The following is a 72,089-nucleotide window of genomic DNA, read 5'->3' as shown; positions in this document are numbered from 1 at the left end:
GTTAGTTTCAGTGAAAAGCCTTACAGCCAGAAGAGAGGGAAGCATGTCATCCTATCTGTCTTGATTGAACTTCCTTAACCCACCCTTAGCACCGCAGCCTCACAGCTCCAGGGACCCGGGTTCGATTCCGGGTACTGCCTGTGTGGAGTTTGCAAGTTCTCCCTGTGTCTGCGTGGGTTTTCTCCGGGTGCTCCGGTTTCCTCCCACAAGCCAAAAGACTTGCAGGTTGATAGGTAAATTGGCCATTATAAATTGTCACTAGTATAGGTAGGTGGTAGGGAAATATAGGGACAGGTGGGGATGTTTGGTAGGAATATGGGATTAGTGTAGGATTAGTATAAATGGGTGGTTGATGTTCGGCACAGACTCGGTGGGCCGAAGGGCCTGTTTCAGTGCTGTATCTCTAATCTAATCTAATCTAATCTTAATCCAAAGGCTGTCCAGTCCTTCATAAACAATTGAAATGGCAAACAAATTTAACTTGCATTCATAAAGGGGAAAGATTCCTACAAATGTCAGGTATTGAAATTGCAACCCATTTATACAGAATATCCTTATGCTTTTATTACAGTTAAGAGCTAATTCAGTGATTCCAGGTAAAATACATCCACTGGATGCTGCACAAGTTCAAATCCCATGGCAACAGAGTGTTGAGCTTAAGGGGCTCAAAATGAAACAGATTTAAAGGAAAGTGACTGAATATGGTGCTAAAAATGCTGGTGCCTTTTGAAAGGTTAGAAAGTGCTTCACAGGAGTATTTAGCTTTTCTAAAGGCTCTATAAGTGGGCGGGGAAGAGACAGGGCTAAAAATTGGTTTGCACATGTATTTGGGCATGGAGGGGGGCGGGGAGGTGGTGTCATGATCTGCACCTGTTCCCATTGAGGCAGGCAGCACACAGACTTCATTTAAATAGTTTCATAGGATGATTACAGCACAGAAGGAGGCCATTTGGCCCATCAGGTCCATGCCAGCTCTCTGCAAGAGCAATTTAGCTCGTCACACTCCTCCACCCTTTCCTCGTAACCCTGCAAACTGTTTCCTGTCAGGTATTTATCCTGTTCCTTTTTGAAAGCCACAATTGAATCTGTCTCCACCACTGTTTTAGGCAATGCATTCCAAATCGTAACTGCTCACTGCCTAAAATATTTTTTCCTCATGTCACTTCTGGTTCTTTTGCCAATTACCTTAAATCTGCTTCCTCTGGTTGTCAACCCTTCCACAAATGAGGAAAGTTTCTCTCTATCTACTTTTGGAACCGTCATAATTTTGAACACCTCTATCAAATTTCTTCTCAACCTTTTCTTCTCTAAGAAGAAGAACATCAGCTTTTCCAATCTATCCATGTAACTGAAGTCCCCAGTCCCTGGAACCATTCTCATGAATCTTTTCTGCACCCTCTCTAAAGCTTTCACATCATTCCTAAAGTGCGGTGCCCAGAATGGGGCACAATACTCCAGCTGAGGCCAAACCAGCATTTTATAAAGTTTCATCATAGTTTCCTTGCTTTTGTACTCTACACCTCTATTCATAAAACCCAGAATCCCATATGCCTTTTTAACCACTTTCTCAACCTGCCCTGCCACCTTCAACAATGTGTGCACATACGCCCACAGATCTCTTTGTTCTTATACCCCCTTTAGAATTTCACTCTTTATTTTATATTGTCTCTCCTCATTCTTCCTGTCAAAATGTAACACTTCACACTTCTCTGCATTAAATTTCATCTGCCACGTGTCTGCCCATTCCACCAGTCTATCTATGGCCTCCTGATGTTGATCACTATCCTTCTCACAAATCACAATCCTTCCAAGTTTTGTGTCATCTGCAAATTTTGAAATTGTGCCCTTGTATACCCAAGACTAAGTTATTCATATATATTAAGAAAAGCAGCCATACTAGTCCAGAACACTGGTGAATACCACTGTGTACCTTCCTCCAGTCTAAAAACAACAGTTCACCAGTACTCTCTGTTTCCTGCCACTCAACCATTTTTGTATCCAAGCTGCCACTGTCGTTTTCATTCCATGGGCTTCAATTTTTCTGGCAAGCTTTTTATGTGGTACTTTATCGAACGCATTTTGGAAGTCCATATACACCATGCCAACCGCATTTCCCTTCTCAACCCTCTCTGTTACCTCATCAAAAAACTCAAGCAAGTTAGTTAAGCACAATTTGTCCTTAACAAATCCGTGCTGGCTTTCCTTAATTAATCCACATTTGTCCAAGTTACTGTTAATTTTGTCCTGAATTACCGTTTCTAAAAGGTTTCGCACCACTGAGTTAACTTTACTGGTCTATAGTTGCTAAGTTTATACTTGCATCCTTTTTGGAACAAGTGTGTAACATTTGCAATTCTCCAGTCCTCTGGCACTACCCTCCCCCCCCTTCCCATAACTAAGAAATATTAGAATGTTATCGCCAGTAGCTCATCAATTTCCTGCCTTATTTCCCTCAGCATCCTTGGATGCATCCAAGTACAGCCAACCTTTCTAATACCTCATCTTTATCAATTTTTAGCCCATCCAGTATCTCAACCACCTCCTCTTTCATTATGAGTTTGGCAGGTTTTTCTTTCCTGGTAAAGACGTATGCAAAGTATTAAGTTAGTACATCAGCCATGCCCTCTGCCTCCATGTATAGATCCCCTTTTTGGCCCCGAGGTGGTCCCACCCCTCCTCTGACTACTCTTTCACTATTCACACGCCTATAGAAGACTTCTGGATTCCCTTAGCTACCAGGCTTTTCTCATACCCTCTCTTTGCCTCTCATATTTCCTTTTTCTCTTTGCCTCTGAACGTTCTATATTCAGCCTGTTTTTTGCTTGTATTATCAACCCGATATCTGTCATATGCACTCTTTTTCTGCTTCATCTTACCCTCCATCTCTTTCATCATCCAGGGAGCTCTGGCTTTTGTTGTCCTGCATTCCCCTTTCATGGAAATGTACCTAGACCGTACCTGAACCATCTCCTCTTCAAAGGTAGCCCAATGTTCCATAACAGTTTTGACTGTCAATCTTTGATTCCAATTTACTCAGGACAGAACTGTTCCCAACCCACTCAAATTGGCCCTCCTTCAATTAAGCATTTTTACTCTAGATTGCTCCTTGTCCTTTCCATAGATAATAAAAACCTTATGATACTATAATCACTGGTTGAGGGACCGAATGGCCTACTCCTTCTCTTATTTCCTATGTTCCTATGTTCTATGGTCCATAAATGTTACCCGACTAACACTTGATCCACCTCATTCCGCAGAACCAGATCCAGGAATGCCTCTTTCCTTGTTTAGGTCAGAAATATACTAATCAAGAAAATTCTCCTGAACACACTTCAGAAACTCTTCTCCCTCTCTGCCCTTTACATTATTACTATCCCAGTCTGTATTAGGATAATTGAAATCCTCCATCATAACTACTGTAAACTTCTTACACCTCTCAATTATTTCCCTGCAAATTTGCTCCTGTACATCTTTCCCATTAGTTGGCGTCCTATAGAATACACCAAGTAGCATCTCTATTGTGTCTTAACTCTAACCAATAGATTCTGACCCTGACCCCACCAGGAGACCCTCTCTCTCCAGCACTGTAATATTCTTGTTAATCAATACTGCCATCCCTCCTCATTTCTTTCCTTCCCTATCTTTCCTGAACACCTTACATCTACTAATATTTAATACCCAGTCCTGTCTTTTTTTGAGTCAGGTCTCCATTATCAGCACGTCACATACCCATGTGGCTATCTGCATCTGCAGCTCGCCAACTTTATTTACCATGCTTTGTGTGTTTACATACATGCATTGTAAGCCTAGTTTAGACCTTCTTGTATTCTCTCTTAGTTGGCCCCACCTAACAACTTCCTATTTCTTACTCTAGTGTTATCAGTCTCTCCCAATCCTTTGATGCTACATCCTGGGTTCCCATCCCCTGCCAAGTTAATTTAAATCTGCCCCAACAGCACTTGCAAACCGCCCTGCAAGGACTTGGTCCCTGCTCTTTTGAGGTGCAACCAGTCTGGCCTGAGCAGATCTCAACTCCCCAGAACTGATTTCAATGTCCCAGGAATCTAAAGCCCTCCCTCCTGCACCATCTCTCCAGCCACACATTAATCTGCTCTATCCGCCTATTTTTATACTCACTGGTGCATGGCTGCATAATCCACACTGCTGGCTGGCTGCACACTCAAATAGGGGCTTAACAGCATGCGAGGCTAGCATGTCTTCCAGCTGACCTCCAGCTCTTAAAGGCAGTTTGCCCTCTTAAAGGGAAGCTGCCTGAATCATAGGAGGCTGCTGTTGAATAGTACTGATGCAAATACAACCAAGAGGGGATGGAACATCAGGGTAGATAGAGGCATCTACCTTTCATGGGTGCAGTGTTGGAGGCCCTTCTCATGGATTTGGACAGGAGGAGGGAGGCTATTTCTGCAGGAGATCAGGAAACCCTCAAGGAACACCCCCCGAAGCAAGTGGCCAGGGAGGATAATTCCCTAAGTCTGGCCCAAGGGGTCAAGGCTGGAAGAAATCTAATGACCCCACGTGGGTGGTCAGGTTCAGTGAATGTATCTTCACATGACATCTCCTACTCACACACCACCAACCTCCCGTCTTTCTCAATGCACCATCAGCACTCCCTGGCATTCAGGGCTCATACTTCACATTCACATACTCCACCTTACCCTCACACGCCTTCAACTGATCCCAGCCTCCCACCCACTTCTCACTGCCTTCACATACCTCCAGCTATTCAGTAATGCAGGCACGTCACTCAATCACTACAAGTCCTACACAATCACTAACATTCTGTCCTCTCTTTTTCGGGACAAATAGTCACACAGCAGAAGGGAGAAGTAGAAAACTGTTGGGAGCCAGGCACAAATTCATCCAAAGAGTCCTTCAGAGGAGATGGTGCTCCAAACCTTGGGGCCAGATGCAATGGAGCCTGTAGCATCTGGCATCATCCAGACCACGTATGATGATAGTATGTTACTGCCATATGCTGCTTCTCATCTTCCAGCTCACCCTCATCCTGATTTATGGCACGATGAGCAAGCTGCAGCTGTTTTGACCATGGACCTCTCGCTTTCCACCCCACCCCACTCCCTCACCCCACTCCCTCCACTTCTGATTTTCTGCCTCCAATACCCAAGACCTGCCCTTAGCCAGCCACAGAACACAGAGGAGAAAGAGAGAGAGCAACTGCTCACCAATGATGAGAAAGCATGGTCACTTGATCTGATATTTGCAGCCACCAGCTCAGATACTGACACTGTGTGTACCTTCGTGGTGAGTATAGAGTCAGGATCAGAACATGGTAAGTCACTGGGCATGAGAGAGAAAGGATAGTAGGTATACCAGCTCGTTGGAGGGCGAGGCCACCATTGAACTATTATGTGCCTGGGTCTTTCCAGGCGAGAGCAGGCGATATCTGAACATTTCCCAGTACGCCGTCCATTGGAGCATTCAGGAGGTCACGGAGAGCATCTATTCCAGAAGAAGGTATATTGTTTTCTCCCACAGCAGGGACAAGCAGGATGAGAGGACACATGGCTTACGCCAGGACTGAGAGATTCCCAATGCTGCAGGATGCATGTGGCTTCCTGGGCTCCCATATGTTAATGGAGAGAGGTACAGTTACTGCAAGGGCTACCATTCTATAAACATGCAGTTGCTGTGCAACCACTCCTAACACATCATGTTGGTAAACGTCCACTATCTTGGGAGCAGCCACAATGCATTCATCCTGTTCCAGTCAGTCATGCTCACCATCTTCGGGCCTCCACAGAGAACCAGAGCTGGCTCCTCAGGGACTAAGGCTACCTCCAGTACAAGTGGCTGATGACACCACCCACCGCGACCCCCCCCCAACCCCTCCTCCACCGAAACACACAATGTCAGCGGGCATATAATGAGAAACATGGAACCAGAAGAAATATGTGGAGCAGACAATGTGTGTGCTCGAGCAATGATTCCGCAGCCTGGACCACTCAGGGGGACCCCTCCAGTAAAGGCCAGGAGTGAGTTTTGAGTTAGGCAGCACAGTGGCGCAGTGGTTAGCACTGCAGCCTCACAGCTCCAGCGACCCGGGTTCAATTCTGGGTGCTGCCTGTGTGGAGTTTGCAAGTTCTCCCTGTGTTTGCGTGGGTTTCCTCCGGGTGCTCCGGTTTCCTCCCACAAGCCAAAAGACTTGCAGGTTGGTAGGTAAATTGGCCATTATAAATTGCCACTAGTGTAGGTAGGTAGTAGGGAAATATAGGGACAGGTGGGGATGTGGTAGGAAAAATGGGATTAGTATAAATGGGTGGTTGATGGTCGGCACAGACTCGGTGGGCTGAAGGGCCTGTTTCAGTGCTGTATCTCTAAAAAAAAAGTTTGTGTTAGTCTGCTGCATCCTCCATAACATTCCCAACATGAGGATGTAGCCATTGCCACCAGGAACCCAGAGGCCACCTCGGGAGGAGGAGGAAGCAGAGGAGGATGAGGAGGAGGAGAAAGAGGAGGATGCATGGAGGGTGCATCTTGATATTTTTGCTCTGAATAGGCTTTCGGTATAACTACCTCCCTTGACCAACATGTATCCACCATTCTCCACCATCACATCCATCTGAGACGCTCCATCATAGCCTCCCCTTGGCCACCATCTGACATTAAAAGCTACCCACAAAAACTTGCTCTTTAACATCTTTATCCAACAACACATCCAATTATACAAACAGAAATGAACTATTCACTCTTGTGAATTCCCTTAGTGTCTGTTTTGTGGGTGCCTTTGCCTGTCCTAGTGTTCCTACACAGTACTACTCCAGTAGCTGCAGCTGGTGGACGGCTGCTGACTTTCAGTGGAGGAGACTGCAGATGGCCTTGCAGGATGATCTTGAGTAACTCTTACCCTGAGGGCCTGGCTTCAGATTGTCCTCGCCCTGGTGCAAGGCTCCAGGTCAGGTTGCAGTGACCACCTCCTTGTTTAATCTGAGTTGCTGTAGGCATTGTTCCTGGGCCAGATGGATTTAGCAGAAATGCTCCTGAAAAACCCTTGGGTGGGTAGGGCCTTCTGTGGACAGTCTTCCTCCTCCTCCCTCTTCACAGAACTTCTGCTCTCTGCAGCCTATGCTCCAGTTGATGGTCATGTTGCAGACAAAGAGGCACTGCAACCATAGCCCCATATCATGGTCATCAAATCCTGCCTGCTCGCTCATTTTAAGCACCAGCTCTCCAAAACAACTCCAGAAATACAACACAGTACTTCCAGAAACTCAGCCTAAGCAGAAGTAGGTCAAAAGTACCTCACCTGCAAGTTGGTGTCCAGCCTTTTAAGTAGCGCAGCTGAGAGGACGTTCATGCTGCTGAATGCCAGTTCAGCTGGGAATGATCAACACAGGTGTTCATTGCATAAAGATCCTGAAAATTCCTAAAAACGTTCCTGGAATGGCTGTTTGACGTCATGATAGCACCACTCCTGACCCTTCCAGCACGCGTATGCAAGGCACACCCGTGCCAGCACCCTCCCCAGCATGGGGCACAATGCGGGCTGTGCTGGAAGTGGCCAGAAGCAGGGGTGAGCGCCATTTTCTTGCTTCAGGGCTCAATTTTGCACCATGGTCTTTGAGCAAAAGGAAAGAAAATTCAATGTGGAAAAAAGAAATATAGTATGTGGGGAAATGATGGAGCAGCACTGTCCCTGACCCTATGTGATCACTGGCCAAATGGACATCTTGCTGCATGATGGGTTGCAAGGAGGTTTGCCTTTAAAGCCTGGCTACCCGACCCAAACCTGACTACACCCGACTACATGTGTCAGGTTTGGGTGGAATTGGGTCTATATTCTGTGTCCAGCATTCAGGCTCGGGCCGGGTCGGGCTGGACTGTACTGGCTCCATGTTTTATAAATAAATGCATTATTACATTTTAGCAAGTGTTTTCTCCACTTCTCAGTGTGCAAATGGCTCCTATAATTACTTCCGATTACTGTGGATTCCACAGTATTTGGAAGTAATCTTCCATCCAACGTTAACAAGGCATGAAACGTGCAGTCTGCACTCTGCAGTGACTGAATGAGCGTCTCTATGTCATTCCATTTATGCTGTAATTAATACAGCCAAAAGTGATTCTACGGTACACTATGTATGGAGGCCGTTGCTGTAAAATGAATGCCGTCTACTGGAGAATGTTTAGCAGTGGCAAGTTCTGTAGCCGGAAATGGTAAATCTTCTGTTTGGAAACGTTTCGACGCTATTGTTTTCTGCGATAGTAAAAGTTCAAGTGGATTTGTACAATGCAAATCTTGAAAACGTCTATTAAAATATGACAGCAAAAAGACAGGAAATTCATCTTTGCAGCGGCACACTGAAAAAGGTTGTACTCAGCCCGCAGCAGGGCCAAGTCAGTCATTTGTACAGACGAGCAAAAAAAACGTACCTGCTCACAAGAAATCAGAAATTACAGACAAATGCGTGAGTCTCTGTTGCAAGGATGTTCGACCTTTCCAAACTGTCTCTGGTGAAGAATTTGTTGAGCTAGCACAAAAGCTTATCAATGTGGGTGCTTCATACGATCGAGTATCAGCATCAAGTGTGTTACCAAATCCAATTACAGTTTCAAGAAGGTGTCGTGATGTGGCCAAAGTAAAGAGAAAACAACTAAATTCTCAGATTATTGACATACTGAAGGATGTGAATGTGGGAATGACAACTGACATGTGGACGGATGACTACCTTAAAATCCATTATATGTCGATAACTTGTCATTACAGCAGATTTTAAACTTAATGCCAAAGTTTTAACAACAGCAATGTTTCCACTGGAGGACACCAAAACTGGCGAAAACATCAGGCATGAGATTTTAAAGCAGCGAGTGAATACTTCTGGATTCCACCCAGCAAATTTAAATAAATTAGTCTGGGTGACAGATCAGGGCACTAACATAGTGCTTGCTCTGAGACCATATCGATGTCTGGATTGTCAGCACCATGTATATAACACGATCCTTCGACATTCACTTGATCCAATGGAATTAGCTTCCAAAGCTCCGGGTGTTGTCGAAACTATACATCATGCCAAAGCCTTGGTGACATACGTTAAACAGTCTGATCTTGCTGCACAGTTGTCTAAAACTTTAAATCCAATGGGAGAAACGAGGTACAGTGCTGTGTATCTGACACTGAATTCAATTCAGGATATTTATCATGAGCTGCACGAGAAACTGGACCAGCGTGGGGAAAACTACAGGCTGGAAAACATCGCCCCTGATGTCTTGCCGTTTTTGGTCGATTTCCTCCAACCATTTTATGAAGCTCAGAGGGAACTCGAGGGAGACCAGTATCCTACATTGAACCTGGTAATTCTGTGGTTTGAGAAACTTCAACGACTCTGTATGCCACTTCCTTCAGATACTCCAATGCAAGCAGTTGTCAGGCAACAGCACAGAGAGCGGCTTCTGAAGAAAGTTGAAGTAAATGATGTACACAAGATAGCAACATTTCTCTGGCCTAAATTTAATCAGCTGTGATTGTTGTCCAGCCATGATAGGGAAGAAGTTCATTCTGAAGTGCGCAGACGTATCAACAACTTTAAAACAGAAGACCCTGCGAAGCAAACGAAAGTGGTTGACGGTGAATGTACAGCTGCCAAAAAAGCACTGTCTGAATTTGCTGAATGGGAGAATGTTCATGAAGAAGTGGACTTAAATGATGAAGTGAAGCAGTACACAGCATAGAGGCCTGCTATGTTGGCAATGGCAAACGAGCGTGATCTGTTGGGCTGGTGGAAGGAACACAATGTTGCATACCCTAAATTGACCAGGCTGGCTAGAAGTATACTTTGCATTCCAGCGAGCAGTAGCAGCAGTGAGAGGAACTTCAGCGTAGCTGGAAGGACAATCGACCAGCGGAGGACTGCCCTTGAGCCTTCCACCATTGACTCTATTCTTTTTTTACATGACAATTTTTAAGACCTTTTATCTTTTCTTTTTTTTTCTATGTCTGTAACTGAGATTACTTACTTGCTATGTCTGTAACTGAGACTACAAAATCTAACTGCTTATTGGGTGCTTCATTGAGAGTAGGTTATTTGTTTTCTTTTTAATCTAAGTTTTGATGTGATTTTTTTTCTGTTTCAATATATTTTGTTTATTCATTCATGGGATGTGGGCGTCGCAGGCCAGGCCAGCATTTATTGCCCATCCCTAATTGCCCTTGAACTGAGTGGCTTGCTAGGCCATTTTGAGGGCATGTAAGAGTCAACTATATTGCTGTGGGTCTGGATTCACATGTAGGCCAGACCAGGTAAGGACAGCAGATTTCCTTCCCGAAAGGACATTAGTGAACCAGATGGGTTTTTACAACAATTGACAATGGTTTCATGGCCATCATTAGACTAGCTTTAAATTCCAGATTTATTAATTGAATGCAAATTCCACCGTCTGCTGTGGTGGGATTCGAACCCATGTCCCCAGAGCAATACCTGGGTCTCTGGGTTACTAGTCCAGTGACAATACCATTACGTCACCGCCTCCCCGTATAGCATGTTTGATTTATCTTCAAAGAGATTGAAGAAGTACTCATACAAAGTGCACAAATATCTAATCCAAGTTATAAGGGGATGATATTGTTATGTGCCTGGCATAAGCCATCATAAAATTAGGTATAGAGCAGAGTGAGTCAATTCCTCTAAAAGTAAGATGCTCAGATTGCTTACAGGAATGACTGATGCCACTGAATCCAAGAAAGTATCTACGTCAGATAGGAATTTGTAATGAGTGAAGTATTTGGTGGTCACCCGTCATTGTAGCTTGTGTGTGAGTAAATGAATGTGAATCATGCAGGGTAGTTATGTGGTAAACTTGCTTTTTTAGGGCACTTTCTCAAGTGGTCAAGTGACAACAGCAACAAGTACTGGCCTTGCTAGTGACGCCCATTAACCGAGAATGAATATTTTAACAAGTTTCAGAAAGGAAATATGCCCTGTTTCAGTATGGACATACATGGTAAGCTGCAACCATTTCTCGTCCTCTGATGATGCAGTGAGGCAAATGATTATCTCAACAGTTTCTGTTTATGGTGAATTGCCTTAAATGAACCTGACATATCTGAATGCTTAGAGACAAGCATTCACTTGCATGATCCTGTGTTGATGCTCACAGATGACCTGCACATTGATGGAATGAAAGCCATTGCATTTACGAAGGTGACGGGATTGGTTGCTGTGGCTTATAAGGCCACATGGGGGCTATCACTGGTGTCCTCGGCTTTAGAAAATATGCAAAAAATAGCAACGTAATTTCATCCAGCTGCCAGCTGCCCATGAGGAAAGTGTTGACAATTTTTCTCTGGTGAACAGCATGTTGGTCAACTGCTTTATACCACTACAAACTGTAGATTGACTGATATTGGTTTTCCTTGTGGCATGTGCATTAGACACATAAAGGTTCAGGGTTGTGACAGGTACCATCAGGTAGAGGTTGGCTGGAGGTCAAATTCTAGGAGATGGCACAACTTTATCACTATCTCACTAGTGAAACGCAGTCTGCAAAAGTAGCTCTCCTCTGACATTCCAAGGCAAGTGTGCCATGATGTGAAAAATAGCAGGTAAAGTATGCATAACTGCAGTCCACCTTTGATGCAGTCTGACTTCCCTCAAATTTTTCCTTTCATCCTGTTCCCCATCCTCCAAATAGCACAGAAAAAATTGAATTTCCATTCAAATGGCCATTTACAAAATTATAATTATAGCAATTGAAAATTGGCACCCCAAAGTCAAGAATAAAATCTTGAAAAAAATGAACTAAAAAAATGCTGGAAATAACATCTGGCACAAACCTGAAAATAAATGGCACTTTTAGATGCACCTTTTCATAAATGGAAGGTCCCTGTTTAAATGCTAACTTCCTGTTAGCATAGATTGCACCTGTTTCCAAGATCCATTTTATAAGGCAAATGCAAGGTTTAACCCATTCCTTGTGAGAATCAGAGAGAATACATATGCAGTCATAAGCATGTATTAGTAAAATAAAACTATAACTGGTTTTTGGCAAGAGTCTTACATACTGATGAGAAGGTTGCAAGGGGTACGAGTTCAAATCCCACCATAGCAAGCTATGAAATTGAATTCAACACTGTGGGCTTGCACTGGTTAATTACCATGTAAACTGTCAACATAAATAGTATTTATTTTTATCTGTCAACATATTTGCAGTTCTTTACACTGCAGTTGTCCACAGATCCCACTTTTGAACTTCAACATGTTTTCAAAACTCACTTAATATATGAGCCTGTGATTAGTCAGATCTTCCTTTTTTGTCTTTCATAGAAAGAAAGAAAGAAAGTAATCTGGAAAGGGCAAATAACTTTTTTAATTACATTATTGACAGTTTAGATAAATCATGAACAGTCTGACAACAATTTCAGCATCTTTAAAATATCTATGCTGTCTTTTCCTATGGTCTCCTCTGCTGATTTAATTGGAAGGGAGGATTCCTTTAAGCCAAAGGGTGCAGCAATACTGCAGCTTTTGTGAAGCAGTTTCAAGATGAATGCCAAAGTTACAGTACAAGCCTGAAGCCAGATCCCGATCTGACTCTATAAGGCAACGGTGGAGGCCATCTCATGTCAGGTGGGCTTGACATCATGTACAGCATAACTTCAGTGCACTGTCAACACAATTTTAAAAATGGCTCAGAGTATTGGCTGGAATTCCTGGGTAATTTGTTAGAGTTTTTAATCTTTTGAGAAAGAGGACACTCACATCATTGTTGTGTATGAAGAACAACCTAACATGGTGCATTCATGCAGAATCAAAAGTAAAACTAAATTAAAATTCCATGTCTGTTTTGAATTATTAGTGCAGAATGTTGAGGTGGTTATGTAGCATTAGAAATAGTGTGTAGGCTTTTCTTTCATTGTGAAGGCAAAGATTATTTTAATTTCACCTTTCTCCCCTTAGTTCACCTATGCCACACACTATAGGAGTAATTTTAAATGCACCCACCTGGCATGAAACTAACAAGATTGGATTGGATTGGGTGTCTGTTTTACACCCCACCTAATTTTACTTTCTCTTGACGTTAGTAGAAAGTGGGATTGGGTGGAGTGTAAAATGGGCACCTGAACCAATCCTGTCAGTTTTCTGCTAGGCAGGTTGGATTAAAATTACCCCCTATAAATCATGGCTGAAAGGGCAGGAAGACAGACTGCTGTGCATGACCTGACCATCAATAGGTACATAAGATTAGCCAGGATGACCTCTAATTTACCTTCTTCTCTTCCTGTGCTATGCACCTAATTAAACGGAAGATAGTTATCATTGTAATTATTATTGTATTATATTGTGATATACATGTTCATCAGAGTGTGCTTTTTTAATTAGCAGTTTGAGTGTTTGCTGTGGCTCTGTTGGTAGCACCCTTGCCTCTGAGTCAGAAAGTTGCTGGTCCAGGCTGACACTTCAATGCACTACTGAGTGCTGCACTGTCAGAGGTGCCGTCTCTCAGATGAGATGTTAAACCAAGGCCCCGTCAGCTCTCTCAGGTGAACGTAAAAGTTTCCAAGGCACCATTTCAAAGAAAAGCAGCTGAGTTATTGCCAGTGTCCTGGCCAATATTTATCCCTCAACCACCATTACTAAAAAATAGATTATCTGGTAAGTATCATGTTACAGTTTGTGGGAGCTTGCTGTGCACAAATTGCCTGCTGTGTTTATTACATTACAACAGTGGTTACACTTCAAAAGTACTCTGTTGGCTGCAAAGTGCTTTGGGGCATCCTGAGGTCATGAAAGGTGCTATATGAATGCAAGTCTTTCAAAATGTCAAGACATGAAGCTCTTCACTTGTGTGTAATTGCCATACATAGCGTTCTTTCCTGGCATCTCGCAGCCCACAACATAATTCTGCAAATCATGCTCTACAGAATTGAGGCCAGAACCTCAAGATAACTCAGTATAACTGCAATACCAAAGAAAGGACAAATTCTTAAGTACATTTGTGGGAACTTTAAAAAAGAATGAGGAAAGACCCATCATGAACATTCCTTCCAATAACCGTTTGGAAACCATTCTATTTCATGGAGTCTATTATCCCCTTGAATCTCCTGAATAAAGGTTTTACAAGATCTCAAATATTATTGCTATCCAAACCCACATCTTACCCCATTTATCCTCCACTAGTAGCTCTCTTGGAAATGGCACATCCATATTCCCAACAGTGCAAGAGCTACAATATTCCACACAATGTTTCATCATTCCTGCTTGCTTTCATCCTTGTGATTCCCCAATCCTATTTCCAACATGATATTCATCCAGCTCTCTTTAAAAAGGAGATAATTCAGCATTATCTAATTTTGGCTGGGAGTTTAGTCCATATTTCCATCATTCATTCAAAATAGATGCTTTCCAATTTAGAGTTGGTTGAACATTGTTAATATCATTTTAATCTTCTTTAGTTCTGTATTCATAGTCTAATTTAAATACTGTTTACATCAATCATAGAATCATGCAGCACAGAAGGAGGACATTCAATCCACTGTGCCTGTGCTGGCTCTCTGAAAGAGCTATCCAGTAAGTCCCACTCCCCTGCTCTTTCCCTGGAGCCCAGCAAATTCTCTGTTTTCAAGAATTGATCCAATTCACTTTTGAAAGTTAATTTTGAATCTGCTTTCACCATCCTTTCAGGCAGTGCATTTCAGATCATAACAACTCACTGTGTCAAAATTATCTGCTCTTTCCTTTGGTTCTTTTGACAATTACCTTAACTCTGTGCCCTCTGATTATCAACCCGCCTGCCAATGGAAACATTACTTACTCTATCAAACCCTTCATATGTTATTAATTTCTCTCAACAATTTGAAAACCTGAATCATGTCAGCTTTATCTTCCTTTCTCTAATATAAATAAGCTCTGTTCTGAATCAGTTTTTTCAGACCTTCTAAGTTCTGGAATTATCCAAATTCTGCCCAGTGCATCAAGGTCCTTTTACCCCTTTCACAGTTGTCTACTATGTGTCTTTTTTTTATCATAGTAAAGAATTCTTTCACACTTGCTACCTTTGTGGATTTTAGAACAAACACATAGCAGACAGACTTAACACAGATAATACAGATACTGATGTTTTACAATAATCATTTATCAAGGTCTTTTGCAGTATTAGCAAAAGCATCAACACCCATTGAGGTTTACTTCTCTTACCACTCCTTTTGAGTGTTTCCAGTTTTGAAAAGGATGGAATGTTGCTGAAAATTAATGCTTGAGCTCAGTCATAATCTGTGCAATTTAGCATAGACAATAAATAAGAAGTAAGTCATATTTATGCTAGAGCAGCCATAAAAGATAACTTAAAAATGTTCCGATAAGCAAAAGTATATTCCTCACAAGTAAAGATAGGCATCTTAATAATAGGTTCTGAAATGTTCATCTCCTTTAACTCTGACCCGTTTATCCATTATTTGCTATTGTTACTGGTCATCTACAAGCTCAAGTGTTAAAGCGGAAACAGGAACATGCAACATGATGTATTTTCTTTTAGCTACAGTAATTTTTGCGTATACTAACCCCGGTTTAGTTTTCAAAAATAGATTTTTGGTAAAATCAGATTTGTCATAGAATGCTTTCTGAAATTTGAAAATGTACATTACTACAGCCCAAAATGTTATTCTATAAAAATATGTCTGTAAATTAGAGTTGGTGATATTAGTGGATGAACTGCTATTGTGTTCATATAACATTCAATTACCTACTATTTTAATGTCGCAATGTTCATTTTAACTCATTTCTAGGCTAATATGTGACTCAGGTTCTACAATGAAACAGTGGGCTGAATTTTACCAGCCCCTTGACTGCGGGATGCGGTGGGGCGGGGGACTGGTAAAATTCTATGGGGAGAAGCCCGCCTTGACCCACGACGTCGAGAAGGGCCCGCCACATATTACCAGCGGTGGGGGGACCTCGGTGAAGCGGCGGGCCCTTCATCTACATATTTAAATTAATCTAAATGTTATGCAAATAAACTTACCTGCAGGCGGCAGCCGTCCCACACTGATTTTATGGCCGCCATTCGTCCTTCACGCGCCTTCGGAACTCCATACAGAGTTCCATGGCAAGAAGCTGGTGGGGAGGGGGGAAGATTAAAATTTTTAGGGCGGGAGCAGGGGGAGCGGCAAAAGCGAACGTGATTGGGTGAGGGCATGGTGGGAAGGGGTTGAAGGTTAAAGGAAGTAAAGTTCGGGGGGTTGGAAAGGTTGTTATGGTAACTTTAATGTTTTTGGACGGGAGAGTTAGACAAATATTACTCTGATTATTCACTGAGGGAGTGGGAGAGGGGATTTGAAGTGTGCATAACATTTTTATCCAAAATGTTTCAAATCTTGTCACATTAACCTATATAACTTAAGTGAGGGCTTCAAAAAAATTGCGCCGGTGCCTGCGCAGTGGTGCCGGATACCGTTGCCGGGGGCGTGGTGGCCGCCCCTTCTATGTCACTGGGGGGCAGCCTCTCCACCCCATCTATTTAAATGAGCCCCCGTGCTTAATATCGTGGGGGCTGTTCAGCGGCACTTCTGTGTCGAAAGCATATTTGCTAAATATTTTACTGATCACAATATCAAAGTACCTGTGATCCTGTGGTACATAGTAGTCAAGGAGTTATTTATTAATTTATTTTATTTAGAGATACAGCACTGAAACAGGCCCTTCAGCCCACCGAGTCTGTGCCGACCATCAACCACCCATTTATACTAATCCTACACTAATTCCATATTCCTACCACATCCCCACCTGTCCCTATATTTCCCTACCACCTACCTATACTAGGGGCAATTTATAATGGCCAATTTACCTATCAACCTGTAAGTCTTTGTCATGTGGGAGGAAACCGGAGCACCTGGAGGAAACCCACGCAGACACAGGGAGAACTTGCAAACTCCACACAGGCAGTACCCAGAATTGAACCCGGGTCGCTGGAGCTGTGGGGCTGCGGTGCTAACCACTGCACCACTGTTCCGCCCTAGAGTTAGACAAAACATCTTATTAACCAGAATTGCATAGAATAACATACTGGTGCTTGGTGAGGATTCCTTTATATTCCTGACTGTTAATTGAAATTTAGTTAGATTTAGTGATCTGTCTTTTTTTCTAAATTATTCAAGATTTATACTAAGGTTGCAAAATAAATTTGATAGAGTAACTCGTTGTATTGGCACAAAGTCACAAAATGCATTTGATAGAATAATGACAGTCAGGTAATAATAATTAAAAAACACAAAATCTTCTCTCTCAGTGGGAGGCCAATCAGCTGGATTTAGCTAAATTGCTACTGCATGTTTTATAGTGAATTCAATGTGGCAAGGGAGATCACTCAGAATGTTATTATATAGCTACAGCCTTCACTCAGATGAAAACGTTAGTGTGTACTGGGCCAAAAGCTACATTATGTCAGCCACGTTAAATCTATGAACACATTATTGATATTACTCGAACAAATGCGGATTGTCAAATACAGTTCCAAAAATTACATGCTTAAGACCTAATTCCTCTCAGAATTGAGCACTGCATGAAATAAAGCTTTATTTTTAGTAAAATATGACAGGTAAATTGATGTCTTTGGTAGACCCAGGCCTACAGTGGTTTTCCGTTATCAGTTTCCCTATGGAGAAAAGTTTATTCATCTGGACAAACTGGTCTAGATTTCCAGATATGGTGGGTGCACCTGGTAGGTTAACTATTTTTTTCTTTCATGGGATGTGGGCGTCATTGGCAAGGCCAGCATTTGTTGTCCATCCCTAATTGTCCTTGAGAAGATTGTGGTGAGTCGCTTTCTTGAACCACTGCAGTCCTTGGGGTATAGGTACACCCATAGTGCTGTTAGGAAGGGAGTTCCAGGTTTTTGACACAGTGACAGTGACGGACTGGTCATATAGTTCCAAGTCAGCTTGGTGTGTGGCTTGGATGGGAACTTGCAGATAGTGGTGTTCCCATGCGCCTGCTGCCCTTGTCCTTCTAGGTGGTAGAGGTCGCAGGTTTGGAAGGTGCTGTCAAAGGAAGCTTGGTGATTTGCTGCAGTGCATCTTGTAGATGGTACACACTGCTGCCACTGTGTGTCGGTGGTGGAGAGAGTGAATGTTTAAGTGGTGGATGGGGTGCCGATCAAGCAGGCTCCTTTGTCCTGGATGGTGTCGAGCTTCCTGAGTGTTGTTGGAGCTGCACCCATCCAGGCAAGTGGAGAGTATTCCATCACACTCCTAAGATTTGTGCTTTGTAGATGGTGGACAGGCTTTGGGGAGTCCAGAGGTGAGTTACTTGCCGCAGAATTCCCAGCCTCTAACCTGCTCTTGCAGCCACAGTATTTATGTAGCTAATTCAGTTAAGTTCAGTTCAATTTCTTGTCAATGGTAATCCCGAGGATGTTGTTGGTGGGGGATTCATCGATGGTCATGCTGTTGAATGTCCTGGGGAGATGGTCAGATTCTCTTTTGTTGGAGATGGTCATTGCCTGGCACTTGTGTGGCGCAAATGTAACTAGCCATTTATCAGCCCAAGCCCGAATGTTGTCCAGCTCTTGTTGCATGTGGACATGAATGGTACTGAACAATGTACAATTGTCAGTGAACATCCCACTTCTGACCTTATGCTATGGCACCTTGATTAAAATTAAATGCTGCCTTGATGTCAAGGGGAGTCACTCACACCTGACCTCTTCAATTCAGCTCCTTTTCCATGTTTGGACCAAAACTATAATGAAGTCTGGAGCCAAGTGGCTCTGGCGAACCCAAGCTGAGCATCAGTGAGTAGTTTATTGCTCAGTAAGTGCCACTTGATAACACTGTCAACAACACCTTTCATCACTTTGCTGATGATCAAGAGTAGACTGATGGGGTTGTAATTGGCCTGACTGGATTTGTCCTGCTTTTTGTGTACAGGACATATTTGGGTAGATTCCAGTGTTGTAGCTGTACTGGAATAGCTTGGCTAGGGGTGCAGTTAGTTCTGGAGCACAGGTCTTCAGTACTACTCCCGGGATGCTGTCAGGGCCCATAACCTTTGCAGTATCCAGTACCTTCAGCCATTTCTTGATATCACATGACATGGAGTGGATTGGCTGAAGACTGGTATCTGTGATGCTGGGGACCTCAGGAGGAGGCCGAGATGAATTATCCACTCAGCACTTCTGATGAAGATGGTTGCAAATACTTCAGCCTTATCTTTTGCACTGATGTGCTGGGCTCCCCCATCATTGAGGATGGGGATGTTTGTAGAGCCTCCTCCTACAGTTCACTGTTTAATTATCTACCATCATTCACGATTGGATGTGGCAGGACTGCAGACCTTTGGTCTGATCTGTTGATTGTGGGATTGCTTAGCTCTGTCTATCACATGCTGATTCCACTGTTTAGCATGCATGTAGTACTGTGTTGTAGCTTCACCAGGTGGGCGCTTCATATTTAAGCATGCCTGGTGCTGCTCCTGGCATGCACTCCTGCACCCCTCATTGAACTAGGGTCGATTCCTTGGCTTGATGGTAATGGTAGATTGAGGGATATGCTGGGCCATGAGGTTACAGATTGTTGGATACAGTTCTGCTGCTGATGGTCCACAGCGCAACATGGCTGCTGAGTTTTAGATCTGTTGTGAATCTATCCCATTTAGCATGGTGGTAGTGCCACACAACATGATGGACAGTATCCTCAGTGTGAAATCAGGTCTTTGTCTCCATAAAGACTGTGTGATGGTCACTCCTACCAATACTGTCATGGACAAATGCATCTGCGACAGGCAGATTGATGAGGAACAGGTTAAGCTGGTTTTTCACTCGTGTTGGTTCCCAGTCTGGCAGCTATGTCCTTCAGGACTCGGCCAGCTCGGTCAGTAGTGGTGCTACTGAGCCACTTTTGGTGATGGACATTGAAGTCCCTCACCAGAGTGCATTCTGTGCCCTTGTCACCCTCAGTACTTCCTCCAAGTGCTGTTCATCAGCCGAGGGAGGGTGGCAAGTGGTATTCAGCAGGAGGTTTCCTTGCCCACGTTTGACCTGATGCAATGAGACTTCATGAGGTCGGAGTTAATGTTGAGGACTCCCAGGGCCTCTCCCTCCTGACTGTATACCACCATGCTGCCACCTCTGGTGGGACAGCAAATACCCAGGGACGATGTTGGAGGAGTCTGGGACATTGGCTTTAAGGTATGATTCAATGAGTATGACAATGCCAGGCTGTTCAGGATGTTGCTTGACTAATCTGTGGGACAGGTCTCCCAATTTTGGCACACATCCCCAAATGTTAGTAAGGAGGACTTTGCTGAGTCAGCCATTGTCATTTCCAGTGCCTAGGTTGATGCTGGGTGGTACATAAGAACATACAAACATATGAATTAGGAGCAGGAGTAGGCCACTCGGCTGCTCGAGCCTGCTACATCATTTAATAAGATCATAGTTGAACTGATTGTGGTCTCAACACCACATTCCCGCTTACCCCCGATACCCTTTGTCTCCCTTGTTAGTCAAGAATTTATCTACCTCTGCCTTAAAAATACTCAATGACTCTGCCTCCACTGCTCTCCGGGGAAGAGAGTTCCAAAGACTCACAACCCCTTGAGAGAAAAAAATTCTTCTCATCTCCATCTTAAGTGGGTGACCCCTTATTTTTAAACTGTGTTCCCTAGTTCTAGTCTCTCCCACAAGGGGAAAAATCCTTTCAGCATCCATTCTGTCAAGTCCCCTCAGGATCTTATATGTTTCAATAAGATCACCTCTCATTCTTCTAAACTCCAATGGATACAGACCCATCCTGCCCAACCTTTCTTCATAAGATAACTACCCCCCTCCCACACCCCCCATCCCAAGTATCAGTCGAGTGAACCTTCTCTGCGCTGCCTCTAATGCATTTATATCCTTTCTCAAATAAGGAGACCATAACTGTACACAGTACTCCAGATGTGATCTCATCAATACCCTATACAACTGTAGCAAAACATCCCTACCTTTATATTTTATTCCCCTTGCAATAAACGACAACATTTCATTTACCTTCCTAATCACTTGCTGTATCTGCATACCAACCTTTTGTGATTCATGTACCTGGACACCCAGGTCCCTCTGCAACTTGCTGGATCAAAATCCTAGAACTCCCTCCCTAACAGCACTATGGATTTGCCCACACCAGATGGACTGCAGTGGTTCAAGAAGGCAGTTCACCACCACCTTCTCAAGGGCAATTAGGGATGGGCAATAAATGCTGGCCTTGCCACCAATGCCCACATCCCATGAAAGAATAAATGAAAAAAATTGGCAAAGGAATTTATTTTAATTATTTTAATGAATCCTCTCATCCATTTATTTGAAAGAAGTTAAAATACCAGATGGATGAATTTCACATGAACGCATATAGCTTCTGTTCAATGATCATGACCAGGATGCTGATGGTGAGGGATTCACCAATGGTGGTGATTGGACAATTTGCTCTTGGAGATGGTGGCCTTCCACTTGTTAGCCCAAAACTGGATGTTGTCCAGGTTACTACTATAGATTGGCATGGACTGCTTCTTTATCAGAGAGGTTGAGAATGGTGCTCACTATAGAACTGTCACAAACAGCTCCCTTCCTGACTTTATGATAGTGGAAAGATTACTGATAAAGCAGCTGAAGATGCTGCCCTGAGGAACACCTGTTGTGATGTACTGGGTATGTCATGATGCCTCCAACAGCAATGAACATCTTCCTTTCTGGCAAGACTCCAGTCAGTGCAAGATTTCCTCTTGATCCTCCCTCCTCTGCACACATCCCATTCCCCCCACCCCATCATTGGCCTCAGTTTTGCAAGGATTCTTTTGTGCTATACTCAGTCAAATGCTGCCTTGATGTTGAGGGAAGTTACTCTCACCTTTCATTTGGCATGGAGTTCATGCCAATTTCTGCATCAATAATGACCAAAAGCCAATGATAATTCTTTTTGAATGTTTGTTTTTTTTTTGAACTGGTGATGGTGGACCCGGTGCTCAAATAGTCACATTTCAACAGTTAGTTTTAAAACTAGTGCAGATTATTAGATTGCGCACTCCTGTATAGACATATAATCTTTCTTAACAAAACTTCCTTAAAGAGTGACATGACTTGGATCCTTTTAAAGCAAATTAAAACATTTTGCTTTAGGAAGGATAAAAAGGATTATGTCTGTGAAACACATTTGCAATTGAAGCCAAAACTGCTTCAAAGATTTTTTAATAGATGATTTTATGGATTTCTGGGTTAGGGGAAGGATTGAGGGATTTGGTGAGAAGGTAACTTGGTGTCATGGATCTATGAAAAAAAAACCCAATTGAGCTAAAGGCCTTTTTCCTGTTTCTATAAATCCTTAATAACATCTTTCTCACTTTAACAACAACAATAACTTACAATAATATAACTTACCTTTAACATAGAAACAACATCCCAATGAGCTTCCCAGAGGCTGAAGGATAAAAGGGAAGGCAGAGCCAAATAAGGACATATCAGGAGGGCATTAAAAGAGAAAAAGCAGGTCGGAAGTTGCAGGGGTTTAGGGACCAAATTCCAGAAGACGGAGAGGTGGGGATGCACAAGCTCCCAGAATCAAAGCAACATAGTATTCCAATGAAAAGTCATCAACCTGAAATGTTAACTCTGTTTCTGTCTCCACAGATGCTAGCAGACTTGCTGAGTATTTGCAGGATTTTCTGTTTTTATTTTTTGTAGAGTTTGGGTGTTATTGTAAGGTGTTGGCAGTTACAGAGATAGGAAGGAGCAAGACCATAAATGGATTTAGGCACGAGGATGAGAACTTTAAATCAAAGATATCGGGAGACCATGGGCCATTCTAGGTCATTGAGAATAGGGGTGATGTGCAAGTGTGCCTTCGTACAGTACAGGATAGGGGCAGCAGAGTTTGGATAAGTTTACAGAGGGAGGAGCATTGGAGGCTGGCCTGAACAGCATTGGTACAGTCAAGTCTAGAAGTAACAGAGGCATGGCTGAAGGTTTCAGCAGTAGATACACTGAGGCAGAGGCGGAGGCGGAGGCAGAGGTGGGCAATGTTATCAAGGTAGAAGTAATTGATCTTTATGATGGAGAGGATATGGGATTGGAGACTCAGCAGATAGGATGCTGAGATTGTGAAAAGTCACGTTCACCTATTTTTATGTAAATATGTAATGTACATAATGTGATCACAGAAATCAATTATCAATTTATCTAGACAAAATTTTACGCGGGGTGGCGGTGGCGAAAAACAGGCTGCCTGCCCCAGGCCAATCAAGGCCCTTAAGTAGCCAATTAACTGGCACTTAAGGGCCTCCTTCCATCGCAACGGGTATTTTACCCTCGGCAGCCGGACAGCAAAAGCCTCAAGATCCCCACCTGGTAGAAGCAGGTGGCCTTCTTGCAGGCTGGGGGGCCATCCTGGTCGGGCACCCTGTGTCCCATGTGGGGCCACCCCCAAAGCCCCAACCGTCCCCAATGCATAATACTCCCCCCCAACCCACCCACCAACCGGCCCCCCCCCCACCCTTGCCTCGCCGGGGCCCGACCGATTGTCCCAGGCGAGGCCCTAAAAACTCACTTGTCTTCCGGGCTGCCCTTCACCTTGCTTGCAATGAATGGGTGTAGTCCCAGCAGTGGCCACCGCTCCTGGTAGTGCTGCTGGGACTAAGAGCTGCCAGCCTGCTGATTGGCTCGCAGCTCCATTGGTCAGCACTTCCTGCCTAAAGGAGGTGGAAGTCCTGCCCAAGACCTGGACAGAGAAAAATCCCGGCCTGGCATACCAGGCCTGTTGGAGGCTGGCTCGCCACTGACTTTTTGTCCGGTGGGCGGGGCCTCTCGCCCAACAAAAAATTCCAGCCACTGTTTCAGCAAGTATTTTCTAGGTCTATTACATGAAATGCCACACTCGAGTGGTTGCAAAATTAACCTAAGATTGAAATGTTAACTTCCATTTTCTACTGTTTAAAGGAATAACTATGATAAAGTATGTCACTCACCCTTATGTTTTTCACACTCATTCCCTGCAGGCCCTGAAGCCTGGTGAATGTCTCTGACCCTAAACCAGTTATGTCTAGAACTTCCTGAGTTAGCTCTGATTGTGACGTTAGAAACAGCCACAACAACAAGCTATGCGGGCATAAAAAAAACCACTAAACCTGTAACATAGTATTAGTGATTTTTATGCTTTCTGAGAATGATTGGCAGATTTGCATAGTAATTTTCTTGTGAAATAGAATAGTATTATACACCACGTAGTATTTGTGTTGCGAATGATAGATTACTATTTTTCAATTGAAGAAAAGAATTCATTTTTTTCCTTAAACTTTACAAAAGAAAATATTTTACAAAAAGATTAAAGACTGAATCATATTTTGTGTAGGTGTAAAAGTTCTTTAGGTACTAACATTATGCTGATTGCTGCCCAGCCATTAATTTGGTATTCTTTACATTTTTTTCAACGGTAGTTTTTAACTGAAGGTAGATTAAGTGACCCAATGAAAGGTAACATGCAATTATACTAATTAAACAGTATTACAACTGAAACTTATCTGCTTGACCTTCATTAATGTGCATAGCTTATTGTATACTAATGATAAACATAAGGGCCAATAGTTTCTGCTTCAGGCACAATCAGTGGTCTGGGTGCAAATTGCACGCTCAAAATTCCACTTGTTTTTAGAAGTGCTTTCTTTTCTCAAGTTTCCCCTCAAATTCATTGGCATATTCCCGAATGTAAGATGTGCCATGAATCAGCACAATCAGACAGCATTTTAAAATGGAATGTTCTAGAAAACATTTTTGCATTAAAATCATTCTTTGATGCATTTAAGAGTGGTAGCCGAGTTTTATTAATACAGTTGAAATTGGGTTTATCACAAAAAATGTCTATTTTTAATCGATGTCCAGTACACCACTTGTAAATAACCCAATTTTTAATAACTGAAAATGAACTTTAAAAAAATATACAGAACCATTTGCCAGTTACATAGGTGTCAGTTTCTTAATAAATTTTTTTAAATGTTTAAAAGTTTTTAATGCCTGCCTTTTTGTACCCTCGCACCTGAAAAAAAAGCTTAATTTTTAGAGCCTCCTCAAAGATCCAGAAATGGCTATAATTCGTGGAAACTCCCAAAAGGGATTTATTTGATCTTGGGGCCTGGCCAGTTTTGCGGGTGGGACCGGCTTCTAGTACAATGGTTTTCAATCTAGTGCAAAATATCATGGACATTCAAGTTGTGCTGAATGTACTTTGTGCTTAAAATTCCACAATGTATTGCATTGGTTTTGCTGATTTCGGACGACTGACCCTGAAAAAAAAAGTGCAACATCATGCAAAATCCTCACCAAGAAACAGTATGCAAAATCAAACCTGTACAAAAATATTACGGTTCAGGGATAACAGCTCAAAAATTTATTGGAACAATGAATTTAAAAGGTTCCTGTCAACCAACTGACTACAGCTACTGGGCATAAAAATGCCAGAACGAAGACAAAACAAAAAGCAAGAAGCATTTCAAAAATTATCAGGAATAGTAAGGAATACACAAATCACATCAATAACTGTAAAAGGATAACATGCTTAAAGGTGGCCCATTACTGTGGGCTAAAAATAAGGGCCAAGGGGACATTAGCAAAGGGATTGATGAGAAGACCACTAAATCCAAACTCAGTATCCTACAGCTGAGGTGCTGGCAGTAGTGGCAGGGTCGTCTCAACAGGGCATTTGCCACAGGCAAGCCAAGAGGTTCCCATTTTCACAGCTCTTTTCACTGAGGAGGCACTTAGAAGGAGCAGGAGACTGGAAAGCAGACAGTAAACAGTTTAATGCTCTCATTAAGGGTAAGCAAATATTGATGCCAGGGATGAATGAAACTGATTGCACCTTCTTTGGTTTGTCTGACAATAATTTGTTGGGCAGAAGAAGCATGTGACTATTTGTGTTGGTGGATAAATGTAGCAATAGTAATAAAGGTCTTCTTCTTCTTCTTCTTCTTCTTCTTTGGTCTCCTTGTCGCGGGAGACAATGGGTAAGCGCCTGGAGGTGGTCAGTGGTTTGTGGAGCAGCGCCTGGAGTGGCTATAAAGGCCAATACTAGAGTGACAGACTCTTCCACAGGCGCTGCAGATAAAATTGGTTGTCGGGGCTGTTACACAGTTGGCTCTTGCCTTGCGCTCCTGTCTTTTTTCATGCCAACTGCTAAGTCTCTTCGACTCGCCACACTTTAGCCCCACCTTTATGGCTGCCCGCCAGCTCTGGCGATCGCTGGCAACTGACTCCCACGACTTGTGATCAATGTCACAGGACTTCATGTCGCATTTGCAGACGTCTTTAAAGCGGAGACATGGACGGCCGGTAGGTCTGATACCAGTGGCGAGCTCGCTGTACAATGTGTCCTTGGGGATCCTGCCATCTTCCATGTGGCTCACATGGCCAAGCCATCTCAAGCGCCGCTGACTCAGTAGTGTGTATAAGCTGGGGATGTTGGCCGCCTCGAGGACTTCTGTGTTGGAGAAGCGGTCCTGCCACCTGATGCCAAGGATTCTCCGGAGGCAGCGAAGATGGAATGAATTGAGGCGTCGCTCTTGGCTGACATACGTTGTCCAGGCCTCGCTGCCGTAGAGCAAGGTACTGAGGACACAGGCTTGATACACTCGGACTTTTGTGTTCCGTGTCAGTGCGCCATTTTCCCACACTCTCTTGGCCAGTCTGGACATAGCAGTGGAAGCCTTTCCCATGCGCTTGTTGATTTCTGCATCGAGAGACAGGTTACTGGTGATACTGGTCAACGCCAACTCATGGACACTTCTTCCTACCTCCCTCTGGACCATGACCCCACCACCGAACATCAAGCCACCGTCCAAAGGACTGTCACTGACCTCAACTCCTCTGGAGATCTTCCCTCCACAGCTTCCAACCTCATAGTCCCACAACCCCGGACAGCCCGCTTCTACCTCCTTCCCAAAATCCACAAACGGGACTGTCCCGGCAGACCCATTGTGTCAGCCTGCTCCTGCCCCACTGAACTTATTTCTTCCTATCTAGACTCTATCTTTTCTCCGCTGGTCCAGTCTCTTCCCACCTACATCCGTGACTCTTCTGACGCCCTCCGTCATTTTGACAATTTCCAGTTTCCTGGTCCCAACCGCCTCCTCTTCACTATGGACGTCCAATCGCTCTACACCTCCATCCCCCACCAGGATGGTTTGAGGGCTCTCCGCTTCTTCCTGGAAAAGAGGCCCAACCAGTCCCCATCCACCACCACGCTTCTCCGCCTGGCTGAACTTGTTCTCACATTGAACAACTTCTCCTTCAACTCCACGCACTTCCTTCAAGTAAAAGGTGTTGCTATGGGTACCCGCATGGGTCCTCGTTACGCCTGTCTTTTTGTGGGATATGTCGAGCATTCTTCGTTCCAGTCCTACACAGGCCCCCTCCCCCAACTCTTTTTCCGGTACATCGATGACTGTATCGGTGCCGTTTCCTGCTCCCGCCCCGAACTGGAAAACTTTATCAACTTTGCTTCCAATTTCCACCCTTCTCTCACCTTTACATGGTCCATCTCTGACACTTCCCTTCCCTTCCTCGACTTCTCTGTCTCCATCTCTGGGGATAGGTTGTCTACTAATATCCATTATAAGCCCACCGACTCCCACAGCTACCTCGACTACACTTCTTCACACCCTACCACCTGTAAGGACTCCATTCCATTCTCCCAGTTTCTCCGTCTCCAACGCATCTGCTCTGATGATGCTACCTTCCATGACGGTGCTTCTGATGTGACCTCCTTTTTCCTCAACCGAGGATTTCCCCCCACTGTGGTTGACAGGGCCCTCAACCGTGTCCGGCCCATTCCCCGCACCTCTACCCCCACCCCATCCCCTCCCTCCCAGAACCGTGACAGGGTTCCCCTTGTCCTCACTTTTCACCCCACCAACCTCCACATCCAAAGGATCATCCTCCGCCATTTTCACCACCTCCAGCGTGATGCCACTACCAGTCGCATCTTCCCCTCCCTTCCCCTGTCAGCATTCCGAAGGGATCGTTCCCTCCGCGACACCCTGGTCCACTCCTCCATTACCCCCACCACCTCGTCCCCGTCCCATGGCACCTTCCCCTGCAATCGCAGGAGGTGTAATACCTGCCCATTTACCTCCTCTCTCCTCACTATCCCAGGCCCCAAACACTCCTTTCAGGTGAAGCAGCGATTTACTTGCACTTCTTTCAATGTAGTATACTGTATTCGCTGCTCACAATGTGGTCTCCTCTACATTGGGGAGACCAAGCGCAGACTGGGTGACTGCTTTGCGGAACATCTCCGCTCAGTCCGCAAGCAGGACCCTGAGCTTCCGGTTGCTTGCCATTTCAACATTCCCCCCTGCTCTCATGCTCACATCTCTGTCCTGGAATTGCTGCAGTGTTCTAGTGAACATCAACGCAAGCTCAAGGAACAGCATCTCATCTACTGATTAGGCACACTAGAGCCTGCCGGACTGAACATTGAGTTCAATAATTTCAGAGCATGACAGCCCCCCATTTTACTTTCATTTTTAGTTATTTTTTTCTTCCTTTTTTTTTTACATTCTTTTTTATATTTTTTACAACCTTTTTTTTTGCATTTAGTTCATTTCATCTTAGTTTGTTCAGTTTGCTTACCCACTGTTTTTTTTCAGGTTTGCACTTCCTGCTGTTCAATATTCAGTGTATTAACAGCTAATCTGTACTAATGCTTTGTCTTTCAACACACCATTAACATATTGTTTGCCTTTGCTCTGTGACCTTTTGGTCAGCTATGTGGCCTGGTCCAATCTAGACCTCCTTTGTTATCTCTTGCCCCACCCCCACCTCACTTGCTTATGACCTGTGACTTTTCTAATATTTGTCAGTTCCGATGAAGGGTCACTGACCCGAAACGTTAACTCTGCTTCTCTTTCCACAGATGCTGCCATACCTGCTGAGTGGTTCCAGCATTACTTGTTTTTATTACTGGTGATAGTTGAGCCTAGGTAGGCGAACTCTTGAACCACTTCCAGAGCATGGTCGCCGATATTGATGGATGGAGCATTTCTGACGTCCTGCCCCATGATGTTCGTTTTCTTGAGGCTGATGGTTAGGCCAAATTTGTTGCAGGCAGCCGCAAACCTGCAGACACTCTTCAGTATGAGTAATAAAGGTAAGCTTATTGGTATTGGGTGGCAAGCCCATAACGCTGTTCATGTCGGGGCTTTTAACTAAAGTCTGGTCAGTCAGTCTTTGATTTACTAGTCTACTTGGCTGTACATCAGCAGGGTCTTTTTCTCTTTCCAAATTTTGTTCTCTGTTGCCTCTTCTTCTTCCTCCTCTTAGGGCAAAGCTGTAGGCACACGTTCGGCTGCTTGGGTTCCACTCTCCTAATGGCAGTTTCTTTTTAGAGATACAGCACTGAAACAGGCCCTTCGGCCCACCGAGTCTGTGCCGACCATTAACCACCCATTTATACTAATCCTACATTCCTACCACATCCTCACCTGTCCCTATATTCCCCTACCACCTACCTATACTAGGGGCAATTCAAAATGGCCAATTTACCTACCAACCTGCAAGTCTTTGGCATGTGGGAGGAAACCGGAGCACCCGGAGGAAACCCACGCAGACACAGGGAGAAATTGCAAACTCCACACAGGCAGTACCCAGAATTGAACCCGGGTCGCTGGAGCTGTGAGGCTGCGGTGCTAGCCACTGCGCTACTGTGCCGCCCTGATGCAGATGCAGATGATTTTTGATACTTTTTCCGACCTGTGCTGTAGGACCCCTTTTGATCTGTCCATGTCAGAACTTCTGCTTCAGCATCTCATTGATATGTTCCACCAGAATGCCTGTATTTTCTTTTGGCCTCCTGACTCGTGTTAACAATCAGAGCAGCAAAGGGTATCTCTGGTTTCTCAGCAGCCATCCATCCTTTCAGTCAGCTCCTTCAAATAGTTGTGGCACCACTATACAAGAATTGTAAGATGAAAGCATCATAGCCACTGCTGAGATATCTGTTTACACCTTTTATTCCCCAGGCTGTAATGACTCTTCCAATAAGAAAAATCCCCATGGAAATTAACCACCTGGAAGCAAATGTGGTGTCCAAAATGATATAATTCGTATTGTCATTTTATGTAGTTGCAATGACAGAATTTTCCCAGTCCGGTGGATGCAGGTTCTGGTGTGTGTAGGGTGGGAAAGGCCCAGAAAATGATGTTGGGTTAGTATCCTGATGTCGCCTGCCCACTTCTGACTTTTTCCGGGGTGGGTTCTGAGTCCTGCAGGGAACCCCTATTGTGCTGGCAGGAAAGCAATTGAGGTGATTAAAAAGGCAATTAAGAGCCTTTTTAATATAAAAGCAAAATACTGCGGATGCTGGAAATCTGAAATAAAAACAAGAAATGCTGGAACCACTCAGCAGGTCTGGCAGCATCTGTGAAAAGAGAAGCAGAGTTAACGTTTCGGGTCAGTGACCCTTCTTTGGAACTGACATATATTGGAAAAGTCACAGGTTATAAGTAGGTGAGGTGGGGGTGGGGCAAGAGATAACAAAGGAGGTCGAGATTGGACCAGGCCACATAGCTGACCAAAAGGTCACAGAGCAAAGGCAAACAATATGTTAATGGTGTGTTGAAAGACAAAGCATTAGTACAGATTAGGTGTTAATACACTGAATATTGAACAGCAGCAAGTGCAAACCTGAAAAAAAACAGTGGGTAAGCAAACTGAACAAACTATGATGAAATGAAATAAATGCAAAAAAAAAAGATTGTAAAAAATGTAAAAAAGAATGTTAAAAAGAGGAAGAAAAAATAACTAAAAATGAAAGTAAAATGGGGGGCTGTCATGCTCTGAAATTATTGAACTCAATGTTCAGTCCGGCAGGCTGTAGTGTGCCTGATCGGTAGATGAGATGCTGTTCCTCGAGCTTGCGTTGATGTTCACTGGAACACTGCAGCAATCCCAGGACAGAGATGTGAGCATGAGAGCAGGGGGGAGTGTTGAAATGGCAAGCAACCAGAAGCTCAGGGTCCTGCTTGCAGACTGAGCGGAGATGTTCCGCAAAGCGGTCACCCAGTCTGCGCTTGGTCTCCCCAATGTAGAGGAGACCACACTGTGAGCAGTGAATACAGTATACTACATTGAAAGAAGTACAAGTAAATCGCTGCTTCACCTGAAAGGAGTGTTTGGGGCCTGGGATAGTGAGGAGAGAGGAGGTAAATGGGCAGGTATTACACCTCCTGCGATTGCAGGGGAAGGTGCCATGGGACGGGGACGAGGTGGTGGGGTAATGGAGGAGTGGACCAGGGTGTCGCGGAGGGAACGATCCCTTCGGAATGCTGACAGGGGAAGGGAGGGGAAGAGCCTTTTTAACCCTGAATTACTTCTTTCCCAACAGGGCACGGGTTCCCTGCTGTGTTTGCACCTCGCCAGAGTTTAGAAGAATGAGAGGTGATCTCACTGAAGTATACAAAATACTTACAGAACTTGACTGGGTTGATGCAGAAAGGATGTTTCCTCTGGCTGAGGGACTCTAGAACCGGGGGACATAGTCTCAGACTAAAAGGTAGGCCATTTAGGACTGAGATGAGGAGGAATTGCTTCACTCAGAGGGTGATGAATCTTTGGACTTCTTTACCCCAGAGGGCTGTGGAAGCTCAATCATTGGGAATGTTCAAGACATGGATTTCTAGATATTAAAGATATCAAGGGATCTGGGGATAGTGTGGGAAAATAGCATTGAAGTTGAAGATCAGCCATGATTTAGTTGAATGGCGGAGCAGGCAATTTGGCAAATTGGATTCAAAATTGGCTCAGTGGCAGGAGGCAGAGGGTGATAGTCGAGGGTTGTTTTTGCGAGTGGAAGCCTGTGACCAGTGGGGTACCACAGGGATCGGTGCTGGGACCCTTGCTGTTTGTAGTGTACATTAATGATTTAGATGTGAATACAGAAGGTATGATCAGTAAGTTTGCCGTTGACATGAAAATTGGTGGTGTCGTAAATAGTGAGGAGGAAAGCCTTAGATTACAGGACGATATAGATGGGCTGGTAAGATGGGCGGAGCAGTGGCAAATGGAATTTAATCCTGAGAAGTGTGAGGTGATGCATATTAGCAGGACTAACAAGGCAAGGGAATATACAATGGTTGGAAGTACAGAAGGTCAGAAGGACCTTGGTGTACTTGTCCATAGATCACTGAAGGCAGCAGCATAGGTAGATAAGGTGGTTCGGAAGGCATATAGGATACTTGCCTTTATTAGCTGAGGCATAGAATATAAGAGCAGGGAGGTTATGATGGAGCTGTATAAAATGCTAGTTAGGCCACAGCTGGAGTACTGTGTACAGTTCTGGGCACCACACTATAGGAAGGATGTAATTGCACTGGAGACGGTGCAGAGGAGATTCACCAGGATGTTGCCTGGGCTGGAGAATTTCAGCTATGAAGAGAGACTGGATAGGCTAGGGTTGTTTTCCTTAGAGCAGAGAAGGCTGAGGGGCGACCTGATTGATGTATACAAACTTATGAGGGGCATAGATAGGGTAGATAGGAGGAAACTTTTTCCCTTAACCGAGGGGTCAATAACTAGGGGACATAGATTTAAGGTAAGTGGCAGGAGGTTTAGAGGAGATTTGAGGAAAAAAAAATTTTCACCCAGAGGGTGGTTGGAATCTGGAACACACTGCCTGAAGGGGTGGTAGAGGCAGGAACCCTCACAACATTTAAGAAGTATTTAGATGAGCACTTGAAATGCCATAGCATACAAGGCTACGGGCCAAGTGCTGGAAAATGTGATTAGAATAGTTCGGTGCTTGATTTTTTTTAAATTTCCAAAATATACTTTATTCATAAAAATCTGTAAAAAATACATCACCAAACAGTTTCAAACAGCACCAAAAAATACAAACATTGCAAGGGAGATCAGTTTCCTTCAATACAATCATGAGTTGCCTCACAACCCTTCCATTTCATTTGTCATTCCATTAACATTTTTACATTTTACAGCAAATGAAATATTTCCCAATACAGTTTGAGGGGTTTCCCATGGATCCAGCCCCTCAGTTCAGCTTGGTGGGGGGACCTTACACTGTGGTCTTTCCCCATTGAGCCTTTGCTGCGGCTGCCCCAAGCTTTAGTGCACCCCTCAGCACGCAGTCCTGGACCTTGGAATGTGCCAGTCTGCAACATTCGGTCGTGGACAACTCTTTGCGCTGGAAGACCAGCAAGCTTCGGGCAGACCAAAGGGCGTCTTTCACCGAATTGATAGTCCTCCAGCAGCAGTTGATGTTTGTCTCGGCGTGCGTCCCTGGGAACAGCCCGTAGAGCACAGACTCCTGTGTTACAGAGCTGCTTGGGATGAACCTCGACAAAAACCACTGCATCTCTTTCCACACCTGCTTTGCAATGACACATTCCAGGAGGAGGTGGGCAACCGTCTCTTCCCCAGCACAGCCACGCTTGATGGCCGGCACAGACACGATGGGTCAAAGAACTTGTTTCTGTGCTGTATAACTCTATGACACTATGACCTTCCGCCTGCCACTTCCACCTCACCGTGACCCCGTCCCAAATTCAGGGATCAAGGTTATTTGAATAATGGGGTTGGTTATTCATGCCTGTAGTGGAGCAACAGAAGAGTGCACCTTATTGAGGCCACAAAACCCACAGTGGCATTGTGCTGATCTGAGCAGGGGAGCCAGAGGGCCAAATCAGGCCTTAGACAAAGGGGCAAGATCATTTGTATTGTTAACTGGACTTCTCAATGTTGTCCCACAGAAATGGCAATCCATCCTTCGGGTATCAATTACTTTTTCCTTTTCCACTCCAAGCTTCAATTTAGGCCACTATGCCCGCTCACAGCACACATTGGTCATCAGGGCCTATCAATGGTGCTTCTGATAGAACTCCTGGGGTAGTCCAGGAAGGTCCTGAGAAAGGAATTGCGAATTGAGAGCTTTACAAGTAAGGGTCTTGACATGAAATTAAGTGAAACTGATGGGCAGAGGAGCAATCAGTGTCCGGATCAACTGGAAGTTGCAGAGTAAGCATGCCTTCAATTTTCATGCTCATGTCCTCTGTGTGTACACTACTGGAAGAAGGAAAGTTCACATGATGCAACTGGAAGGTTACTGTGAAAAATTCACTGCAAAAAATTAGTAAATCACACAATTTTACAATTTAAAGTCCTGAATTAAACAAAGTCCTTATACTTTGTTCGTTGAGCAGCTATGAAAATATAGTTAATTAAAACGGAAAATGCTAGAAATACTCAAAAGGTCAGGCATCATCTGTGGAGAGAAAAGCAGCATTAATATTTCAGGTCAATGACCTTTCATCAGAATATCGACCTGAAATATTGGCTGAATTTTACCGCCAGCTTTGGGACCTCAATGTCAGGGCAAAAAGCGGGTCCCAAGCCCGCGCTTGCAGGCAGCGGGACTGGCTTGGCGATTTTACCGCAGGTGGCCTCCTATTAGGCCGTCTGCGGGCCCGCCGTCCACTAAGGACAGGCGGGCTCCCGATGTTACCAGTCCAATCAGAGGGCCAGCAGCTCTGAAGCCTCAGAAATCCACTGGAAGGGTGGGTGGGGGCACTGCTGAGGCAGGCCAGAGACCTCGGGGCACCTCCAGGTAAGTAAATAAAAAATAAAGAATTCAGGGAGATGACAATCGGAAGAAAAGCTCCTCCGGGAGGCATCACTGGGGCTGTGGGAACTGCCTTTCCTGCCTGTGGCCCCCTTTTGGGGCTATGAAGCCTCTGGCCCTTGTTGCGCTTCTGCAGGGTAGCTGCTCCATTAAGCTGGCGGCTCTCCTGATAACAGGAGGCCACCCTGCCACCAGCATAATGCCAGCGGTTCCATAAAATGACCTTTAATAGGGCCTTTATTTTCGCAAATCAGCTGCCCACCACTGGGAAACTTCCCCAATGCCGGGACTGCGGTGGGCAGCCATCCTGATGCGGCTCCCCGCTATTTTACCAGACCCCCGCCTGGGTTCCTGTCACCTGGGAGCGGTAAAATTCTGACCATTAACTCTGATTCTCTCTCCACAGATGCTGCCTGACCTGCTGAGTATTTCCAGCACTTTCTGTTTTTATTTGAGATTTCCACCATTTTCAGTACTTTGCCTTTGTCTTGATGAAAATGTAGTTCATTGGCCATAAATATGCCATAATTTGCATTGCTTTCCCATTTGGGCTTGTTATGATTAGCTTCACAAAATAAAGTTTATAGTGAAAACACACACTGTTTCAGCAAAACTTACTACATTTTAACTTAAAGCAACAGGAAGCCACATTCTTATAAAGGTTTAAACATGAGCAATGCTTTAGGATATCAATCATAGTCAACATTGCATGATCCTACAGAACCTGGATTTGTGCCAACTATTCATCTCATGAGTTAATCTACATTCTCAGTTGCATTGTAGGGAGGAAATGCCAAAGATTTCCGAGCAGGTTTGGGGAGAAAATTGAACAGTCACTCTCAAGTTACCATTTTACATCTCTTAGTCCTGAATTTTCACTTACGGGCAAGAAACAGGAACTGGCACTGTTTACAGGTCCCAAACCCACCCTGGGGGTAAACAGTTTTTGTTGGAATTTTGACTGGGGTGGCCTTTAATTAGCATGGAAACAGGTTCCCTGTCCTATTAAGGGCAGTGGGATGGGCTCTCAAAGCTGGAGGGCCAATCAGAGGCCTTGCAGCTTCAGAGGAGCTCTGGCTATAATAAAAGGTAAGTAACTGAGAGGGAGCATCAACATGAAGCTGCCCTCTCAGCCACTTTTAAAAAACTTTCATTAAAAAATACAAAAAGCAGCCAGGCCACCACTGTGGTATGGAGGTGGGGGAGGGGGGTGGGAGAGGAGGAAGCCCCTCGACAGGGCAGCATTTGGCTGTACCCCAACCCAGGCAGGGCCTGTAAACATGTCTGGAGTGTTGGCTGCCTGGCCTGCCACAGGGTGCCTGCCTCCAGGCAGTTGAACTGCCCCCCGTCACATCAGGAAACTGGAGGCCAACTGGAAAATCCTTGTTCACCTCCTTGACCCTTGGGAGTGGGCAGCCTTGCCGGACCCTGAACCCAAATCGGCCAAAATAGCTGATGTCAGGAATAGGGTTGGGAAACTGGCACACAATCCAGCATAGTAATATTGGGGCCCGTCTGCCTCCATTCCCAACATCAGCGGGGCCTGAAAATTCAGTCCTAAGGATCTGTTTTATGAGTAGCATCGGAGCAGACTTGGTAGCAAGATATGGTTCATGGCGTAAGGTAACTCAATTCAGGAAAGAAGGAGAAAACAATTTTAAACAGGAGAAATACTCTCACAAAATATGGGACTCATAATATGATCTTTGGCTGGAGTAGCCATCGGGGGTGCCATGCAATGGAACATTAAAAAGGACACGATTCATTTGCTGCTGTTTTGAGGAGTAATTATCATAGTTCAAGTTCAACTCTCACTCAACCATGTGTAAGAATCCTGAAAAATCCCTACATTGGGTTTTCGTGCTAATTGGTGAAAGATCACTTAAATACTATCACTGTCTTGAATTTCACTGTTACACTGAGTTTTATACTGAACTATATTTTTAATGCAGTTTGTGATACGCTCTGGGTAAAAGCGGCTGAGAGGGGAATTTTTATTTGGACCTTCATTGACTCAATTGATTTTGACCCCGAAGATTTTGAAAGGGACCAAATCATAAAAAGGTAAAGTTCAGGAGAAATCTAGCACGGTGTGCAAACAGGCAGCCGGCTGTGTGAGAACTAAAAGATAAACACCTTCGCAGAATTCCAGAGGCCCAGATAGAGGGCAGAGAAAACATTAATGCATGAATCATAGACAAGACACCTGGGTGCCAAAGCTACCATGTTTTCCTTGCTTTGGCCAGGCACTAGCATTAAAATGATTATGAGCTGATAGGAGCCTGAGCTTGGGAAGCCAGAGATCTTGAGAGTTTGACCTGGCTTGGGCAGGCAGATGAATAAATGACATCTTTTTGTAATTTGCCCATTCAAATAATAGCGAGGCAATGATTAGCTTAAATAGGCTTTGATTTGTAAAGAATATATAAGAGCACATTAATTGTAGAGGTATTACATGTCGCATTGCCTGACAAGACAGTACCTGGGATACAACCAGGGAGTAGTTACAAGGAGATCCTACCCAGGGCGCGATGGTAATGCTCAGACATTGGCATGTGTCAAGGCTTACTTATGCTGAATAAAATATAACCACTGTCACCAATAATATCACTTCAAATCATTTCGGAACTTGAGAATAGGGGTTAAATGGTTAATAGACTCTGATACCCTGATTTCTAACAACTGGTAAGCCAGCCAGCAGTGACAAGACAGTTTTTTTTTGTTTTCAAACTCTATTCAGTGTAAGTGGGATCTTAGGCTGTGTGTCTTATCACCCAGCAGCTTAGGAAGGGAACCTTCGGGAGTGTAGGCATTTGACCTTCCAGTAGTGAAGCCATAGGCGACTAGATATGGCTGACTGTATTTTGTCTGCTAAGGACAAGGAGTTTGAGAAACTGTCTGCCGGTGACTTGGTCTTGTTTCTTCTGAGTCTGGAAGGGGACTCGTACAAGAAAGCAATCGAATGGGTCTAGGATCAGGTTATCCTGGGCAGGTTTAAATTGGGTAAAAGGAGGCATCTATTGGAGTATGCGACCCTACTGTGCACACAATGCAGAGACTTGAGTGAGGGAAAGAAGAGTGGTTAAATTAAATTTTTATGAATTCTGTGTTTATGTGTCATGCAGACCGCACCCCGCCCCCCCCCCCCCCCCACTACCTGCCAAGAATGAGGCATATTATTTTGTCATATGAACATTGATTTTAAACTGTTGCTGGAGCGAGGAAATGACTTGTTAAACAGATCAGCCATGGCTGGAAAAAACATTTGTATACTAACACACAGTGCCTGGAGGGACAAAGGGGCTATTCCCTGCTCTAATTTAACCCACTGTGGACTTTGAGCACCAGGTATTGTGTGTAAGAAGAGACATTCTAGGGTTGGCTAAGACAAGAGAGTCCACAAACAGATGTGGTCAGATCAGCTAGTCACATGACAAACCTGCTTTGCAACCTGGGTTTTCCTGAATTGTATGAGAGTTTGAACTGAAAAAAAAAGACTGTTTGCTCCTGGAGTGAGAAGACCTCTCCTGTCTGCTTCCATCTCTTTCTCATAAGCCTCTGGACCCACTGAGGACACACGAACTTCAAGAGAGAAAAGTCTCCTATATCAAACAAGGTTTAAGAAGAATACTGGGCCCCAATGAAAAGCAAGACCTACCTATCTACAATCAAGGGTTTTACAGCGAGCTCGAAGAACAGGAATCAAAACCATCTTCAGATATTGTCTCACACTTTTCCACTTTATTTCTTCTGTTCTTTTCTGTCTCTATCTGCATGTGTGTATCGCGTATGCATGCTTGCGTGTGCGTGTTACATATCCATAGGCGTTAACCAAATTAGAGTTTAAGTTTAATAAAGTTCAACCTTTTTTCTTTAAACCTAAGGAAACCTGTTTCTTTGCCTTACAGTTGGAAGTTAGTGAACAAGGATTCACTAAGGGGGAGCTAAAAAAACCCGGTGTGTTTAAAATTAAACCCTGTTACGGTAAGACCAGGTGAAGGCTGAGAGGGAACCCTAGACCCCTTTCTCACCTGGTCATAACATTAAGTTAGAAATTTATGAACTATTGGGTCAGTTGAGGTGGTGTGATACTGTAGTCTCAACTGTAACTTCAAAGGGGATAGGCCATGTGCAGTGAAACAGGGATGATAAGCTTGGTGTGTTGCTGCAGTGCATCTTGTAAATGGTATACACTGCTGCCACTGTGTGTCGATGGTGAAGGGAGTGAATGTTGAAGGTGGTGGATGGGATGTCAATCAAGCAGGCTGCTTTGTCCTGGATGGTGTCAGGCTTCTTGACTGTTGTTGGAGCTACACTCATCCAGACAAGTGGAGAGTATTCCATCTATTACAGACAAGTGAGGAGGGGTTGAAGGACAGCGATATCCTGGGGCTGAGATGATTGGCCTCTAAAAACCATAACCATCTTCCTTTGTGCTAGGTATGTCTCCAGCTAGTGAAGAATTTTCTCCCTGATTCAAATTGATCTCAATTTCACCAGGGCTCCTTGATGCCACATTTGGTCAAATGCTGACCTGAAGTCAAAGGCTCACCTCACCTCACCTCTGAATTCAGTTCTTTTGTCCATGTTTGGGCCAAGGCTGTCATGAGATCTGGAGCTGAGTGGCCCTGGCAGAACCCAAAGTGGGCATTGGAGAGCAGTAAGTGCCGCCTGGCAGCATGTTGATGACACCTTCCATCACTTACGCTGATGTTTGAGTGTAGGCTGATGGGACAGTAATTGGCTATATTGGATTTGTCCTGCTTTTTGTGAACAGGACATAGCTGGCCAACTTTCTACATTATCAGTAGATACTAGTGTTATAGCTGTACTGGAACAACTTGGCTAGTGGCATGGCTAATCCTGGAGCACAAATCTTGAGCTCTACAACTGGGATGTTGTGGAGGTCCATAGTCTTTGCTATATCCAGTGTTTGATATCACATGGAGTGAATCGAAATGGCTGAAGATTGGCATTTGTGATGATGGGGACCTCCGGAGGAGGCCAATATAGATCATCCACATGATCCTGACTGGATGTGACAGGACAGCAGAGCTTTGATTTGATCTGTTGGTTATGAGATAACAGATCTATCAAGAACTTGCTGATTGCACTGTTTAGAATGCATGTAGTCCTGTGTTTTTTTCCCCTGCCAACTGCTAAGTCTCTTCGACTTGCTTACCCATTGTCTCCCGAGTCAAGGAGGCCAAAGAAGAAGAAGAAGAAGAAGAAGAGTCCTGTGTTGTAGCTTCACCAGGTCGGTACCTCAGTTTTACTTAGGCCTGGTACTGCTCCTGGCATGTTGTTTTAGATTTCTCATTAAACCAGGGTTGATTCCCTGGTTTGATGATAATAGCAGAGTGAGGGATTTGTCGGACCTTGAGTTTACAGATTGAATAAGTTCTGCTGATGCCTCACAACATCTCATGTGTGCCCAGTTTTGAGCTGCTGGATTTCTTCTGAATCTATCCCATTTAGCACGGTAGTAATGTGACACAACGTGATGTTGTCAGTGTACTGATGGGACTCCATTTCCACAAGAACTGTGCGGTGGTCACTCCTATCAATACTGTCATAGACTGATCATCTGTGACAGGTAGATTGGTGAGGATAGTAAGTAGTGGTTGCTACTGAACCACATTCTGTGCCCTTGCGACCCTTAGTACTTCTTCCAAGAGGTGTTCAACATGGAAAAGCACTGTTTTCCCAGCTAAACGAGGTAGTCAGCAGGAGGTTTTCATGCCCATATTTGACCTAAAGCATGAGATGTCATGAGGTCCGGAGTCAATGTTAAACACTCCTAGGGTAAGTCCCTCCCAAATGTATACCACTGCTGGTGGGCTAGGGCATAGCCAGAAATGGTTAAGCAGTTGTCTGGGATGTTGGCTGAACGGTATCATTCTGTGAGTATGACTATTTCGGCTTGACCATTCTGTGGGACAGTTCTCCAGTCCCTCATAATAAAAAGCAGGACTTTGCAGGTTCAACTGGGCTGGGTGTGTCTTTGTTATACCCAGTGCCTAGTTTGATGGTGGGTGGTCCATCCAGTTTTATTCTTATTAGAATTTTTCATAGTAGTTTGATACGACTGTCTGACTTGCTGGGCCATTGTCACTCTGAGCCAAATACAGACCAGACAGGGTAAAGGTGTTGCAGATTTCATAGAACTAAACACCATAGAAAAATTACGGCACAGAAGGAGGCCATTCAGCCCATCATGTCTGCGCCGGCCGAGAAAACTAGCCACCCACTGTAATCCCACCTTCCAGCTCATGGTCCGTAGCCTTGCAGGTCACAGCACTTCAGGTGCAGGTCCAGGTATCTTCTAAATGAGTTGAGGGTTTTTGCCTCCACCACCGATCTGGGCAGTGAATTCCAGACACCCAAAACCCTCTGGGTGAAAAGGTTTTTCCTCATGTTCACTCTAATCCTTCTACCAATCATTATAATTCTGTGCCCCCTTGTAATTGACCTCTCTGCCAGGAGAAACTGGTCCATCCTGTCTACTCTACCTAGGCCCCGCATAATTTTGTACACCTCAATTAAGTCACCCCTCAGCCTCCTCTGTTCCAAGGAAAACAACTCTAGCCAATCCAATCTTTCCTCATAGGTGCAACTTTCAAGCTCTGGCAACAATCTTGTAAATCTCCTTTGTACTCTCTCCAGAGCAATTATGTCCTTCCTGTAATGTGGTGACCAGAACTGTACGCAATACTTCAGCTGTGGCCTAACCAGCATTTTATACATTTCCAGCATTACATCCCTGCTTTTGTATTCTATACCTCGGCCAATAAAGGAAAGCATTCCATATGCCTTCTTCACCACTTTATCTACCTGTGCTGCCACCTTCAGGGACCTGTGGACATGCACTCCAAGGTCTCTCACTTCTTCTACCCCTCTCAATATCCTCCCGTTTATTGCATATTCCCTTGCTTTGTTTGCCCTCCCCAAATGCATTACCTCACACTTCTCTAGATTGAATTCCATTTGTCATTTTCCTGCCCACTCAACCAAACCATTGATATAATTCTGGAGTCCACAGCTATCCTCGCACTATCAACTATAAGGCCAATTTTTATGTCATCAGCAAATTTCCCAATCATAGAGTCATACAGCACAGAAACAGGCCCTTCAGCCCATCGTGTCTGTGCTGGCCATCAAGCACCTAACTATTCTAGTCCCATTTTCCAGCACTTGGCCCGTAGCCTTATATGCTATGGCGTTTCAAGTGATCATCTGAATACTTCCTAAATGTTGTGAGGGTTCCTGCCTCTACCACCACTTCAGGCAGTGTATTCCAGATTCCAACCACCCTCTGGGTGAAACATTTTTTCCTCAAATCCCCTCTAAACTTTCTGCCCCTTACCCTAAATCTCTGTCCCCTGGTTATTGACCCCTCTGCTAAGGGAAAAAGTCTCTTCCCATCTAACCTATCAATGCCCCTCATAATTTTGTATACCTCAATCATGTTCCTCCTCATCCTTCTCTGTTCTAAGGAAAACAACCCTAGCCTTTTCAGTCTCTCTTCATAGCTGAAATGCTCCAGCCCAGGCAACATCCTGGTGAATCTCCTCTGCACCCTCTCCAGTGCAATCACAACTTTCCTATAGTGTGGTGCCCAGAACTGTACACAGTACTCCAGCTGTGGCCTAACTAGCGTTTTATACAGCTCCATCATAACCTCCCTGCTCTTATATTCTATGCCTCCCACATTTAAGTCCAAATAATTAATAATATACCACAAACAGCAAGGGATCCAACACTGAGCCCTGTGGAACACCATTGGAAACTGCTTTCAATTCACAAAACATCTGTCGACTACTACCTTTTGTTTCCTGTCACTGATCCAATTTTGCATCTAATTTGCCACATTCCCCTGTATCCCATGGACTTTCATTTTACTGACCAGTCTGCCATGCGGGACCTTATCAAATGCCTTACTGAAATTTATGTCGATCACATCCACTGCACTACCCTCATCAATCCTCCTTGTTGCTTCCTCAAAAAACCCAACCGAGTTAGTAAGACATGACCTTCCCTTAACAAATCCATGCTCACTATCCCCGATTAATCTATGCCTTTCTAAGTAGTAGTTTATCCTGTCTCTCAGAATTAATACTAATAATTTGCCCACCACTGAGGACAGACTGACCAGCCTATAATTATTTGGCCTATCTTTCACACCCTTTTTAAACAATATTATAACGTTTGTAGACCTCCAATCCTCTGGCACCTCGCCTGTATTTAGTGAAGATTTGAAGATGATCCTCAGCGCATCTGTTATTTTCTCCCTGGCTTCCTTTAACAACCTGGGATACAATCCATCCGGCCCTGGTAATTTATTCACTTTCAAGGATGTCAGGCCCTCTCATAATTTCTCTCTCATTATGCTTAACGTATCTACTATTCCACACTCTTTTACTCCAATGTCTTGTGATGACAGGAACAAAATACTCATTAAGAACCCTGCCCACATCTTCAGCATCCACGCATAAGTTCCCTTGTACATCTCTGATAGGCCCTACCCTTTCCTTAGTTATCCTCTTGCCCTTAATGTACTGATAAAACATCTTTGGGTTTTCCTTGATTTTACCTGCCAATAATTTTTCATATCCTCTCTTTGCTTTTCTAATTTCTTTTTTTACTCACCCCTGCACTTTCTATATTCCTCCAAGCTTTCTAAAGTATTAAGTTTTTTTGTGATTGTCAAAAGCTTTCTTTTTTTGCTTGAACTTACCCTGTATTCTTCTAGATAATCAGGGGGCTCTAGATTTGGCTGTACCACCCTTTATCTTTGTGGGGACATGCCTACACTGTGCCTGTAGAATCTTGCTTTTGAATGCCTCCCACAGGTATGCCACTGATTTTTCTTCAAGTAGCTGTATCCAGTCCACTTTCGCCAGACCGCCTCTCAGTTTCGTAAAATTTGCCTTCCCCTGACTTAGAACTTTTACTCCTGTTTTATCTTTGTCCTTTTCCACAATAATACTAAATCTAACTGTATTATGGTCACTGTCTCCAAAACGGTCACCCACTGCTACTTCATCCACTTACCCAGCTTCATGACCGAAGATTGAATCTAGAATTGCACCCCCTCTCATTGGGCTTGTTATGTGCTGGCTAAAAAAGTTCTCTTGAGTGCAATTCAAGAATTTTGTGCCCTCTGTGCCCTTTGCATTGTTTGTATCCCAGTTGATATTTGGGTAGTTGAAGTCCCCAACGATTATTGCCCTATAGTTTTTGCACTCAGAAATTTGCCTACATATTTGTTCTTCTTTCTCCCTCTCACTATTTGGGGGTCTATAGTATACTCCCAGTGGTGTGGCTGTCCCTTTTTCATTTCTGAGCTCAACCCATAGGGCCTCATTTGATGATTAATTTAGCATATCATTTATCCTCACAGCTGTTATTGATTCCTTAACCAATTATGCTACACCCCCTCCTTTTTTATCCCCCTTTCTATCCTGCCTGAAATCTCTATATCCAGGGATATTGAGCTGCCATTCTTGCCCCTCTTTAAGCCAAGTTTCCATTATAGCAATGATATTGTGTTGTCATGTGTGTATCTGTGCCCTCAGTTCATCGGCTTTATTTACTATACTCCTTGCATTTAAATAAATACCTTTTAACACTGCCAAATTCCTGTGCTGCACACATTTTAACCTTTGCTTCTCCTATCTTTCACAGTCACTCGTTACTGTTCTGCCTCCCGTTCCCTGCCCTGAAATTGTCCTACCTGAAACTGTCCTCAGGTACATGCCAAACTAGTTTAAACCATCCCCAACAGCACTAGCAAACCATCCTGCATGGATATTTGTCCCAATCCTGTTCAGGTATGGACCGTCTGGCTTGTACAGGTCCCACCTTCCCCAGAACTGGTCCCAATGCCCCAGAAACCTGAAGCCCTCCCTCCTGCACCATCTCTCCAGCCACATGTTCATCTTGTGTATTCTCCTATTTCTATACTCACTAGCACGTGGCCTTGGGAGTAATCCAGAGATTACTACCTTTGAGGTCCTGCATGCTAATCTCTTTCCTAACTCCCTAAACTCAGCCTGCAGGACCTCATCCCTCTTTCTTCCTGTATTATTGGTACCAATGTGGACTACGACCTCTGGCTGTGCACCCTCGCCCTCCAGAATGCTCTGTAGCCGCTCAATGCTATCTATGACCCTTGCACCAGGGAGGCAATATACCATCCTGGAATCATATCTGCGACCGCAGAAATGCCTGTCTGTTCCCCTAACTATAGAATCCCCTAGCACTATTGCTCTTTTGTCTTTTCTCCTCCCTCCCTGCACAGCTGAGCCACCCATGGTGCTCTGGTCATGACTCTCCCTGCAGTCAGAACTGAATACCGGTTAGAAAGTGGGATGCCCTCAGGGGACTCTTGCACTACCTGCCTTGATCTTCTTGTCTGTCTGGCAGCCACCCAGTCCCTCGCTGCCTGTGCTCTCTTAAGCCCTGGCTAACTACCTCCTGAAACATGCTATCCACGTAGTTCTCTGCCTCGCGGATGGACCACAGTGACTCCAGCCGCTGCTTGAGTTCCAAAACCTGGAGCTCAAGCTTCTGCAGTCGGTGACACTTGCTGTCAAGGACACATGGTACGTCCACAACTTCCCATATACCACAGGGGGCACATTCCACTTTGCCGAGTTGCCCTGCCATTACTTAGCTGTACAAACTAATTATTGCTTATGTAATAAGTAGAATTACTTACCAGTTACTTGCCAATCAGCTTCTTTCCCTGTACCGTGGAGGCTGAAAAGGCAGAAAAGGCTGCGTAGAGCACCTTCTTCCCCAGTCAGTAAAATTGCTCACACACCAACTCACAGCCTTGTACTCTGTCCAAACAGCATTAATCTAATTTGTAATTATTAGTAAATTACACTAACTAAAGCCTTAGTGGTACTAACCTTACCACTTACAAGGTATCTACTTAAGGGTTTTAAAGAAAAACTTTTGTTTCTCTGATTTTCTAAGCTATTTACAGGCAATAACAGCTGTTACTTACCAATCAATCAGCTTACAGATTTCCCGTGATGTCACTGTTAGTTTTTTCCCACTTATAACCCAGCGCACAGGGATACAGACACAGACTGCCGCTCCAGTCTTCAGTTAAGTGTAGGTCTCGAGCCCCGATCTTTATTTATAGCCCCCGTGCCAGTTCCGGTTCCTCCTAAGTCCGCCACCTGCCACTCCGGTCCTCCAGGGAAGTGTAGGCCTCAAGACCCACTCTTTATTTACAGCTCCCACTCCGGTCCCGGTTTCTCCTGCCGCGCCGGTCTTCAGGTAAGTCCTTCCGTAAAGGACATTAATGAACTAAATGGGTTTTCAATGACAATCCCATAGTTTCATAGTTGCCAGTACTAATACTAGTTTTCTTTATTTCAGATTTATTTAATTAACTGAATTTAAATTTGTCAGCTGTTTGTGGTGGGATTTGAACTCATGACTTTAGGATCATTAGTCCAGGCTGCTGGATTACTAGCCCAGTAATAGAACCACATATTCTACCAAACCCACATGGCCTGGCCTAGGTTGTAATCACTTTAAATTGGTTAATGTACTACTGCGTCCAGCCAGCTTAAATTCAATACACATATTGCAATAAATTTGATGAGGTGCATCTGCTGGTGTGGATCATTGCTTAAGGGAGTACATATTGGAAAAACAGATATGAAAATCAGTGTATCAATTGAGGATGCTCCCAATTTCTGGTGATTAAAATTAAACTCTCCTATCTGACCTGCTTTGCTACCATCTATGGCATCTTGATATGCAAGCAATTGGATTTTGAGTTTCTTTTCTTCTTTGATGTCTTTCAATTACATTTACAGACGTCGAGTGCTGAGTTGCAAGTTGGGCCCTGCTTCAATGCTATTTAAAGGGCCAGGCACCCAACTTATAGATATGTTAATTTTGAAAAACGTCTGCTATTGCAAAGTGCCTGAAAGTACTGTGGAGTGTCTTTGGAGATGTTGTGGTGAGTTGCTGTATTTGGCAGGGCATGTTGCTGCATCCTCACAGGGCAGGCAGAGGATTTCATGACCTGTCCAGAAAAGGCTGCAACAGTTAAGGGAGCTGTAGTTGCAGTGCCATTGTGTCTGCAGCACAACAGGGAGATGGAGCAGAGGCTGTGAAGAAGGGAATCTCTGTACAATGCCCAAGTTGGAGCTGGGTTCCTCCGTGCTGCTTGACAGTGACAGGAGGCTGTCTGGCAGGCCTGCCACTGCACCCAGCATCTCAGTGTGCATGCCCATCAGCACACTCCTGTATACTGCCCCATTGAGATCCTCATCTCAGTCCTCTGCAGTAGAATTCATCTGTGACCTCGTCCTCCAGGGAGCTGTCAAATGAACCATCCTTTACCGCTGGTATGACTGCAGCCACTCATGCCCAGTGATTCACCATGTGCTGATCCCAACCCGATACTAGCCTCCAAAGTACATGTTGTGCCAGTAACTGAGCTGGTGGCTACAAGTGTCAGATCAAATGGCAGGGCCTCTTCATCAGTGCAGTGGTGAAGGGGAAAGTTAGTGTGAGGGAATGGGGTGGAGTGTCGAGTAAGAAGTCCATGCTTACGCCATTAGCCGCTTGCTCGTCATGCCAGATAGCAGGATGAGGGTGAGCTGGGAATTGAGAAGGGACATAAAACAGGAACATACTGTCACCTCAAGCTTTTCAGTGACGCTAGATGACTTGGGCTCAGTCACACCCAGGCCCTTGATGCTGAGAACTATCTTCTGTGTTGGGCTCAGGAGATGATGCAGGCATCCTTGTCCCCCAATGTCCTTGTCTCCCACCAGTTGTGTTCTGCTACCTTCTATTGTGTGCCACCTTGTCCTGCTAGAGAGAGGGCAGAATGTCAGTGACAGTGCAGCAGTGTGTTTCGGTAATGTTTCTGCCATAACTGAATAGCTGGAGGTGTATGGAGGCAGTGAGGGATGGGTGTGAGGCTTGCAGGATAGGCAAGTATGTGAGGGTGAGATGGAGTATCTGAATGTTAGGTGTGGCTAAGTGCCAGGGAACACTGCTGGGTGAGTGATGCAGGTGTGGTTCATTAAGTAGCATGAGAGGTTGGTGGAGTGGTGGGTAGAAGATGTCCTTTGAAAATGCATTCACTGACCTTGACCACCAGGGTGAGGTCATTAGTCTTCTTGTGGCACTGCTGCCAGGTTGTTGGGGCCAGATGCTGGGAATTCACCTCCCTGGCCACCTGCTCCCACTGTCTTCTGAGGATAGCCCTTAAGGACCTCCTGCAACGCACCCCCCCTCCCCCCTGCAGAATCATAGCATCTCTCCTCCTGCCCACCTCCATCCCTAATACCAGCAATGCATCAGTCACCCTGGAACCTTCTTTTTGCCTTTGTATTCCATTTTCCAAGTTTTAAATTGCAACTATATTTATTCAGTGCAGCTTCCCTTTAAGACGGAGAGACTGCCTTTAAAAGCGGAAGGCTGGCTGCACCACATGCTATTAGCACACTCTGCTTGGCACCCTATAATGAGATGGCAGCACCAAGTTTACATGCTGCCCACAATAATGGAACCAGTGTGAGCAAGTTGCAAATCATAAACCTTGCACCTGAAAAACAGAGTAAGCCAACTTTTAGCCTCTGGTCTACAGGAAGGTGTTGTATGTTTGTTTGGTATGCTGCCACTTTAGTTAGTCTAGCTGAGAGAGATTATTTAGTCTGTAGTAATTAGAACATTAACCTTTATGACATTATAACTATGTACAACTTCACACTAGCCTGTGTGACTCCTGCACAGCCATGCTGCATCTATCTTCAAGTCTCTCTCACATGATCTCTTACATCATTATGGTAGGAGGTATTCTTTACACGCTCTCAAGATTAACCCTTTCACACCCTTATACTACAGAAGGGGATGGAGCTAATTGCTTGGGATTGCTCACCTATCACAGAGTGTGTGTTTGTTTTAACAGAACTTTCAATCAGGTGTCTGATGCTGGTGCTGATATTTTGAAAGAAGGATTGTGAGTTAAGTAACGTTTTGTTAGCTAATATATCCTGCTGTGCTTTCTCTTGCCCAGCACAAGTCACCCTTTGTGCTGGGCATGAGAGAATGTATTAGGAGAGTACTAAAATTGTAACAGAGACAATGGCACAAAATGTGTACTAACCTGTCCCCTAATTGTTTACTTTCGCTTCTCATTGACCCACCATCTTTCTCCCTAATGTTATGTGCAAAGTGTAGCCAGCTGGAAAATTATAAGGGGATGCAATTTGGTTCAAAACATGCCTCGGGTCGACAGGTCTATTTGTGTGATTCTTTGTTGGTTTTGTGCCTGCTTAATTGACATAACTGATCAGAAAATCTCTTCTCAAATCTCTGTGAAGACCACCACAAGCGTACATCTATCAGGAAAATGTTGAACGACCAGACAAATAAAACTGTAAGAAAATTGATTCGTGATGGGAGCGCATAATAACATATATAAGATGAATGGACCTTACAGAAAATCTATGAATAAAAAGAAAAAAAAGAAGGATTTGCATCTGTATAGTCCCTTTCAATACCACCAGACATCTCAAAGCGCTTTACAGCCCTCAAAGTATTTTTGAAGTAGTCACTGTTGTAATGGAGGAACCACAGCAGGGGAGGTGGTGGTGTAGTGGTATTGTCACTGGACTAGTAACCCAGAGACCCAGGCTATTTCTCTAGGGATATGGGTTCAAATCCCACCACAGCAGAAGGTGGAATTTACATTCAATTAATAAATCTGGAATTAAAAAGCTAGGATAAGGATGGCCATGAAACCATTGTCAATTGTTGTAAATACCCATCTGGTTCACTAATGTCCTTATCTGGGCTGGCCTACATGTGACTCCAGACCCACAGCAATGTGGTTGACTTACATGCCCTTTGAAATGGCCTAGCAAGCCAAACAGTTGTATCTAACTGCTACAAAGTCAATAAAAACGTAGCACTGTGGGTGTACCTACCCCACATGGACTGCAGCGGTTCAAGAAGACAGCTCACCACCACCTTCTCAAGGGCAATTAGGGATGGGCAATAAATGCTGGCCTGGCCAGCGATGCCCATGTCCCATGAATGAATTTTTTTAAAAAAAGCAATGCAATAATGACCAGTTTTTAATATTTTGATTGAGGGATAAATTTTGGCCAGACCACCAGGGATAACTTTTCTTCTCTTCTTTAAAATAGCACCATACAATCTTTTGAGTCCACCTAAGGCCTCAGTTTAATATCTCATCCAGAAGATGACACCTCTGACAGTGCAGCACTCCCTCAATACTGCACTGGTGTTGATATTTGCACTCATGGCCTGCAGTGCGACTTGAATATACAGCCACCTGGCTTAGAGATAAGATCACGAAGAACTAAGCCACACCTGACACCAAGCTACAAAATGAAGCTTTTTCTTATATCTATTGCATAGACACATCCTCTAATTATTTTCTACTTTCTCTCCTCATTGGCTCACTATCTTTCACTCCAGTGTTATGCATTATCAACATCAGAGATAACAGGCCAGGCAGCTTTCTGTCATGAATCTTTGGCCGGGACTTTATGTGGCCCCTTGAGGCGGGATCAGAGTGTCATGGAGTATCGCAATGGGTGGCGAGGGTACGGAAACCCGTCGCCTCCCCGTCGCTTAGTGATCTTCCCGGGGGTGGGATAGGTTGACGACGAGCTTTCTGCCTAGAGGCCAACTGAGGCCCGCAAGTGGCCTATTAGTGGCTAATTAAGGGCCTCTTCCTGGCACCTCTGGGATCTTACCAGCAGCGGGGGTCCCTCCGCCATGTGGGGAGGATACCTTGACAAACGAAGTTCCCTCCGTGCGGGCTTGGGGGGTGGGGGGGGGATCTCTCCTTCATGGGCGATCTGTGGCCCATGAAGGATAGACCCCACCAGGAACCAATTTAACCCCTGGGACATCCCCCCTTCCCCTGGACTGCATGACCACTCCCCCTCACTGGGGCCTTCCGGACTGGCCCCAGCGACCTCGCCTCACTTACCTGAGGCCCGGGGTTCCAGCTCTGGGCCTGGGTCCAAGGCCTCTGCAGTTGTAGCAGTGGCCGCCACTCCCGGTTGCACTGCCGATACTGTTGAGCTGTTGGCCCACTGATTGGCCGGCAGATCTTGAATGCGGGATCCCCCTCTTTAAAGGGAGGGGCGAATCTCAGCTTCTGAAACTTAGGACTGGATTTTGTGTTGGAGGTGTGGCTCCTAGTGCCGGGCCGAAAAGGCGGGGGAAAGCCCACCCCTGCCTTTCATGCCCCCGCACCACCACCCCACCCCCAACCCCTCCCCGGTGTGATCCTCCGATCTTTATAAAGGTAAGTTTCAGGAACCAGGATCCGCGTCCCTTTAAAGATGGGGAACCTGCCTCCAAGAGCTGCCGACCAATCAGCGGCCGGCAGCTCAGCAGTATCGGCAGTACCATTGGGAGCGGTGGCCACTGCTGGTACTACAGAGGCCTCAGACCCAGGCCCAGCACTGGATCCCCAGACATCAGGTAAGGGAGGCAGGGTTACCGGAGCCAGTCCAGAAGGCCTGGTGAAGTGGGATGGGGGCTTGATTGTGCAATCCAGGGGAAGAGGGGTTCCGGGAGTTAAAGTGGTTACTGGCAGGGTTCCTCCATGGACCACAGATTGTCAATGGAGGAGGCTCCTCCACCCCGCCACCCTCCAAGCCTGCAGGGAGTGAGCCTCATGTCACAGGGTGCCCTCCCCACATGGGGGAGGCAGTCCTGCAGCTGGCAAAATCCCAGTGGTGATGGGAAGAGGCCCTTAATTGGCCATTAATGGACCACTTAAGGGCCTCAATTGGCCTCTGGGCAAGAAGGCTGTTGTTGGCTTATCCTGCCCCCAGGAAGATAGCTTGGTGACAATGCGGCAGCGGGTCCTCTGCCTACCACCACACCGCGCCCTGGCCATCTGCCGCGATACTCAGTGTCTCCCCCAGCCTCCGACCCGTCTCAGGAGGCCTCTTAAAATTCCAGCCTCAGATTTTTAAAAACGGAGGATCGCTCTGGGGGTGGGGGCACGAGAGGGCAGAGCCGGGCTTTCCCCTGTCTTTTCGGCCTGGCACCGGGAGCCCTGTGTCCAATACAAAATCCAGCCCTTTGACACCTATCAGTAGACATGCTGTAGCATCCTCAGCGAGATTATCCACCAGTCTTCCCTCTGCTGCTTCTGATCAGTGGCACTCATTGCATCGTGCCTGGGTTTGTGAATGCAGCAGAATGGAAATCAAAGCCATGCTGCCCTCGAAAGGGAGACTATTATCTGACTGCACTGGAACATGGTTTTATGGCTGACGTATTAACAAAAGTTGAAAAGAGTTGAAGAATTCTTAGAATCGGCAAGTTTGAACCAGCTGTGGCAAAGTGAGAAAAAAAATTACTGACATCACCCTGTCATGCAGAGTTTACATAGGGTCTGAAGCTTTTAGTCTTCAAGCAGGTCAATCAGTCAGTAGTCAAGGTTTAATCCATAAATATCTGCACATTGAAGACCCAACCCAGCAAGAAAAACATATTTCAATATCTCTCAACGATGAATAAAAATGATTGTATCCAAAAAAATAAACAGGTTTGCCACATTTTTATAAAGTTTTCCTCTTAGAAGTTAAAAAGGGGATGTTTCATAAGAATTCAGCATTTAGTTGCAAGAGTAAATTTTCAATATTCGGAGGAAAGAATTCTGCTTTTGATGATAAGTTACACATTTAATAATATTCAACTTCATTATTTTATAATGGGATTTGAACTTAAGAGTTGCTGGACTATTACCATAACTATTACTGTCCTGTTTTTTTTTTATTCATTCATGGGATATGGGTATCGCTGGCCAGGCCAGCACTTATTGCCCATTCCTAATTGCCCTTGAGAAGGTGGTGGTGAGCTGCCTTCTTGAACTGCTGCGGTCCATGTGTGGTAGGTACACCCACAGTGCTGTTAGGAAGGGAGTTCCAGGATTTTGACCCAGCAACAGTGAAGGAACGGCGATACAGTTCCAAGTCAGGATGGTGTGTGACTTGGAGGGGAACTTGCAGGTGGTGGTGTTCCCATGCATCTGCTGCTCTTCTCCTTCGAGGTGGTAGAGGTCGTGGGTTTGGAAGGTGCTGTCGAAGGAGCCTTGGTGCGTTGCTGCAGTGTATCTTGTAGATGGTACACACTGCTGCCACTGTGCGTCTTTGGTGGAGGGAGTGAATGTTCGTGGATGGTGTGCCAATCAAGTGGGGTGCTTTGTTCTGGATGCTGTCGAGCTTCTTGAGTGTTGTTGGAGCTGCACCCATCCAGGCAAGTGGAGACTATTCCATCACACTCCTGACTTGTGCCTTGTAGATGGTGGACAGGCTTTGGGGAGTCAGGAAGTGAGTTACTTGCCGCAGGATTCCTAGCCTCTGACCTGCTCTTGTATCCATGGTATTTATATGACTACTCCAGTTCAGTTTCTGGTCAATGGTAGCCTTAGGATGTTGATAGTGGGGGATTCAGCGATGGTAATGCCATTGAATGCCAAGGGGAGATGGTTAGATTCTCTCTTGTTGGAGATGGTCATTGCCTGGCACTTGTATGGCACAAATGTTACTTTCCACTTATCAGCCCAAGCCTGGATATTGTCCAGGTCTTGCTGCATTTCTGCACAGACTGCTTCAGTATTTGAGGAGTTGTGAATGGTGCAGAACATTGTGCAATCATCAGCAAATATCCCCACTTCTGACTTTATGATTGAAGGAAGGTCATTGATGAAGCAGCTGAAGATGGTTGGGCCTAGGACACTACCCTGAGGAACTCCTGCAGTGATGTCCTGGAGCAGAGATGATTGACCTCCAACAACCAAAGCCATCTACCTTGCGCTAGGTATGATTCCAACCAGCAGAGAATTTTCCCCCGATTCCCATTGACTCCAGTTTTGCTAGGGCTCCTTGATGCCATATTTGGTCAAATGCTGCCTTGATGTCAAGGGCAGTCACTCTCACCTCACATCTTGAGTTCAGCTCTTTTGTCCATGTTTGAACCAAGGCTGCAATGAGGTCAGGAGCTGAGTGGCCCTGGCGGAACCCAAACTGAGCATCACTGAGCAGGTTATTGCTAAGCAAGTGCTGCTTGATGGCACTGTTGATGACACCTTCCATCACTTTACTGATGATTGAGAGTAGACTGATGGGGCGGTAATTGGCTGGTTTGGACTTGTCCTGCTTTTTGTGTACAGGACATACCTGGGCAATTTTCCACATTGCCGGGTAGATGCCAGTGTTGTAGCTATACTGGAACAGCTTGGCTCGGGACGCGGCAAGTTCTGGAGCACAGGTCTTCATTACTATTGCCGGAATATTGTCAGGGCCCATAGCCTTTGCAGTGTCTAGTGCCTTCAGTCATTTCTTGATATCACGCGGAGTGAAACGAATTGGCTGAAGTCTGTCATCTGTAATGCTGGGGACTTCAGGAAGAGACCGAGATGGATCATCAACTCGGCACTTCTGGCTGAAGATTGTTGCAAATGCTACTGCCTTATCTTTCGCACTGATGTGCTGGGCTCCATCATCATTGAGGATGGGGATATTTCTGGAACCACCTCCTCCAGTTAGTTGTTTAATTGTCCACCACCATTCACGGCTGGATGTGGCAGGACTGCAGAGCTTAGATCTGATCCGTCAGTTATGGGATCGCTTAGCTCTGTCTATCGCATGCTGCTTACACAGTTTGGCACGCAGATAGTCCTGTGTTGTAGCTTCACCAGGTTGACACCTCATTTTGAGGTATGCCTGGTGCTGCTCCTGGCATGCCCTCCTGCACTCTTCATTGAACCAGGGTTGGTCCCCTGGCTTGATGGTAATGGTAGAGTGGGGAATATGCCGGGCCATGAGGTTACAGACTGTGGTTGAGTAAAATTCTGCTGCTGCTGATGGCCCACAGTGCCTCATGGATGCCCAGTTTTGCATTGCTAGATCTGTTCGAAATCTATCTAATTTAGGACGGTGATAGTGCCACACAACACGATGGACAGTATCCTCAATGTGAAGGCGGGACTTCGTCTCCACAAGGACTGTGCGGTGGTCACTCCTACCAATACTGTCATGGACAGAAGCATCTGCAGCAGGCAGATTGGTGAGGACAAGGTCAAGTACGTCTTTCCCTCGTGTTGGTTCCCCCACCACCTGCCGCAAACCCAGTCTAGCAGCTATGTCCTTTAGTACTCGGCCAGCTCGGTCAGTAGTGGTGCTACCGAGTCACTCTTGGTGATGGACTTTGAAGTCCCCCACCCAGAGTACATTTTGTGCCCTTGCCACCCTCAGTGCTTCCTCCAAATGGTGTTCAACATGGAGGAGTACTGAGTCATCAGCTGAGGGAGGGCGGTAAGTGGTAATCAGTAGGAGGTTACCATGCCCATGTTTGACCTGATGCCATGAGACTTCATGGGGTCCGGAGTCGATATTGAGGACTCCCAGGGCAACTCTCTCCCTACTGTAGACCACTGTTCCGCCACCTCTGCTGGGTCTGTCCTGCCGGTGGGACAGGACATACCCAGGGATAGTGATTGCAGTGCCTGGGACATTGTCTGTAAGGTAAGATTCCGTGAGTATGACTATGTCAGGCTGTTGCTTGACTAGTCTGTGGGACAGCTCTCCCAACTTTGGCACAAGCCCCCAGATGTTAGTAAGGAGGACTTTGCAGGGTCGACAGGGCTGGGTTTGCCGTTGTCATTTCCGCTGCCTAGGTCGATGCCAGGTGGTCCATCCAGTTTCATTCTTTTCATTGACTTTGTAGCGGTTAGGTACAACTGAGTGGTTTGTTAGGCCATGTCAGAGGGCATGACATTGCTGTGGGTCTGGAGTCACATGTAGGCCAAACCAGGTAAGGACAGCAGATTTCCTTCCCTAAAGGGCATTAGTGAGCCAGATGGGTTTTTACAACAATCGACAATGGTTTCATGGCCATCATTAGACTAGCTTTTAATTTCAGATTTACCTACCCCACATGGACTGCAACAGTTCAAAAAGGGAGCTCATCACCACCTTCTCAAGGGCAATTAGGGATGGGCAACAAATGCTGGCCTTGCCAGGGATACTCACATCAGTGAACAAATAAAAAAAACAGTGGGTGCTCAGTTCCAGGGCCTAGCACAAATGGAATTTCTATAATCTACCTTCATAATGCTGTCCTTTCTCCTCATGGCAGCTCATGTGACCTTTCTAATCAGCTCTCCCACATTCCTGCTCATGTAGGTGTCAGACTGGCCATTCAGCTCAGGTGGCAAAGTAACATCCTGACATCTTCTCACAACTCAGAAGCCAGAATCCTTGGCCATCGTCTATGTTAGTACAGCACAAAGGCACTAGGGTGGACACACTGGTAAATAAGAAACACGTGCTGCCAACATACATGCGTGTCATCAAATCACTTTATGAAATGAAGCCCAGTGCTCTGATCTTAGTCTAGTCTATGCTGTTTTGTTTTTGAGAGGATGCTTGGAGGTCAGCTTGCAATGGGTGACAGAATTTGCTCTATGCTTCCATACTGAACTGTTGCCTTTTTGAGCAAACTTTTTCTGAGAGATTATCAAGGGAGCTGCATGGTCTGTAGACTCTGATGGAAAGGTACCTTTTAGCTGGTCTGCTTCTTTGGTGTAGCTCGAACCTGCTTGCCTCTGTCATTTCCTGCCTGAAACTGCTGAAAGACAGTTTGCAGGATTTCTTAGTTCTTAGCCATTTCTTAGTTCCATAGCAAAGAATTTTTTGTGTCGTAATGACTCTATGGGCTGAATTTTGGCAGGGCAGTGATGGTCTGGACAGCAGGTAGGTAAGACGGGCCCAACCCCACCTCGGCTGTTTGGAGGGCCCCAGCCAGATTTTTTTTACCAATCTAGCAGCTAATGAGCTGCTGTCGGGGCTCCAACCCTTTTCAAGGACGGCTGCCTACCTCCAAGAGCTGCCAGCCAATCGGTCAGCAGCTCTTCAGGCCCAGCAGCGCCACTGGAAGTGGTGGCCACTGCTGGGACTGCACCCAGCTACGAGATTCATTGATATTCACCAGCTTCACAGCAAGGTAAGAGGAGGTGGGAGTCGCTGGGGCCAGTCATGCAGGCCCCAGCGAGAGGGGTTGATGTGGTTGGCGAGGGCAGGGGAGGGTATTACAGCAGGGGCAGACATTGCCATTGGGGACGTCCCCTCTGTGGGCCACAGAGTGAAATTGGCCACTTAAATGGCACAATTGGCTTCTGGGCCAAGTAACATTTGTGCCATTCAAGTGCCAGGCAATGACCATCTCAAACAAGAGAGAATCTAACCATCTCCCCTTGACGTTCAATGACATTACCATCGCTGAATCCCCCACTGTCAACAACTTGCGGTGAGTAAATCACCTCCTGACTCTCTAAAGCCTGTCCACCATCTACAAGGCACAAGTCAGGAGTGTGATGGAATATTCTCCACTTGCCTGGATGAGTGCAGCTCCAACAACACTCAGGAAGCTTGACACCATCCAGGACAAAACAGCCCATCCACCACCTTCAACATTCACTCCCTCCACCAAAAACACACTGTGTCAGCAGTGTGTACCATATACAAGATGCACTGCCACAATTTACCAAGGCTCCTTCGACAGCACCTTCCAAACCTGTGACCTCTACCATCTAGAAGGAAAAAGGCAGCAGATGCATGGAAACACCAAAACCTGCAAGTTCCCCTCCAAGCCACACACCATCCTGACTTGGAACTTTATCACTGTTCCTTCACTGTAGCTGGGTCAAAATCCTGGAACTCCCTTACTAACAGCATTGTAGGTGCACCTACACCTCAAGGACTGCAGCGGTTCAAGAAGGCAGCTCACCACCACCCTCTCAAGGGCAATTAGGGATGGACAATAAATGCTGGCCGAGCCAGCATCGCCCACATCCCCCAAACAAATGAAAAAAACATGATTTGCAGACAGGCCTTGAAATGGGTGGTTAACACTCCCACCTGAAACAAGCAGGAAATATCTAAATCTGCAAAAGACTGCACCAGTCTGCTCAAAAAAGGTGGGTGAAACTTATTTTTTATGAATCCTAACTGATTTGAAATCTGGCTGAGTTGCTGTAGACATTCTGTCTTCAATTTTCCATGTGGCGGGGGAGGTGAACTTCTATTTTCACTCTAATTATTTTGAAATACTGCATGATATAAAGTGAGAAATTTTCCTATTATGACAGAGTTTCTTTTTGCATTTTATAGCTCTTATCATTAAGCTATTATCGTGTGAAAACACAAAAACAGAACACATTAGAAAAATACTTATTTTCAGTTAGAATTGGCTCTGAATTACAGACCTACCCGATAGAGTCTTCCGTGCTTTGTATTCCGTCATATCAGGCAATTCCCTAATGAATCTGCAGCTTTAATGTCCTTCTTATAGTGTGTTACCCTTAACTGCACACAATTCCAACTATGGGTTTACTTATATAGATTCACTATCATATGAATTGTTAATTAGTTTATCACAATTAACCGATATTCTTGAACATCTTACATTTTATATATATAGATTATGATTTATTGTAATAACCCTGTCTTTCTGTTGGGATGTAATATTTAATGTGACTTTATTACAGGAGGTATTAGTTTATTTGCTTCCGAAGGTAATGTGACTGCTTTCTCTCTAAACCCGCCACTGATCATGTTTAAGCAGTAAGTACGTGCTACACTGATCCTGCACTTCCTTCATGTATCTAATCCCAATTTGAAAAGGAATTTTACACTGTTTCCTTTCTATACCTTCCTGTGAAAAACTGCACAATTTCATTCTGACCCTTCAGCAAGGCCTTCATAATCCTTAACAAGCACAATTACTTTTAGTTTACATTAGTCTGCTTACACCAATTTTCAAAGGTGACTAACAGGAGTAAGGGAAGAACAGTCCATCGCCTCTTTCCTTCATCAGTTTATTAACATCTAAGGGTCGATTTTAACCTCCCACACAGCAAGAATGATATGTGTTATGAGCTCACAGGAAAACAGTCTTGCTTGTACTGTGTCTTTATTGAACTGAACTTGTCATGGCTGCCTGCAGTGAGGGACCTCAAGGCGAAATCAAGGCGCCAGAGGGAGTGCACAAACCTCCAAACTACTCATCTACCTGACTCTTCAAGCACCACCTGCCCCAGCATGTGGAAGTGTCAGCCATCTCAGAACGCATTGACCTGGAGTGGAAGCATGTCATCCTCGATCCCGAGATACACTGCCTAAGATGAGAGATGAGTTGCCATTTACCTCAGTTGCAAGCCCAGGTTCCTGCACCGAGTGTCACCTGATGCTTCTGCATGCTCAAAAAGATGACCACAAATGCTATGACCCCTTCCAAACAGCCCTTGGGGTGAGCCATGGTAATCCTGCACTTACAGAGAGACTCCAACAATAGATGGAAATGTCAACAAAATGAATAACAACCTTTATTACAAACAGTGACACACACAAGCATGAACACCTTTACCTGTGAAGCCCAAGTGCATCTAGTGTGTTTTCTTCATTCTTTTACAAGTGTTCCTACATGGTGCTCCTCCTTCACTGCCAGCTGCGATGGAGGCAGGCTGCTGACCTTGCTGCCCGTTGGCCTGGGATGACCTTGGCAGCTGTCCTCTGGTTGCCTGAAGCCTAGAGGGCCCCAGCATGCTGAGAGGTTCCTGCACAGATGCAGGAGTCTCCTCTGTCCAGGCCAGATCTCCCAGAAACCTGCAATTCCCCGTGCCGGCCCTTGATGCCATCACTTATCTGTGGCTGGTGTGACACTTGCAGAGGCCTGATCTTCCACCACTTACCTTCTTGGCTTCCTCCTGCAGCATTGTTCATATGGGAATAAGGTCTGAAACCCAATATCTGAGACTCCTTAGACCCTACCATTCAGGCTCATTGTAAGTATCCTGTCTGGGAATTTCAAGACCACTGTTTTATGACAATAGGAATATTATGTCAAGTGGCATAAAGTGAATTATGGTGACTGGATGGGCTAAATTTTACCAGCCCTCTGGCGTCAGGGGTTGTGGCAAGGGGGGCCCGGTAAATTCTTCCGGGAGAGGGTCGCCACGACCTCCAAGGTTGAGAAGGCACAGCCGCTTATTACTGGCAGTGGCGGGGCCTTCATTTTAATATCAAACTTAATTAAAACACGTGCAAATAAACTTACCTTGTCCCGGCTGCCATCCCATGCTGATATTCTGGCCAGTAGCTGAAAGTCCTGTGCCTTCAGATCTCTGTTCGGAGATCCGAAGCGAGACACTGGTGGGGGAGGGGAGGGATTGAAATTTACAGGATGGGAGGGCAGGAGAAACGGGGAAATATCCTTCACACACTAAAAAAAAAGCAAAACAATGGAAATATCCTTCCATTGACTGAGGGGATGGTGGGAAGGGGTTGAAGGGAAAAGTTACAAAGCTCAGGTGCAAAGTTGATGATTAGCAAGAAGAGGTTTTCCAGTGTGTAAATAACATTAAATGGCCATTATGTGGGGGGAAGGGGTGGGAGAGGGGCCTCAATCTGTTGATAAAGTTATCAATTATAATTTGCCCACAATATGCCTTTAAAAAGTTAAACTACTGGTAAGGACTTGAAGCCCTTTAAAAATGGTGCTGGCACCTGCGCGATGGTGCCATTGCTGGGGACAGAGCGGCCGCCCCCATCACGTCATCGGGGGGGGGGCCGGTCATTCTGCCCGCTCCATTTAAATGAGCCCCCTCGCGGAATATCGCAGGGGTTCAGCGATAGGTGATCCGCGCGCGTGGACCACCTATTTCAAAACGTGCCGCCACAATTTGCACTGGGGATTCAATTAGAAATATGTACCTAAGGGACAAATTTGCACCTCTGATCCATTCGTAAACCTGCGTAACTGGTTGGGTACAGAGAAAAATGCAAGGAAAGCCATTCTACTGGTTTGCTCCACACACGACCGTTTTGGGGATTTTCTGCCAGGGATAGCATCTGGTGTGTGGTGCATCCACCCAATATAGCTGGTTATGTTATAATAGGAGATAAATGACATGATGGTGTTTTATTAGTAGAATGGCTGTTCAAGATTGGTTATTATCTTAAGACTTAATTCATCTCTCATTGGCAGTTTTCTAGATTTCCAGTGAGGCCTGCTATGCTCGTACTGGTTGGCAGGTCAGTTCTGGGAAAGGGAGCCAATGGGAGTTGAGCATGGATTGGCAGCAGGCCGCAGTCTCTTTGGTGGAGCTAGGAATAACATTGTACAAAGTAAATCACATTAAATGACAGTGTCCAGGGAATGGTGCTCCTGTAATATAATAATCTACTGTTGGCCTCAGTCTATCTTCACAAATCACTTTCCTTTGAACTATCCTATATTCCAGCTTTCTTTGGGTAACTGGAATGTGGCCTGAGTGCACACAAACTGGTGCAAGGATCACCCACACAGATGCCAGAAAGGGTAGAGAACGTATCCACCCACATCCTCTCAGGGAATTGAGAAACAAAAGAAAAGCATGAGTCAGGGTGAAAGTTGACCACAACATTATGACTAAAGGCTGTCAGCATCTGTGGAGAGAGAAACAGAGTCCACATCAGAACTTGAAAAAGTTAGAGATGTAACAGGTTTAAGTAGAGCCCTACCAAATTCATGGTCATGAAAAATGCATCCCGAGCAGTGAAATCTCAGGTCCTCTGTGAAATCGACCATTTTGTAAACTTACCACATTTTATTCATTGACACAAGGCTCACCTCACTGATTGCTGGGCATGTTGCAAACATCATGTGTTTTAGTAATTGACACAAGGTTGAACTCGCTGATTGGTAGTTGAGGGAGGGCTTCCAGTGCAGTTTTGAGAGAAGCAGTCTCAAGAATTAGCAGACAACTGACAATGCCAGATTGAGCAAATCAAAAACAGCCACAACCATTACAGGTGCACATTGAGTTAAAGAATTTGGAAGCCAAATTCTGCATGCCGATGGTGGAATACAGTTTTGCACAAGCTGCAATGTTTCATCAGTGTCACTTAGAGTCTGAAAGTCATTGCAGCAGAAAGAGAGCATTCGACACCGCAATGCTGGAAAACAAAAATGCATAAAAACAAGCAACAATTTCATCTCTTTTTTAAGAAGTCGACAGAGAGCTCAGAAAATTGCCAGTTGGTTACAATGCAACTTGTGAATGCTTTTGCACGCACCAACATACTATTGGAAAAACTTTATCACCCAAACCTGCAGGTATCCATTCAATGTAATCTGCAAAGTGGTGGTTGCTTGCCAAGCGAAAACAAACTAGGACAGGATTACTGACTGAAGGTTTTTGCTAGACATTGTGAGGAGGTGAATTCTCAGATTCACACATGTGAGTCTTTTGCAATTATTTATGATGAGTCCACCGTGAGCAAGAGAACTATGTGCTGCATATTTTATTTGATTTTATGTCTGGTAAGGCCGAAGATGTATGGCCAGGAAAGCTAACAACAGTGCTCGCAGACAGCGCCCACTTGGAAGCTTCTAATTACATCACAGTTTTCCAAGCGATAATCATCCACCATCTACAAGACACAAGTCAGGAGTGTGATGGAATACTCTCCACTTGCCTGGGATAAGTGTGGCTCCAACAACACTCAGGAAGATTGACACCATCCAGGACAAAGCAGCCCGCTTGATCAGCACCCCATCCAACAACTTAAACTTTCGCTCCCTCTACCATCCGACACACCGTGGCAGAAGTGTGTATCATATACAGGAGGCACTGCAGCAACTCACCACACCGCCTTCAACAGCATCTTCCAAACCCGCGACCTCTTCCACCTAGAAGGACAAGGGCAGCAGACATGTGGGAACACCACCATCTGCAAGTTCCCCTCCTAGTCACACACCATTCTGACTTGGAACTATCCAGCATCCAATGAGCTGTCACCAAGGCTCCGGTCCCTTTAAAATTACTGTTAGATTAATTAAGTTCTGATGTATGTAGCTTGAGCAACACCTTGGGCAGATGCTGCTCTGGTGATGATATTTTTATAAGCAGAGTTCTAACACTGTTCAAAGGCATAAGGTAATATTGCATAAAACACAACAGGTCACCGAACTGTCCCGCACCTATTGTAATAGACCATCTGACATAGCACCATATATTGAGAATTCCAAATTGTTGCTCCTTTACACCTCAAGTGGTAGAGTGTATTTGACCATGGAATAAAGTTTCACCTATCAGTAATTAATAGTGAGTATAAAATGTTTTGCATTCACAGATTTATCTTTTTAGTAAAATTGTCATTGGAAAGAATTTCACCTTTTTTTCTTTTGAGGAAGTGCTGGACTAGAGCAGAATCAGCAGTGAGTTTTCAATGAGCTATCGTCATAAGCAAAACAAAAATCCTTAGGCTATAATTCATACCATGATAGTCCAATCTTATCCATGAAAGAAAGAGTTGAATACTCAGCCACCATTAGCCCTTCAGGCTGCTATCTTGTCTGAAAGTGTTTGTGAAGAGACGGTTGAGGTAAAATAAATGCATTGTGGCGGTATCCTGGGAAGTTTGCCAGCAAATGAATGATGACATTTTTGACATCACTGCTTAGCTACACATTCACAGAGCATAACTCTCTCTGATTCCAGGAAAGGAATATACTCTGTGCATGTCCTCCTTTTTCTCAGGACCTTGAGGAAGCTGAGTAGGTTATCTGGTTCCATAATTTCCTCTTGCTGACTAAAGGTGCAAAGAAAACATTAAATGCTCTGTCACCTTTAAGCCATGTCACTGTCATATCCAACTGGGTGTTGTGGACTTATTCTGATATCACCTGCAGGTCGTGAAAGATACCAGCAGCACAAAAGGTGACAGTGGTCATAATGTTTACTGATAGTGTCAAGATTGTGTTCATTGCAGATCATTTTTTGAATTAATTCCCACCTTCAAATAGGAGCCAAGAACTGTTGGATTTGTCAATCGAAACTTTTACAAACAATGACTGTTGGGTCAGGTCAAAAGCCTTTCCAGCTTCTCTCCCTATACAGTCTCTGCAGAATCTTGAAGTTAAAGATTCAGAACTTTATTGAGTAAGTTCTAGAGCAGGGGGTCTAAACATAGAACTTGCCTATCCTTAAGACTTGGTAAAAATAGATTGTAGTTATATCTATATTTTAAAGAGAACATGGCCTGAAAATTGTATGTGATCTGAAAATGGCTTATAGATGAATGAGGTAGACACTGGTATGCTTTAGTTCTACATGGGAATATGCTTAAGGAAAAATATTCTGAGGGCTGGAGAGTACAGAGGATGTTGCAGCTGGGGACTTAGTCCAGATTTAGTGCTTATTTAAACAGCTCAGCACTTCTGTATTCGTAATTGTGCATCGCACACTGGGTGGAAATTCAGTTCCATCTCCTTGCCTACTTGGTGAGGATATCTTAAAATAGAACTGGAGCTGTGACCCTTATACTGCTAATATAGATAAATGCAATGGTTCAGATCCATTATTGTACAGCAATTGCTTGTGGCTCATATTTTACAAACACCGCCCATTTCATTCAGTAATTCAGAGCAGTTAATTTGAATTAATGCCCAACATTCATCTTGTCAGGATTCAGATAGGAAAATGACTATAAACCAATCATCATATTTATTAAAACTGCCTGAGGCAATAATCTGTTTTCTGCAAAACAAGGGAAATCTTGTGTAAAATGCGATTGTTGTCTAAAATGAATGCTTTTTCCCCCTGATATTAATTTATTAACTAGATAACAGCTGGGCCTTTTCTGTGAAAGAAGAACATAATAGATTTTGGGAAGAGGTTATCTGGCCCACTCCCATTTTCAGTTTGTCCTTTTGTGATTTTACTCAACTTACTTACAGGCCAATTATACAACAGATTTTAACTGCAAAAAAAAACTTTCAGGTTTGTACTGTGTGAAATGGCACAAATCAGATTTAGGCAGTGGTGTGAGATTATCTGCAGGAAATGTGCTCATGTCATTGACTTCAGTGTAATCACAACTGGTAGGAAGTGAAGTTTAAAAATTTCCCAGGTTGTTCATGGACCAGCTGAAAACTTTTCAGCTTTCATTTTTGATCTCTGGGAAGCAGAGCGAAGATACATTGCTCCATTTTCCCTGGACAGGTAGCAAAGAAGAGCTGGTGATATAACTGAGGACTGCATTGCTATCAAGAGGTTGGTCTCAGGATAATGAGCAGGAAGTGACTAACCACAGTTAAAATTGTAAGATGATCAAACTCAGTAAAATTTATCTCTGACTCCCTAATATTATCCAGGAAGATTCTTGGATTCTAGTCGAAAGCTAGAACCTACAACTATGCAACTCTGATCATTTGCATTCCAGAGATGATATTTCCTTAATAAGGCCTAATATGTCATTCAGTCATTTACATTTGTGGTCAAAGTGATATCATAAAGTACAAGAGAGAAATTCAAATGATTCATCAGTGATATCTCAACCCTGAGAAGTTTGACTGTCCTGAATTATATGCTGGGGTGTGATATTCTTTATAAAATACTAGCAAATCTTCCATGGAATTGCTCACAATGAGTCAGAGGATTTGTTTGTTTTATAACAAAAGGGTTTTTTTATGTCATATAGAGGAAGCTATAACGACATCTGATTTACAGTAACTGAATAAGTCAAATTCCATTTTTATTCATTATTATTCTGGGACTGTATTGGTGTTCTGAAGATTGAACTCAACACTTCTGTCCACTATTCAACGAGAGCTGTAAGACAGTTGGGGGATTTTTTTCACAGGCACAAAGTTGGCAGAGCAGACATTCCATCCGCCCGAACCATTTCCAGATTTGGGTCTTATTTAAATGTAGAGGGCACCAAATGGGTGCTCTGCTGTAACTTAGCATTGTAGGTTGAGGGGTGGGAGGCTGGTGGTGGTGGTTGGTGGGCCGGAAATAGGCTGCTAGCCAGCTGGCAGATTGTGCTGGGAGAAGATGGAGCATCAAATGGCAACAGGCCATAGTAATAAATCTATGACTCGATGTCTATACTTTTATGGAACCAGGAGGAGCATTGGTGCTCCACAAAAATTAAAAATATTTTTGGGGTCCTTTGTGGAGTAATCACCAGAGGTCCCTTTAAGAACTGTTGATTAAACATGGGCGGCACAGTGGCGCAGTGGTTAGCACCGCAGCCTCACAGCTCCAGGGACCCGGGTTCGATTCCGGGTACTGCCTGTGTGGAGTTTGCAAGTTCTCCCTGTGTCTGCGTGGGTTTTCTCCTGGTGCTCCGGTTTCCTCCCACAAGCCAAAAGACTTGTAGGTTGGTAGGTAAATTGGCCATTATAAATTGCCCCTAGTATAGGTAGGTGGTAGGGAAATATAGGGACAGGTGGGGATGTTTGGTAGGAATATGGGATTAGTGTAGGATTAGTATAAATGGGTGGTTGATGTTCGGCACAGACTCAGTGGGCCGAAGGGCCTGTTTCAGTGCTGTATCTCTAATGTAATCTAAACTACTCATTGCCTAATACAGATGAGCAGAGACTACACAATGCATGCTTCATCCATTTGTACTTTGTAATCACAGTCCTGTGATGACTTATGACTTTGATTTACGTATTTTAAACACCCTCTTGCTGGAAGTAGGCAAGTATGTAGTTTGCCCATATACAGGTCACCTGAAAATCACATTAGGCTGGCATTTGTGTCCAAGGGGCAGCCGAGGGGTGCTTGCCCACAGCCCTACCCACCCTACCGCTCAAATTTCAAGAACAAAGAACAGTTCAGCACAGGAACAGGCCATTCGGCCCTCGAAGCCTGCGCCGATTTTGATGCCTGCCTAAACTAAAACCTTCTGCACTTCCGGGGACCGTATCCCTCTATTCCCATCTTATTCATGTATTTGTCAAGATGCCTCTTAAACGTCACTATTGTACCTGTTTCCACCACCTCCCCTGGCAGCAAGTTCCAGGCACTCACCACCCTCTGTGTAAAAAACGTGCCTCGCACATCCCCTCTAAACTTTGCCCCTCGCACCTTAAACCTATGTCCCCTAGTAACAGACTCTTCCACCCTGGGAATAAGCTTCTGACTATCCACTCTGTCCATGCCGCTCATAACTTTGTAAACCTCTATCATGTCGCCCCTCCACCTCCGTCGTTCCAGTGAAAACAATCCGAGTTTATCCAACCTCTCCTCATAGCTAATGCCCTCCAGACCAGGCAACATCCTGGTAAACCTCTTCTGTACCCTCTCAAAAGCCTCCACGTCCTTCTGGTAGTGTGGCGACCAGAATTGCACGCAATATTCTAAGTGTGGCCTAACTAAAGTTCTGTACAGCTGCAACATGACTTGCCAATTTTTATACTCTGTGCCCCGACCGATGAAGGCAAGCATGCCGTATGCCTTCTTGACTACCTTATCCACCTGAGTTGCCACTTTCAGTGACCTGTGGACCTGTACGCCCAGATCTCTCTGCCTGTCAATACTCCTAAGGGTTCTGCCATTTACTGTATCCCTCCCACCTGCATTAGACCTTTCAAAATGCATTACCTCACATTTGTCCGGATTAAACTCCATCTGCCATTTCTCCGCCCAAGTCTCCAACCGATCTATATCCTGCTGTATCCTCTGACAATCCTTATCATTATCCGCAACTCCACCAACCTTTGTGTCGTCCGCAAACTTACTAATCAGACCAGCTACATTTTCCTCCAAATCATTTATATATACTACAAAGGGTTGGCCATACATGGGCCTTCCCACCACAGACTTAATTGGGGTGGAGGCAAGAAGGTGGCACCTGCCACCATCTCGCCCGATTAAATGCACTCCCCGCCTCCAAACTCACCGCGGGGGAGAGCATAAAATTCCTCCCTCTGTATGTGACAAGCACACATTATAATCATAATATTTATAACATGTCTGTGTTTCTTTGTTTCTATCCTGGCTCACAGAATCAAAGAAGGAGGACATTTGGCCCATCTAGTCCATGCTGGCTCTCTGCAGGAGCAATTTAGTTAGTCGCATTTCCCCATAGCCCTGCAAACTTTTTCCCGTCAGGTGTTTATCCTGTTCCCTTTTGAAAGCCACAATTGAATCTTTCTCCACCATCATTTCTGGCAATGCATTCCAAGTCGTAACTGCTCAAAGCCAAAAATATTTTTTCCTCATGTGTGAAAATAATGGTACTACATTAATGCATATCTGCTGCAGACTTTTAGATAATGATACAGCATGTAATCTGTAAAAAGTTGGACATAGAAGACCCCATACCATAAGAAAAAGAGAAAGAGAAAGAAAGTTAGTTATTTTTTCTGACATAATGCTGGGAATTTATAAGCAACTCTCCACAAGCAGGCTTCTCAGCAACAACAATTAACTTCATTTTACCTCAGGATATTCTATTTAAGCAATTAGACTGAATTCATTAGTGCCCAAACTGAGCACAATTCCAAAAGTGATGGCAAACCAACACGGAAAAGCCCAGTGACAAAGCTGAATTTGTCCTTGGGCCTCAACATCACAATTCAGGCAAGTTGTGGACACCAACTGAACCCCATTTCCCCTCCCCAATACTGCTAAATGCCAGATTTATATACAATTGATGGATTTTGCACTTTATTTTGAGCTTTAAAAATGGTAAAAGCTGATATTATTAAATAAAAATTACAGGGGATGATTTTTAACTGCTGTCTCTCCATTTCTCACCTGAATGCAGGTAGTTAGCAGTTAAATGTTATCTATATGGACTTTAGTAAAGCCTTTGACAAGGTCCAGCATGGCAGACTGGTACAAAAGGTGAAGTCACACGGGATCAGTGGTGAGCTGGCAAGATGGATACAGAACTGGCTCGGTCATAGAAGACAGAGGGTATCGGTGGATGGGTGTTTTTCTGAATAGAGGGTTGTGACTAGTGGTGTTCCGCAGGGATCAGTGCTGGGACCTTTGCTATTTGTAGTATATATAAATGATTTGGAGGAAAATGTAGCTGGTCTGATTAGTAAGTTTGCGGACGACACAAAGGTTGGTGGAGGCACAGTGGCGCAGTGGTTAGCACCGCAGCCTCACAGCTCCAGCGACCCGGGTTCAGTTCTGGGTACTGCCTGTGTGGAGTTTGCAAGTTCTCCCTGTGTCTGCGTGGGTTTCCTCCGGGTGCTCCGGTTTCCTCCCACATGCCAAAGACTTGCAGGTTGATAGGTAAATTGGCCATTATGAATTGCCCCTAGTATAGGTAGGTGGTAGGGAAATATAGGGACAGGTGAGGATGTGGTAGTAATATGGAATTAGTGTAGGATTAGTATAAAATGGGTGGTTGATGGTCAGCACAGACTCGGTGGGCCGAAGGGCCTGTTTCAGTGCTGTATCACTAAACTAAACATCACATCCCCTTCCCGTGGCACCTTCCTCTGCAATCGCAGGAGGTGTAATACCTGCCCATTTGCCTCCTCTCTCCTCACTATCCCAGGCCCCAAACACTCCTTTCAGGTGAAGCAGCGATTTACTTGTACTTCTTTCAATGTAGTATGCTGTATTTGCTGTTCACAATGTGGTCTCCTCTACATTGGGGAGACCAAACGCAGACTGGGTGACCGCTTTGTGGAACACCTCCACTCAGTCCGAAAGCATGACACCGAGATTCCGGTTGCTTGCCATTTCAACACTCCCCACTGCTCTCACGCTCACATCTCTATCCAGGGATTGCTGCAGTGTTCCAGTGAACATCAACGCAAGCTCGAGGAACAGCATCTCATTTACCGATTAGGCACACTACAGCCTGCTGGACTGAACATTGAGTTCAATAATTTCAGAGCATGACGGGCCTCCCATTTTACTTTTACTTTTAGTGATTTTTTCGCTTTTCTTTAAAAAAAAATTTTTGTGTTCATTTTATTTCATTTTATCTTAGTTTGTTCAGTTTCCCTACCCACTGTTTTTTTTCATGTTTGTGCTTGTGGCTGTTCAGTTTTCAGTCCATTAACACCCTATCTGTACTAATGCTTTGTCTTTCAACACACCATTAACATATTGTTTGCCTTTGCTCCATGACCTTCTGGTCAGTTATTCTTTGTGACCTTGTCCTATCTATACCTTCTCCTTTGTTATCCCTTGCCCCACCCCCGCTTTACTTGCTTAAAACCTTTCACATTTCTAATATCTGCTAGTTCTGAAGAAGGGTCACTGACCTGAAATGTTAACTGTGCTTCTCTCTCCACAGATGCTGCCAGACCTGCTGAGTATTTCCAGCATTTCTTGTTTTTATTACAGATGAAAAGTAATCATTTAAAACCTCACCTATGTCCTCCGGCTCCACACACTGATTGCCGCTTTGGTCCCTAATGGGCCCTACTCTTTCCCTGGTTATCCTCTTGCCCTTAATATACTTATAAAATGCCCGCCAGTGTTTTTTCATGTCTCCGCTTCGCTCTCTTAATTACTTTTTTTAAGTACCCCCCCCCCCCCCCCCCGCACGTTCTATACTCCTCTAATGCCTCCGCTGTTTTCAGCACTCTGAATCTGCCATAAGCCTCCTTTTTTTTCTTGATCCAATCCTCTATATCCCTTGACATCCAGGGTTCCCTGGACTTGTTGGTCCTATCCTTTACCTTAATGGGAATATGTTGGCTCTGAACTCTCACTATTTCCTCTTTGAAAGACTCCTACTGGTCTGATGGAGACTTTCCTACAAGTAGCTGCTCTCAGTCCACATTTGCCAGATCCTGTTTTATCATATTCAAATCGGCCTTCTCCCAATTCATTATATTTCATCTGCCGACTTTTTGCCCACTCACTTACCTGTTTGTGTCTCTTTACGAACTTTTTGGCTGCAGAATTCACCTCCATAGTGCCGCTGGTGCTGCAGAAGCCCAGACATCAGAAAATGGCAGCTGAAGCACTTCCAACCACTTCTTGCGCCCTCCCACAAAGTGTGCCATGCTGGCAATGGTGGTAGCACGGGTATGCTATGCATGTGCCGAAAGCTTGCAGAGTGAGCAGATTGTGATGTTCAAAAGCATCCAATGCCCGACCAGCCATTTTGGACCTTGCTGGTCATGTTCACACACTCTCTTCAAAACTTTCAGCTGAATGTGCGTCCAGCTACACGAGGGCCCCCAGCCTCCATCTACCCCCCGACTAGTCCTATTTATAGGGATCAGCATGGGACCTTTTAGGTGCTTTTGACTTTCTGCTGCAGAGTTAGTGGAAGTACTGCATACTGTGTTGTTGGAGGAGTTCTGAGAGTTGTTAGCATCAGAAGGGACAGAAGTGGAGTTTAAAGGCCTGTCAGCAGAAAGCTGCTATCATGAATGGGGGCCATAGTTGCAGCTCCTCTCAGGATGAAGCACGACAGGGAGATGAAGCAGAGGCAGTAGTGAGGGGAAGCTGTTCGCTGAGGAGGAGGAGGAGGGCTCTCAATAGAAGCCATAAAACCAAGGGTCTTCAGGGTGCACTCCTCCTATCTCCACTTCAGCCAGGAGCAGTGTCTGAGGCAGCTCCGTTTCACCAAGGAGGTGGTCACTTAACTATGCCACCTCCTCCAAATGGACCCGCAGTGGCACAGCAGGGCAGGGACAGAGCTACAAGTGGCTGTGAAGATCACCGTCGGGGTCAATTTCCTTCCAGGTGGGAGCAGGTGACATTGCCAATGTATCACAGTTTGCCATGCATCACTGCTTCAGGGAGGTGACAGCTGCCCTGAATGCCAGGAGAGGCAATTTCATTGTCTTCTCTCTGAGGAGAGAGAAGCTGGAAAAGTGGGTATGTAGCTTTGCCAGGGTAGTGAGATTCCCAATAGTGCATGGAACCATCGACTGCACGCACGTGGCTCTTCAGATGCCACATATTAAAAGGGAAAGGTACCACTTCCTAAGCATGGAGATGCACAACCATGCACACAATATTATATCGGTGAATACCCGCTATTCTGGCAGCAGCCACAATGCTTTCATCCTGTGGCAGTCAGCTGATCCAGCCACGACAACAAGCTGGAGGCGAGCTGCTTGGTGACAAAGGCTACCAGCTATATACCTGACTCAGGACTCCCCTCCTCCATCCTGACCATATGTGGACAATGAGAGCCAAGCTGCGACCAGGAACATCATGACGTAAGCCATCAGTGTTCTAAAACAACAGTTGTGTTGCCAGGACCACTTGGGTGGAGCCCTTCAGTACTCGGCAGAGCATGTCTCCAAATTCATGGTGGTCTGTGTCCTCCACAACCTCGCTCTCAAGAGGGAGAAGCCTTTGCCACCAGGCCTTCAGTGGGCACTAGGGGAGAAGGGGGAAGAGGCATCCGGGATCATCTGCTACAGGCCTTCATAGTGTCCTCTTCACCAAAAATAAAAGAAACCAAAAAATCATTCCAAAACAACTTTATCCAACAACCTTTCCAATAATACATAGAAAAAATGAACTACTCACCCTTGTGCATTCCCTTAGTATTTGTCTTGCAGGACCATTTCCTGGCCTAGTGCTCCCATGCAGTGCTACCCCTGTACCACTGTGGGGGAGACTGCTGATGGTCTTGTAGGACAACCTCAA

The sequence above is a fragment of the Heterodontus francisci genome, chromosome 5 (assembly GCF_036365525.1).
Source record: "Heterodontus francisci isolate sHetFra1 chromosome 5, sHetFra1.hap1, whole genome shotgun sequence".
NCBI lineage: Eukaryota > Metazoa > Chordata > Chondrichthyes > Heterodontiformes > Heterodontidae > Heterodontus > Heterodontus francisci.
Note: the sequence above shows the minus strand (reverse complement) of the source record.